This window comes from Macaca mulatta, chromosome 9 (genome assembly GCF_049350105.2).
Source record: "Macaca mulatta isolate MMU2019108-1 chromosome 9, T2T-MMU8v2.0, whole genome shotgun sequence".
Taxonomy (NCBI): domain Eukaryota; kingdom Metazoa; phylum Chordata; class Mammalia; order Primates; family Cercopithecidae; genus Macaca; species Macaca mulatta.
The window spans coordinates 142,813,081-142,885,169 of NC_133414.1; the positions used below are offsets into that span (position 1 = coordinate 142,813,081).

Here is a 72,089-nt window from a genome sequence, read left to right on the forward strand (position 1 = left end):
TGTCTTAGTTTTGATAGATGCATTCCTACATGGGAGATGTCATGGTGGTTAATTTTAGGGGTCATCCAGGCTGGATAGCGAAGTGCCCCACATTTGGTCAGACATGACTCTAGGTGTGTCTGTGAGGGTCCCGGGTGAGACGAATGTCTGAATTCGTGAACGGAGTGAAGTCAAGACTGTCCCCAGTGTGAGTGGCCTCATCCAATCAGCTGACGGCCTGAGGAGAATGAAAGGCAAGCCCCATGTAAGTAAACGGGAGCTCCTCCTGCCTGACCACCTGGGGACTTTCCTGCCTTCAGTGAAACATGAGCTCTTCCTGGCTCTCAAGCCCGACTGTTAAAATGCAACTACACCACCCGCTCTCCTGGGTCTCAGGCTGCTCAGTCACCCTGTGGGTTTTGGAGCTTGTTAGCTTCAGTGACCACATGAGCCAGTTTCTTATCATCTCACTCTCTCTCTCTTTCTCTCTCTCCCTCTCTCTCTGTCTCTGTCTCTATCTATATCTATATAGATACATTTATAGATCTAGGTATTTATCTATATCTATATACAGATATATCGAGAGAGAGAGAGAAGGAGAGAGAGAGATATCCAGAATTATCTCTCTGGTTCTCTGGAACCACATTGATTCCAGAGAAACAGAACCAATAGGGTGTGTATGTCTCTGCGTGTGTGTGTGTGTTTAGACATATAAATACATAGAAACACACAGAAACTGTACATATATAAATACACAGAAACTCTCTCTCTCTCCCTCTCTCTCTAGAGAGAGATATATCCAGAATTCTCTCTCTCTTTCTCTCTCTCTCTTTCTCTCTCTCTCTTTCTCTCTTTCTCTCTCTCTCTCTATATATATATGTGTGTGTGTATTATATTATATTATGTATTATATATATGTGTGTGTGTGTATTATATTATATTATGTATTATATATTATATATATTATGTATTATATTGTATATTATATATTTATGTTTTATGTAATATATACATTTATATAAAATATAAATTTATATAAAACATAACTATATAATATATAATATATTATATTATATATGTCATGAGTGGTTCAACTCATGATTTTTCAACTTTGTGATTATATATTATAAATATATAAATGTATATAAAATATAAATATATAATATATAATATATTATATATATCATGAGTGGTTCAACTCATGATTTTTCAACTTTGTGACGGGTTGATTGGGATATTTACTGCATTTTTAACTTAAAATATTTTCAACTTACAATTGGTTTATCGGGACATAACCCCATAGTAAGGCGAGGAACATCTGTATATATTGTATGTAATATGTATATATCATATACATAGACACACATACATATATCACCAGATAAATATATACTTAAGATATATGTGTGTGTGTGTATATATAAATGCACACACATTATCTACTAATATATAGAACAATCCCTAAAAGTCCTATACAAAGAGATACAATCAAAAACATTATAAAAAATTAAACTGGAATTTGAAACATGTTTTAAAACTGACAGAATAAAGACAACAGAGAAATTTTAAAAATAGAACAGAAAACACAAAATAAGAGAAGATTCATGCAGTAAAATATCAATAGTTATATTAAATCTAAATGGTTTAAATATACTAATTAAAAGACAAAGAGTATCACAGTGATTTTTTTAAGAAAGAAAACATGATCCAAATATAAACTATCCACAAGAAGCTCACTTGTTATAAAATGGTATATACAAGTTGGAAGTAAAAGGATGGAAAAAAATATACCATGAAAGCATTAAACAAAAGGAAGCAGTGATGATTATACCAGATAAAGTAGACTTTACAGTAAAGAAAATTACTAGAGACAGAGAAGAACATTATATAATAAGAGGGTTAATCCAGCAAGAAAACATTGCTAAATGTGTACATACCAAAGAATAGAAATTCAAAATACCTGAAGCAAAACTGATAGAACTGAAAGAGAAATAGATACATCCACACTTGCGGTTGGAGACTGCCACACTGTGCTCCCCACCAGTGATAGAAAATCAGTAAGGATACAGAACTCAACAATATCATCAACCAACAGGATTTAATCAATGTTTAGAGACCATTCCACCTAACAACAGCAAGTAAACAATCTTTACAAGTATCCAGGGAACCGAGACCAAGATAGGCCATATGCTGGCCCACAACTGTCCTGAGAAAATTCGAAAGAATTGAAGTCATGCACATTTTCTTTTTCTACCACAGTGGAATCAACTACATGCCAATAACAGAATAAAAGCAAGGATCTCTTCAAACACTTAGAAACTAAACCACAAACTTCTAAATAATCCACAGGTTAAAGGGAAAGTTTTAGGGAAAATTTTTAAAAGTCTATCAAACTAAATAAGAATTAAAATACAGCATATCAAAATGAGTAGGTAGCAGGTAAAGTAACACTGGGAGGGAAATGCATAGCACAAAATACTCACATTAGAAAGAAGGTAATCTTCCAAATCAATCATCTAAGCTCCCCTCTCAAAAAAGGAAAAAGGAACAAAATGAATTCAAAGCAAGCAGAAGGAAAAAATAATAATAATGAAGAGCAGAAGTCAATGAAATTGAAAACAAACACACACCATACAGAACACCAGTCAACAAAATCTTGATTCTCTATAAAGATCAATACAACGGACAGACCTCCAACAAGACTGAGGCGATAAAAAGAGAGAAGACACAAATCACCAATACCAGGAAACAAATAGGAAATGCACTGTGATCCTGCAGATACAAAAGGGAAATAATAGAATATCACAAGCCACCCTCTCTACAGACTTAAATCTGGCACCTTCTATCAAATAAAGGAATTATTTGAAAAGTACAAACTACCCAACTCACCCAATATGAAATGGATATTTTGAATAGTCCTATAGCTATTCTGGAAATTGAATTCATAACTTAGACCTAGATGCTTTCACGGCAGAATTCTAGTAGATGGTTGTAACGCAATTAACCCAAAGTCTATGCAATATCCTCCAGAAACTAGGAGAGGAAAACCTTCTCAACTGATTTATGAAGCCAGTATCGGCCTGATGCTAAAACCACATTATGTCACAGAATTCTGCAGTGAAACCATCTAGGCCTCATGACTTTTTGTGTGAAATTTTAAAATTATGAATTCAATTTCCAGAATAATTATAGGACTATTCAATACAAAACAGTGAAACTGTAGACCACAATCTCATGAATATAAATGGAAAAATTCTTAACAAAATATCAGCAAATAAAAATCAGTAATAAATTAAAAATAATTATACACTATGAGCAAGTGGGGTTTATTCCAGGTATGCAGTGCTGTCTCAATATTAGAAATCAATCAACACAATATACCATATCAACAGACTGAAGAAGAAAAATCACATGATTATACGAACTCTTGTAGAGAAAGCGTTTGACAAAATGCACACCCATTGATAACAAAAACTTTCAGAAAGATAGGAATAATGGAGAACTTTCTCAACTTGATAAAGAACATCTATTAAAAATCCACAGCTGAAATTGTACTTAATGATAAAAGACTGACTGCACCCGTCCCCTTTGACAACTCCTATTCAATCTAAGGTGGGGTGTTTCAGCCACATCAATGGCCAGGAAAAAAAAAAATAAAGGCCTGCAGATTGGAAAGCAAGAAATAAAATTGTTCCCATTTGCAGATGGCATAATTATCTATGTAGAAATCACAAGGACTCTACAAAAAAGCATGAAAATGTCTCAAATGCCTGGCGTTGTTATCATCCTGCCTCCATTTCACCTGGGTGAAAGGTTCATGGTATTATTTTTGCAACAAATGGAAATGGGTGGAAGTTGCATTTTAACATCACACAAGCCCCATTCACCTCAAACAAGGCAAGTGAGGTCCAGGCACCTGCACACGTCCTGGCCCCTGGTTCTCTGCCTGCAACTTCCCTGCTGCCTCTCTGTTCAGTGCAAAGTCGGCTGTGGCCACAGGTCTTCCGTGGCCGGTGGCCTTGCACAGAGCTGTCCCACAGGTCACTGTACAGCATTCAGGGACAGCTGTGTTTGTACTGTGCCAGCTGTGTTTGTGCTGTGCCAGGGCAGCCACCAGGAACAGTGTTGGCCCGGACTTCCTGTAGGAAAAGAAAGAGGAAGGAAGGAAGAGAGAGAGGGAGAGAGGGAGGCAGGGAGGGAGGGGGGCAGGGAGGGAGGGAGGGAGGGAGGGGAGGAAGGAAGGAAGGAAAGAAGGAAGGAAGGAAGGAAGGAAGGAAGGAAGGAAGGAAGGAGGGAAGGCAGGAAGGAAGGAAGGAAGAAAGGAAGGAAGAAAGGAAGGAAGGAAGGAAGGGAGAAGAAAGAACAGAAAAAAGAATAAAAAGCAAGTGAACAGTCAGTGATGCTGCCAATAGATGTCTTAAAGTCTGGAAAAAAAGATATTACTCTGCCTAGAAATAAGGCCTTTGGACAGATTTATGGACATAAAAAGCAGCTATAATTTATACAAAGCAGCTGTAATTTAGAAAGGGGCCAGCTGTCTTAACAAAGTTATACACCCTTTCAAGCTTGAAAAAGGCTGGATTAAGATCTAGACTTATGCCACAGATGCAGGAAGATGAGCTGTTAACACAGAGGCCCTGCCTGATGGGAGAGGTGAAGACAGCAAGGGCACGCCAGCTCCTACCCCGCTGTCACCCATCCCCATGCCACAGGCTTGGTGGCCTCAGATCACACAGATTTGTCAGTCAGCTCTCAGGTCTGGAGCTCAGAGTCCAAACTGGGCCTCACTGGGCTCCCATGGAGGTGTGAGCAGGGTTCCCTCTGGATGCTCTGGAGAAGCCGTTTCCTCATCTCTTCCAGCCCCTGGAGCTGCCTGCCCTCCTTGGCCCATGCCCTCCTCCATCATCAGAGCTGGCAAAGGCGGGCAGAGTCCTCCTAATGCCACATCTCTGGTTTTCCTTTTCTGCCTCCCTCTTCCCACTTTCAGGTCCCCTGTGATTACATGGAGCCCCACTGGATCATCCTGATAATCTTCTCAGCTCAGGGTCTGAGCAATCTTACTCCATCTGCAACTTGAATTCCCTTTGCCAGGTAAGGTAATGTCTTTACGGGTTCTTTGAATCAGGACGTGGATATCCTTGAGGGGTGTCACTCTGACCGCACTGGCCCTGTCAAGAAACACTGCTGGAGGCACGTCCTCAGGGCCCAGCGTCTCAGGCTCTCCCTCCCTTGTGGGTAGCTGCACCTCTGGGCTCACTGCAGGCAGACAGGTTTTATGTTGCATGACACACACGTAGCGTGCGCCCTGTGTGCCTGTGTGGCCTCAAGCACCAAGTCTCAGTAGCAACATACTAGGGGATACGGTGCATATTCCCATTTTACAGATGAGGAAAGTAAGGCTCAGAGAGGACACTTAACCTGTTCACACCACTCAGGCGGGACTCACCTCAGGCCTCTTCTGTAAACTGACTGGAAACGGCACACGGAAATATGGAATGTGTGTTTCCAAGGTGATGAGCAGCACAGAGCCGGGCCTCAGCCCAGATGGCTCTAACAGCAGACGTCCTGATCAGTCCAGCCAGTGAGGCCCAGCCAAGAGGAGCAGGATTTCCCACTACCCCAATGTCCTGGCTATCCCTGCAGGGCTTTCGAGGATGGCTAAGCAGGAAGTGCAAACATACCTCCCTTGCTATCCCAGGCCACCCAGACCCGGGTCCCATCTCTATGTCACAGGGACCTAGGAGAACAGGGAACAGGAAACAAACAGCATGTCTTACAACAAGAAGCCACCACCTTCCCCATCCATTCTGCAGAAGGCTGTGCACAGAGGCACATCTGCCTGAGCTATGGTACCAGCTTGGCCTTGGCAGGCACATCTGGTCCACTCCCTGCAACCCAGAGGGCAGGTGGCAGGATCACCAGAGCAGGGAGCCCTCCATAGGACTGGAGAGAGCAGTGTGTACCTGATCTGGGAGGCGTAGGAGGGAAAACATGCTGGACTCTGTCAGAGGTGGCTGGTGAGGCTGAGGAGCAGTGAGTTGGGACGCAGGGTCTAGGGTACCGGACAGTGTAGCACTCCTGCTGGGCCAGCAGCTGGGAGCAAGCCTCAGCCAGGAGACAGGAGCATGGCTTCTGGAATGATGCTGCGGCTTCCTTAGTCATCCAGGTGGGTGACGGGGAGGGGGGTTTGCTTCAGGGTTCAGGATTCAGGGTGCATAGTTGATAGGGGATGGGAATTCGGGATACACAGTTGATAGGGGATGGGAATTCAGGATACACAGTTGATAGGGGATGGGAATTTGGGATGCACAGTTGTTAGGGGTTTGATATTCAGGATGCACAGTTGATAGGGGATGGGAATTCGGGATACTCAGTTGATAGGAATTGGGGATTCTGGATGCACAGTTGTTAGGGGTTTGGATTCGGGATGTACAGTTGTTAGGGGTTCGGGATTCAGGATACACAGTTGATGGGGTTCGGGGTTCAGGATGCACAGCTGTGAAAATTTTTGGCTTTGGTCGCTGAGAACAAAGGTATGAAAATGGAGGTGCCTCCTCTGCAGGGCTGAGGATGATCCTGGGAGGGTGGGGCCACCTGGGGATGATGGGAAAGGGACCCATCTGGGGGTTGTGACCAGGAGCAGGGAGAAAGAGCTCAGACATGGGTTCAGGGCCAGGAGAGGTGTGTGCAGGTGGAAGGCATCCAGGGCCCTTGGGCTGGGAGTGCAAAGGCCCCTCTAGACAGTGACAAGGAGCCCCTGATGCAGGGTCTTGGCCCCTGACAACTGTCCCTGCAGCCCGGCACCCCTGCGGAGTGACCTCTGCTTGCTCAGTGCAGCTGTGCCCCAGCGCTGTGTCTGCCATTCACCTACACACTCAGTGGATTGGGAGGGGCTATGCTAGGCCAAGGTCAGCAGGGCTCATGCTAGGGCCCCTGAGTCCTGTGGGAGCCTGAGGACCCCAGGCCAGAGAAGGAGTCCTCTTTTTCTCACTGGCCTGGCCTCCTCTGGCCCTGATAGGGTGAAGCTGGCTCCTGCCTCCCAAGGCTGCTGGGCTGCCCCTGTCTGGGGTGCTTAGGAGAAATAGTACTCGTATAAATATGCGTTCATCAGAACGCTGGAGGGTGACACCTGCAGATTCCTCCAGGGTAGGTGTTGAGAAAGGCAGCATCCTGGGAGGTGGCAGAAGTGAGAATAAGTCATTCTTGTGCCTGTGGGCAAGGGGAGCTTTCAGGTCAGCCTCGTCCTGCAGAATGCAGCAGGGTTCTCTTGTGTCTGGAGCCCACCCTTTTCTGCCCCCATGGTGAGCTCATCCTCGTGGGCCTTGCTGGATCGCGGCCCGCCTCAGTCCCTTCTCTTTCTGGGAGCCCTGCTGGCCTAGTTGGTTTTTGAGGAGAAACTGGATGCCTGAAGCTGATGCATCCTCTAGGGGCTCATGGGTCCCATCTGATTGATGGCAGATGGGCAAGTTCCTTCCCACTGACCCAGAGACGTCTGGAGAAGCTCACAGCCCAGCTAGGGTTTCCCTGTAGGGGTGCAGAGGACACAGCTGCCGGGGACGCACGCGGGACGGGCGTGCTCCCTCCTCGAAGACACCAAGACCCAGCAGATTGATTTATAGCTACGTCACCCAGGGATGAGGGCCAGCTCTGTCTCCAGTGCCATTAACACCTTCTTTATGGCGGCTTGACCTTGACCTTGGTGTCATATATCAGGGTCTGGAAGCTACTGTCCTCTGCTCCTGACAAGCAGGGTAGACAAATGAGGACTTGCAGCCGCTGAGCTTTACTCCCTGCTGCCTCTCGCTCCGGCCCCCAGTTCAGGCCTGACTGTGGATGCCACCTACTGGGGACTGTCCCGGAGACACAGGATCCAGGGTGAGTGTATGATCTGTTTTCAAGTGGAGGGAGGAGCCCTTACTGAGTACACTTGAAAACACGCAAGCCTGAAGCAGCAGGTCTAATTAAACTCTGGGGACATGAATCAGAGTCCTCTACGGCTACCACTGGGAGGGGTTCTCCTGTCCCCTCCTTCTGCCTCTGCCCTGCACCCGCAGGACCCGGAGACCTGAAATGGGCTGAATGGTTCAAGGTCACGTGCATGTTAGGCCAGGGCCCTGAGCAACCTGGAGATGGTTCAAATGAGAGAGTGAGTCTTCATAAGAGGCTGGCTGCAACTGGGGTCCAGTGGGGTGACCACAGGCACCATGGAGTTACTGGAGCCCAGGAAACTTAGACATTGGGTCTGTCCCAGAGGGAAAACATGAACCAGCGGGGAACGCCCTGAGTTCATGTGAGGATGGCTGGGCCCTGCTTCCCTGGGGCTCCTGTGGCATGAATATTTACATTTCAACACACATCCCATCTCATCGCAGCACCCAGTTCTGGGTACGGCCTACAAGGGTGTTAATTAAAAATCTAAATGGGGCCGGGTATGGTGGCTCACACCTGTAATTCCAGAACTTTGGGAGGCTGAGGCGGGTAGATCCCGAGGTCAGGAGATCGAGACAATCCTGGCTAACACGGTGAAACCCTATCTCTACTAAAAACGCAAAAAATTATCTGGGTGTGGTGACAGGTGCCTATAGTCCCAGTCATTTGGGAGGCTGAGGCAGGAGAATGGTGTGAACCTGGGAGGCGGAGCTTGCAGTGAGCCGAGATGGCACCACTGCCCTCAAGCCTTGGCGACAGAGTGAGACTCAGTCTCAGAAAAAAAAAACAAAAAACCCTAAATGGTGCAAGTTCTCCATTTCCTGGGATGTAACTCTCAAGAAACTATGCTGTAGACCTTGTGAGAAACGGTAGCGGAAAACCAAAATTCCACAAAATAGTGCAGGGTGCTAAGCGTGTGTGTGCATGTATGAACATGTGTGCCCACATGAACATATGCATACATGTACACATGCATAAACACACGTGTGCACCTGTGCGCACCTGTGTACGCGTTGCGTCCTCACATTCCTACATAGTATTGGAAACGGAAGCAGCCTGGCACCTGCCTTATCCTGCTCTCCCTGCCAGCTGTGTTTTGCCCCATTGTCTTGGGAGGTGATGAAAGGAACCAGTCACTGCCTCTGTGGTTTTCCATCAGGCTCAGAATAAATTCTACTCACAAAAGTCAGACGCACTGTGTGTCATTCATGACCCCAGATCTGAGCTTGCCAGGAACCCCTGAAGTTGGTCTTGATGGTTGCGTTCTAATAGAAAGTCCTAGGCACACTCCTGGGTCTTTCTTTTGGGGGAAAGCCTGTGCCTCTCTATGCCCAAGCCTCCCCTACTGGAAGATCTGCTCACCCCAGGCCCAGCCCTGTGTCCAGTTCCCAGGAGAATGCTCCTGCCAGCAGGAGGAGGATGCCAGAGGCCATCATCATCTCCGTGTGGCCATCCCTGGTGGGCCTCATTAAATACTTATTCCAGACTTCATAAATGAGATGCATAAAATGATAAGAGGAAATGGACTTACCTCATTAAATCATAATGCTTTCCCTCTAAAACCCTTACATCGGGGGGAGGAATAAAAAATCAGGGAGAAGAGCCTGGGGTTCTTGACCCTTCTAAATTAATGGCACAATCAAAGCAAGTCCAAGTGTAACTGTATTAATCAATTTTTGAAGACAATGTGTAACTTTAGGTAAAGTAAAACCATTCTTGTGTTTGGGAAGTCTTGTCAATTCTCGGTCAAACGTACCCTGGGTAGGTTCACGTGCAGTGCATGGATGAGTGCGGTGGTTTATGCAGGCTGGGCTGCTTAATCTCCCAGGTGTGGCTGACAGTGAATGATGGCTGGGTCCAGGGGATCTCCGCATGGGGGCTGCTCTTTCATGACCCTTGCCTGGCGGATCCACGGCCTGGTTAGATGATGGTGGCTCTGTGGCAGTGTACAGTGTGTTATAAAGTGGACTCACTTTCCCCTACGTGAAATTCATACATCAGTCCGTTCCTTCTTTCATTCATTCATTCAGTACAGGTTTCAGTACCAGGCGCTGGGCTCCACCTCAGGTGTGGACGGTTGTGTTATTATTGACATGATGCTGTGTTCTTAGTGACCTGAGGCTGAAATTTGGAGCCCTCCAAAGACCCTGCAAAGGTCCCGGCAACATATCCACATGGTGAAATACTTGTGCAGATTTTGCAGAATCAGACACTGTATTTTATGACTGAAAGTGACAAGTGCTGCCTTTTACTCTCCAGCCCACCCTCTGGTCAGGGACCAGGCAGTGGGCCTGCTGGGGATTCTGCAAGCTGGGGACACCTTTGTGTGGGTTCCGTGGGCTGAACTCTGTGTCTCAGTTGCTTTCGTGTGTAGTTCCACTACCACAGGTTCCTGGGACAGCAGGGCCCAACCCTGGCAGGAGTCAGATGCCAATGCTCGGAGCACCACAGCGTCGCCTGCCACGTGTTACAGACCCCTTCACAGGCTTTGATCCCTCAACCTAGAGCCACGTTTAGCCCCCCACGGCCACTTGTTGGCAGCCCATGTCCATCCCCATCTTCCATCTGACCCCGTGTGTGAGCTGCCTGCCAGTCCACTGCACTGTCTGTCTGAGTTTTCAGTGGCTGCTGTAACCGATGACCACAGACTGATTGGTTTAAATCAACACATATTGACATTCTTACCGTTCTGGAGGACGAAAGTCCAAGATCAGTATCAATGGGCTTAAATTAAGGTGTGTAAGGCCATGCTCATTCTAAAGGCTCCAGGTGAAAATCTGTCTCCTGCCTCTTCCAGCTCTTGGTGGCTGCTGGCATTCCTTGGCTTGTAGCTACATCATTCCAATCTCTGCCTCTGTGGTCGCATGGGCCACCCTCTTCTCTCTGTGTCAAATGTTTCTCTGTCTTCCTCTTATAAGAATACGTATATATGATTTAGGACCCTCTTGGATAATCCAGGATAATCTCTCCATCTCAATATCCTTATTTTAATCATATCTTCTGCCATATAAGTTAACATGGTTTCTTGAGATTAGAATCTAGTGTCTTCAGGGGTCATTGCTTAGCCTGCTACACTGTCCTGCCTGGATTCTCTGCCTGGAAGGACCCTCCATTCTTCTTCCTTGACCCTCGTCCTGGAATGGCCTTGCCAATCATATCTGCAATTGGTCTTATTATTTCTTCCTAATTTGAAAGGAAATATGGAGCCCAACAAAGTTAAGATAAAGCTCATGAGGCCACTACAACAAAGACCTTGATACTGGCCACAGACTGGCTAGCATGATCCATTCAGTCAAGAAGGATTTTATATTCACAATGAGAAAAAGCAAGCTTAAAATTCCCCTCAAATCTCAGGAAACAAAAGATCCCAGAGCTTTTTTCCAAACCTGACAGCAACTTTAAGAATTTCCGTGGCATTGCACCTGAAAGAAAAGAAAGACCCTTTTCTAAATAACAACATTAAAAATAATTATAAAAAATAATAGAGGAAAATTTGAATTGTCTTTCTATATATCCTATTTATGGGGGAAAGAAAGATAACACAAAACTTCCATTTGTCTTAGGCAGCCCAGGCTGCCACAGCAAAATACCACGGACTGGGGGCTTACAGAGCAGATCCTTTTCTCACTGTTCTGGGGCTGAGACTCAAGTTGTGGCTGGGCTAGTTTCTGGTGGGGGGCCTCTCCTTGGCGTGCAGACTCAGACGGTGCCACTCACTGTGTCCCCATGTGGCCTTTCCTGGGTGAGAGGATCTGCAGCTTGAGTCACAGGTGACTGGGCGGTCATCAGCAGTGTTGACTCAACAGAGTGAGGACAGGCTTGGGCTTCCAGGGAGGTGTCCCAGCCGTCTGGGGGCTGGCAGGGCAGACCTGTAGGAAGGGGTCCCTGAGGGGTCCCAAGGCACAGCCCGAGGACATCACAGGTGGCGAGGAGTGGGTGTTGGTGCGATGGGGCCTGTGAAGAGTGATCAGTGAGGCTGTGCCAGCCCTGCTGACACTTTCAGGACGGCGGAGGGGAGGGGCTGCTGAGGCTGAGGCTAGGAGACTCTGGGGGCAAGTAGGGCCCTCCAGGCATGAGACAGGCACTGGGCAGAGACAGATGATGAGGCAGGCAGTGGGCGGAGTTGGGAAGCTGCAGAGCTGGGGGTGACAGGAGCTCTGCCCCTGATTTAGAGGGGCTTGAGGTTTGAAGTCAAGGCTTCTGTCCTTGCCTGGGAGGATGGTGCTGTGGTTTGAATGTCTGTTTGCTCTCCAAAGTGCTTGCTAAAACTGAATCCCCAGTGCAACAGTATTAAGAGGGGGTCTTTGGGAGGTGATTAGGCCGTGGGGACTGCACCCTCAGGGACGGGAATGGTGCTTACAAAAGGGCTGGAGGGAACTGGCTGGTCCTCTTGCTCCTCTGCCCTTCCTGAGGACACAGTTTGTCCCCTCTGGAGGACACATCCTGGAAGCAGAGAGCAGCCCTCACCAGGTACTGCAACTGCCAGCCTCCAGCACTGGGAGAAATAAATCTCTATTATGGATACATCCCCCCAGTCTAAGGTATTTTGTTACAGCAGCAAGAACAGACTGAGACAGATGATGCCAAGCAACTTACCCAAATCCCACAGGACGGCAGCACCAGAGTTTGGAGCCAGGAGTTTTGGTTCCAGAGCCTGAGCTCCCAGCGCAACCTCCCTGGTTTCTGAGAGCAGTGTGACCTGATCCCTCACTGCCTCCCCACCAGGCAAGACTTGCCTGGACCCCACTTCCCAACCCAACTCTGCAGGTCCCAGGGAAACAGATCACCCAGCCTGGGGAGAAGCCCTCTCTTGAACTAGCCGAGAGTGGAGACACCGGGCCCTGCAAAGATGCGGGTCAGAAGCTGCCCTGGCCCGGACAGCCTGAACACAGACACCGCCCTGGAAATGAGGAGACAGGTGGGCACGCAGGGCACAGAGAGGGACTGCCCATTCCTCCAAGCAAGGACAAGGCTCCTGCCATGCTCAGAAGGAGCCCAACTGGCCTCCATGCTGAGGACTTGGAGGTCACCTGGTGCTGGATCACCAGAGTGAGGGAAGCTCCCCTTCAGTCCCCTCTGTCCCACTCTCCCTCTCCTCAGCCTTGAACCTCCCCCTGAGGGAGCCATCTCGGGCCCTCCCTCCTCTGCACTGTCACCAGCAGAGCAGCACCTTGGGACCCCGCCTGCTCACGGGTTCTTATCACCTGTGGTCCTGCAGTGCTTTCCACACCTTTTGAGAAGCAGATGCCATGTTGTGGGTCTCGCTTTGCTTTCCAGGTGGCAGGCCCCTCTCTGAGCACCAGTGACCCCAGCCCCAGGCTCTGCAGAGGTTTCCATGCAGAGGCAAATGCGTCTCTGCTGCGCCGGGTTCTGCCTGCTGAGGCCATGAGGGTGGGGGGACTCCTCAGGCATCCTGGAGGGCACAGTCAGACACTGCTGTGTCTACACCTTGCCTGGGAGCTGGGCCAGCCCCAGATTCTGCATTAAAACAAAGGTGCATGGGCTGCTGATGAGGGTCGGGGCACACTGAGTATCAGGGTTCCAGAGTCCTGGGACGGGGGAGCTGCGCTCCATGATTACATGGACTTTTTCCTGGGCACTTTGGAGGATGTGCTGAGGCCACCTTGGCTGGGAGGAGCTGGTTTTGGGGGCATGAGGAGGGCATGAGGGCATCAACTCTGCCTTTCCCAGCCATGCCCATGTCCACCTCAGAGGCCTGCTCAAGCCAGATGTGCCCATGCTGGGCACTTGCTCTCTGGCCCCAGACAGGAGGGGCTGCTCACAGCCTCTACTCAGCTGTGTCTTATTTCCAGCCCCGCCTCCCTCTTGGAAGGTCACAGGCTTGGGCCCATTTCCTAGAACTTGATGTGGTTGGTGTCTTAGAGCCTTGCACAGAGCAGTGAAACCTGCAGAGGGCCCTGCCCAAGGAGGTGCCAGCCTGCTTTGCTGAGATTTCTCCCTGTCTGCATGCACAGGATGCATGCAAAGTTGCCGGAGGCCCTGGGTAGCCCCACGTTCCACGCTGCCCTTAGTCCCAGGCCCTTGGGAAATTATACTGAAGCTGTCTCCTGACCTGTGGGGCTGTTTGCGTGGCCTGGGTTGCCCACCATGCCTGGCACATGTGCCCCATGGTCAGTGGTGGCCCCTGGGCTGCCCATTGCCTGCTTCACAGTGGTTCTGGAGGCCAGGGGTGGACCAAGGGCTGCCAGGGTCCCAGTGTCCAGGGCTCCGAACCCCAGCTGAGCTTTGAAGGCCATGACCCACGTGGACTGGGGTCCTAGGCGCTGCCTGGGCAAGGTCGGGAGGACAGATTTGGACCTGCTAAGCCTTGGGGATGGTGGAAACGGTTCCCCCCCGCCCCAGTGCTTTCCAGAGTGCCCCCTTGGCAGGACAGAGCTGGGTCCCCTTCATAGTGGAGGGGATCGGGTGCACAGAAGGAATGCCGACCAGAGGAACGTGATAGTTTCCAGGTTACTCTACTTGCGTGTGGGCTCTCTAGACAGGCTGGGAGGGGAATCCACCCACTTCAACTAAATTCTTGGAATGGCTGAAAGCAGCTTTCAAAAATTGGGATTATCCAACCCAAAGTAAAATGAAAATGGAATGATTTTAAAACTTAAGCCCATCATGTGCCAGTCTGCAGACACACCCCATGAATTGCTGCAGACACACCCCAGGAATTGCTGCAGGCACACCCCAGGAATTGCCGCAGACACACCCCGTGGATTGCTGCAGGCACACCCCATGAATTTCTGCAGGCACACCCCAGGAATTGCTGCAGACACACCCCAGGAATTGCTGCAGGCACACCCCAGGAATTGCGAAGTGCGCCCCCCTCTGCCTCATAGGAGCTCTCGTCATGGGATGAGGGCAGGGCCCCAGGGTTGGGGAGGAAGTTCAGGTGCCTCTTCCAGCCATCTGCACCCTGCCCAGCCACCCCTGGCTGCTTCCCTCAGCACGTCAGTGTAGCCTCCCTCAGTCTCTCAGTTGTGATTTTCTAGCACTGAAGTCCTTTGGGTGAGCAGACGCTGCTGGCCCTGATGGCATCCTGAGTTGAAAGGGGGACAGTGTGTCCGTCCCCTCTGCTGGCAGTGGGCAGAGGGCTGAGCCCCCAATGACTGCCCTGTGAGTGTAGTTGGGAGGGTCTGTGAGAGGGGGAGGGCTGTGGGCCTGAGAACTTGGGGTTTGCTGTGGGGACTGAGGGCCCCAAAGCTGAGACACCTACTTGTGCTGAGCCACCAAGCAGAGGCCAAACTTGTTCAGGAGTGAGGCTGCCCTTGGAGGTGCAGGGCACGTGTCCCAGCTGGGGAATCCCACTCTGGGAGAGGCAGAGCCAGGGCGGGTCTGCTGAGGGGAGTGTGAGCAGTGGAGATTCCCTGCCTCTTGCTCCTGATAATTGAGAAGGACAAATAAGAGGACATGAAGGGTGAGAGGGGTGAGGTGAGGACAAGGGACATGAAGGGGACAGAGGAGGCAGGAAGCAGACAGGACCTAATGGAGGCTGGAGGATGTGCCAGGACATCCACCCTATAAGGAGCCACCCACAGGCTCCTGCACCATCCCCCAGCTGACGTCCCCAGAGGCCTTCAACACTCCACTGTCTCCTGTGATGAGCGCCCCGCACCTTCTTGGGGACATTTGAGTTCTTAGGAGCAGGTGGCCCTGCCACCCTGGCTGGCCTCATTTCCCAACGCCCCACACCCACACTGGGCTGCAGCTCTGGGGCCGCTCCTGCTGGCAGGGCCCCTCTCCTGGCCCTCTCTCACAGCATGCCTCTCTCCTGTCCCCCTGCTCCCTGCCCTCTTCTGACTCCCTCTTGGCTTCATCTCTTCAGACTGGTGGGTTCTCTCTCCTGTGTCCTAAGGTCTGTCGCCTGCCCTGGGCTTTTCTCACAGGGGGACTGTCTGCAGGACACAGCAAAGGAGTCCAAGGCCCCCGCACACAGGACACCCCTGCTCCCGGCTCCTTCAGGCACAGAGGATCCCAGCCATGGGAGAGGACTCTGGGAAGGGGCTGTACCACGTGGGGAGCTTGCCAAGACTTCCTTGGGAGCACAGGCCTGCAGGCACCTCTTGCCAACCACAATACCCCTCTCCAGCTGTGGCACAGACCTCCCCCTGCAGATGCCCGTGAATTTGCACAGAACTTGCAGCTGTTGGAGAAGGTGTGACTGAGCAACGTTCTTCCATACTAAATCTTCCTTAATGCTCTTAAATTTAAATCTGTATAGTTGGAGAAGGGGTCTGAATGAAGCATGATATCAGTTCTTTATCTGGTCAACTGGATGGATACTGAGTAATGAAAATTCAGATTTATTTTAATAATTTATTGGTAATAGTTTCATATTTCTTAATTATAATTTCTATTTTGTGTTCCAATGTTAATAGATATTTGACTATCTTGAAAAAATAGTGTTGCAATGCATTAAATAATTATACTTTTTGAAATTTTATATTTATTTTAATTTCTGATAAATTTTCAAGTTTTTTTGAATGCCAGTGAATTTTATTTTTAATTCTGTATAATATTACTGTCAAATATACAAGTTCTAAAGAAAAATGCAAGCTCTAAAGTGCTCCTTAATTACCTAATAATTAGACATTTTGCTGAAATGAAAGCAAACAAAATGGTTTGATAGCTTCTGTTTTATGGAATTTGTGTCTTCATTTTATTACTCAGATTTCACCAGGCAATCAGCACAGAATTCAGACACATGCAATGATGATTAATTTTATCATCTTTGATATTTTGCCAACTGTCAGTGCTATCCAGATAATAGATTCACACGTGGTTTTCAATGCTGTCCTGTGAAGTATATTTGCTAGGGTCAGAAGATGAACGTATTATATTAGCAATTTTTTAGCCTGACTTTTACCTTCTAAGCACTTGGAATATGGTTTACGGCCTCTGCTTGCCCTGCTGACCTGCACCCAGCAGCCTTGCATAGCAACGACCAGCCTATCTCTTTGTCTCACTGGATAAGCTGGGAGCCCTCTAGGACAGTCTGTGCACTCAGACCTGCAACCTCATGGGCCGACACAGCATCCCGACTGCAGCCATGCTCCGGATGCATGTGGAGTAAGCTGTGCCCTTTAGGCCCCTTGCACACCTTGCCTCCTCTTCCCCAGGGCACGTCAGCTGCAGTCACAGTGGGCTGACTCGCCGTGGATGCCACATGGTCCCTTGTGGTGAGTCCTGTGGGATTTACTGGGTTTCAGAGCTGATGGAGAGTGTTAAGTCTAATTACAGATCTGCTCCCTGAGCCACACTAATCCCTGGCAACTGCTTTCTTCCTCAGGTGATTGACATTGAGAAGCCCCATGCACAGCAATTATTAACTATGCAACACGAAGCCGTGCTGAGTTGAGACAGAATGACCAGTTACATGGCAGGGGCTGCTGAGATGAAGAAAGGGAATTTCCCTGGATTTCAAAACAGGACTTCAGAACTCCAAACCCGTTTTCAAAGATGCATTGTCCTTGGTCGGAAACAGAAGAGAAAAGCCCTCTGAGTTTATCCTAAACAACCGTGGAGTGGGAAGACAGGATCAAGGCAGGTAGGGAGGTGTCACAGATACTCGGAGAACATGTACTTTCCAAACATGCTTTGTCATCTCTCTGGCTTCCTCTCCTCCATACCCACTTCCTTTCCATATGTGGCCAGATGCTGGCAGAGTCCCACTGCCATTCAGCCTTCCTTGGGGGGCCACAGCAAAGCAGTTTTAGCAAAGCGCTGGCACCAAAGGCTTCCTGGTTTGTCAGGGGTATAGGGGAACCTTCATTCTTTCAAAGGCATCAACAATCTCTAGTGAGATGTGAGGCTGGGATTCTTCCTGGGACCTCTGGATAAAAAGGAAAGTTCAGAGAAGCCCTGTAGGACCATCCAGGGCCTTGGTAGAGAATGTAGCACCAGTCCCTGTGCTCAGCCCACACAGCAGATGCTGACAGTGAAGCCCAGGGTGCTCCAGGTACCTGCAGAGCCACAGGAGCCTGGTTAAGATACTCTTGTGGGTCCTTAGAGGATGGCCTAGGCTGAAAAGATGAACAGGCTCGTGGAAGACATGCTGCTCCGTTTGCCCAACTGAATCTCCTGCTCCTTGTCCTTCTTAGTTCTGTGCCAGGGACCAAGCTCCTCTGCCCTCTTGCCCCAGGCTGGCTCTTCCCAGTGGAGACCACAGCAGGAGATCAGAGGTGGCAGAATGAGAGGTCAGGCAGGTGCCTTGGTAAATGCCGCTTGTGGTCATTTCAGTCCTGCTGCAGAGCAGCGGAGGGAAGGTGGGAAAGTCCCAGTGTGAGGCCTGGGGGGTAGGCAGAAGGGTACAGCCTGCTCCCACCCACCCCCCTGGAGGCAGCCCCTGCGCTAGCAGGTGCCCTGACGTCAGGGTGGCACCTCCTGCAGCTCCTCATTCTCGTCTTTGTTTTCTTCACTCCTGTTTGTGTTTGTGCCATTTCTTGTGTAACCAAGCTTACTCATGAATGTGATGATGGAATTTGTGTTGGTGCATGGTAAATATTATAACTTTAGAACCAGATGCATAAAATACGAGAAATGTATTTATAATGGGGCTTGTGTATTACCATAAGAGTTTCATCAAGGGAAATAGGTTTAAGCATTATCATCAGAAAAAAATGGATTTCCTTTCTCCTTATTTACAGTGCACAGTTCATTGTTTTTGTCTTTCTTTTTTTAAGGCAAGAAATAAAAAGAATCCATGCTGAAAATGTGAAATGAATTCAGATCTGTTCACCTCTAGAGACATTTCTTGGACAAAAGAAAATAAAAAAAGACTTAATTGTCAGAAGATGTCAGCAAAAAAGCACATCGTTATTTAGATCAGGGCTAAGTAAATAAGGAGCTGAATGTGTCCGTGTTTGCTTACAACACGTAGGATCAATTCATATATATTAAGAATTGCGCGTATGGATTGAGCTGATTTGATTAATCGAGTGAGCGCAGTGAAAACTGTCTTACCATAGAGGCTGGTGCTCCGACCTCTGCTGGGCAGATCTGCTCGGGGTCCCCGGGCCATGACCCCGGGCAGCTGTCTCTGGTCAGTCGTTGTCACTGGGTCTAATCTTACCCAAGGAAAAGAAGCTTTTGACAAAATTAGCAAATGCTGAAAGATGAAAAAGTCAAGTCAACTAGGACCCAGCTTGCTAAAATCCGTTCCTGGCTGACCAGCCCTATCCCTTATTACCACTTCCCATGTGGATTCCCAAGGGTTATTTTCATTTAAAGCACACACTTAGTGAGCTAATTTGGGCTCATTGTTTTTTGTCTGTTTGGTCTTGTTTTTTGTTTTTGAGATGGAATCTCACTCTGCCGCCCAGGCTAGAGTGCAGTGGCGTGATCTCGGCTCACTGCAACCTCTGCCTCCTGGGTTCAGGAAGTTCTTTGGGCTCATTGTTTTAACCCGTTTCCCCCAAAACCAACAGAAAGATGGCCCTGGAAAGCTTACTGATTCCAGGTTTACAGAGAAAAGAACAAATGTAGGCAACACAGAGTTTCCTAACAATTCTGCCGATGCAGCCGCTGCTCCCTGGTGTGCATCAGCTGCTCCTGAGGACACTGAGCATCCTCCTCAGAGTTCAGGCACGGGTGAAGGGAGGCCCACTGTCCCTTGAAAAATGTCAGGTTGTAGTTGAGTCCATACTCAGCTTGTTTTTCTACTCCTTTCTAGCCGTCCTCATGTCATCGCTGAGCAGGAAATGTTAGCTAGAACGTTCCAGCCATAACACCGCATTTTATGTCCCTTTGCATAATTCCTTTGGCAAGAAGAAACACTGCCTTTCATTTTATTATACCTAAATGCCTTTTCTTAACAGCTTATTTTCTTGAGCATCTTCATAATTCTTCCAATAGTGGTAACAAATTCCTTGATGGTAGTAGAAATTGCAGCAAGGGGACATAAGCCACGCCATCCTTCTTTTTTCCTATTTTGGCTAATATCAGAAAGGCTGCCATTCTAAAGGGGAGAGAGCAAACACTTTCTAGCTCTGAATCCATCAAAGTATTTCTAAAAGCATCAGAGAATAATTGGGCACTGAGTCTTTGTGATCCCACGTGGGAGACGGGCCCCTGGTCAGGTGTACATGTGAGCCTCTTTGCAACTTGCTTTCTGTACAAGGATCAGCATGGTTAGGTATGGATAAAAAGTTAGCCGAATTTAAGAGCAAAATGCCAGGGCAAAACTTCTTGCAGCCAAAACAACATGGTCCTTGGATGATTAATCCAGTGGCCTGTTGGGAAGAACAGGTACCACAAACACCCAGTTTTTGGTGAGGGGGAGGGTCTGGGCTGCCTTGTGCTTGGACACGGGCACATCTTTGAAGATCAACACCCTGCCTAGGACTTAGCCTGACACCTGTCACTTTTCTCACCAGCATGAGTTCAACAAGCCTCTATGCTTCCTGATGGCCCTCCATCCTGGTGGACACCAGGTCTATGCCCAGCCCAACTGCAGCCAGCACCCACAGGCCAGAGAGCAGCAGCCCTGCCCAGGTACAGAACAACGCTTCGCGCCGAGGGCATGAGAACCGGCACCCCAGGACACAGAGAGAACTCAGGGCACTGTGACTCTTACCTTCCAGGGGTGCCATCTGCCCCCAGGCCCTCCAGACCCATTCCTGCCCTGGGCAGCCACAGATGCACCTGCACGCCCACCTTCCTGTAGGACTGGGCTTGAGACTCCTGTGTCCAGTACAAAGGAAGCACCAAATCAGAGCTTCGATCTTTACGTTTTTGAAATTTCTTTGTTTTGCTTTTTTAAAAAGTTGCATTGGGGATGGTGGCTAAAAGTCTTATCTGACCCTGCATTTATCACAAGTGTGAATTTGCACATTTTGGGGTTTGCTGGGCTTCCTACGAGAAACCCCTGGCATTATGTACTAGGCCCTTGGTGTGGCCACCTGAGGCCACCTTCATGGGAACATACTTTCTAGGTGTCCCTCAGAGAGTGAGGCTTGGCACTGAGTCTGGGGACATGAGGCCAGGAGACCTGCTCCCTGGCATTGATCTTAGAATGTCAAAGCTGGCAGAGGTCTCCTGCCCAGGCAGGGGTCTGGCTCTACTGAGAACCCAGGTGCCCCATCCACCAGATGCCCCAATCCCTTCATCCTGTGGCCCTGAGTGGACACACAGGATCCAACCAAGGTCCTGGTTTATCATGGAATTTTCCTTCCAGGGAAGTAGTGTTGCCACTGCATCTCCCCAAATATTTCTTTGCAAGTAAGAAAGCTACTTGCACTCCAACTCTCAGACAGGTCCTCTTCACCCTGGAGTCATCCAACACTTCATGGTTTTTCCTTCTTCAGCTGCGAACATCACGAGTCCCCAAATAACAAACATTTGCTTCATGGTGATCAGAAGTGATTCTAGCCTTTTCCACTTGCCAACATTGGGAAGATAGCAAACTATTTATAAATCTTTAAAAAATCAACACAATCAGATATGTTTCCACATGACACATGTTAAAATATAGAAGAATGTGGTGAAGGGAAAAGACATTATCCTAAACAGGATCCTGCTCTGTGCAGGCCAATGACCACACTGGTCCTTGGAGGGTGACCTCTTCCACCAGCCCTCAGAGTAGGACAAACCTCTTTGGCTGGGTGTGTCAGCTTCCTGGGCTGCCAGGACCAATGACCGAGCACCAGGTGCCTTAGAACAATGAAAGTTTCTCCTGTCATTCTTTTGGAGTCTGGAAGTCCAAACTTACAATGTCTACAGGACTGCGCTCCCCACGAGGGCTCTAGGGGAGGATGACTCCTCGCCTCTCCCAGCTCCTCATTGTTGCTGGGGTCCTTGGCTTACAGGCTTGTCCCTTCACTTTCTGCCTTTGCTGTCACATGGCGTTTTCCCTGTGTCCTCCTCTCGTCTTCTTATGAATACACACATGATTGGACTTACAGCCTCTTCTAGTTCAGTGTGAGTTCATCTTAATTAATGGCTTCGGAAAAGACCTTCTCAGTTAAAGTTCATATTCTGAGGCGCTAGATGTAAATGGATTTTGGGGGACGCTCTTCCCCCCAGCACATGGGTGATGGATGCAAACAAGCCACAGAAGGTTTACAGGTAACTGGCTTTGACCACTGCACTTCAACGACAACCTGCACAAGGTTTTATGCCAATGTTACCATATTTATGGGTGTCATCAGGTTATCATCAGCTGCTGAGCGAATATGGTGCATGACTAACAGCAGATGTGGGCTATTCTGCTTCAAGAATCAATGCAGCTCTCACAGATTTCTAATTACACGCGAACCACATCAAATACGGTGTGTTCTGCAGCATAGCTTGCTAGAAATTGCCTGGTGATCACTGGGCAGGAATCGTGAATTCCAGCACATTTCCATTCAGCTAAAAAATTCCATCCCTTTACAGAGATGCCCCGCAGGCTCCCTCCAGCACGTGTCTCTTGCACACCTCTCCTGCTCCCATCACATTAAAGTTACATTTCAGAATGAGTAGGGGATGATCAGGAAACAGAATCTGAACCTAGAATTTAAGGAGAGAATAAGGAAGGTGGCAGTTGATCACAGGACTTATGTTCACTGAATTGTATCTTCTCCTTCTAAACATTTTTCCTAAGTGATTCCATCTAATCCCTGGGTCAGTAAACACATAGCAAATGATACCTGGATTGAAAACATGTAGAGGGGATTGGTCACCTGCAGCCATGTTTGACTTTATGTACAGTCTGTGTGGCTGCTTTTGCCACAGGATTGGAGGAAGGCCTCTCGAAGGCAAGACATCAACACTCAGGGCAGACTGGAGGGGCCTGGGCTTCCCCAAGCCATGTGCGGCAACAAAAGGGTATAGAGCCAGCATTTACCTAGTGCCACCTGTGTCAGGCTCTGCACCAGTCAGCTCAGGGCCAGGCCTGTGTGGCCCAAAGGCCATCTTCCCTGGGTGCACTCTAAACTTTCTGTCTACACAGAACCAAAGGGAAGCTGGGCCCAGACTTAGGGCCAGCCATGGTAGGCTCCCATCTCATCCCAAGGGAGATTGGAGGGGTCACCCAGGGCCGGTGAACTAATTGGTTGGGAGGGAAGCAAGGGATCTGGCAGGCCTGGGGCAGGTGCAGCCCTGGAACTCTTTTTCTGTAGCTCTTATGGGGCTTGTTCCAGAAACCCAGATTCTCTGCTGGGAAACATGCTCCTGGGCAGGCCCGGAAATCTTTTCAGAAGGCAGGCCTCGTGTAGAACCCAGGACAATTTGGCCTCACCTGCCCAAATGAGCAAAACCTTCCTAGCAAAAGCAGGTACCCACACATCCCAGAGCTCTGGCTCCCTCCAGGAGGCAGGGACACAGTGGACGGCTCCCAGCAATACCCAGGTGGGAAACCTGCACTTTTACTCTATCAGATCAGCTGAGGTGAGGTGACCCTGGCCCCTCCCTGTTGGGTGGCAGGATCTGCAGGGGGTGCAGCAGGGGTTGGGGGAATCTTCACCTGGAGCGGCTCTCAGTTGGACCATCCAAGAGGAAGGTCAGGGATGCCCTAGCATCCTGGGCTGCAGGGCAGAGGTCTGCAGAGGCTAGCAGGCAAATGTGATGGCCAAGGCTGGGCTCTCTGCAGCCTTCACTCCTGGGGCTGGTGCACACAGCATCATGTGATTACAGCTTTCCATGATGAATTGTGATCTCCAAAGATGATGGCTACGGAATCACTCAATGGTAAAATGCAGATTCCTGGGCCTGCCTGCCCACTGGATTAAAATCTCTCAGAGGGGCAGCATGAAGGGTGTAGCATGGAGCAGCCCTGTGGAGAGCCTGTGCAGGACAATGCTGAGAGTCAGAGTCGGGCTGGCAGTGCTGGCACTGCAGTGCGGCCTCATTCTGCAGGCTTCAGGAGCATCCAAGAGTGTCAGCCTCAGAGAGGACTGTGGGGAGGCCAGGTGGGTGCAGGAACGGCATCCAAAACCGAGGAGCCATGTGTCATTTACACCTGGGAGGTCAGGAGTTGTATCTGGTCTCTCAAATGTGCTTGGAAAGGGGTGGGGACTTAGAATGCTGAAAAGTTTTCTGTCATCACCCTCACATCTTTTAAATTGTAAACTTCTGGTACTTAGAGACTTGGACATTTTTTTCATGCATGCTAAGACCCAGGAGACTGCTCAGTAGGGCAAGTGTGCAAGAGAGAAGCTGCGTGTAGAGCTCAGCTCTTCTCTCCCTGACTGAGAAGCTGAAAGCCCAGCTGTGTGGCTGGATGAAGGTGGGTTTGAATCCAGGAGCTGATGGTGCCTAGCATGTCACCGGATCTCTGCTGTCTTCTGTTTCTTCACGTATGTGATGTGAGCCAGCACAGATGTGTCTGCAGTCACCAGTCTCTTGGTCCTATTAATCCCAGTAATGGTCACATCAGCATCCACGGGCATCAATCCCTGGCCTGCTCCCCTTTCCCCTAACCCACTCCTCCTACCACCAATGCTGGGATGCCCAAGGAAGGTCTTAGTTCATTTCCCGGGGGTCAGGGGGTCCTGGTGGTCTTGCCACATAGCCATGGCTCCTGGACATGGTCTGAAGCCTCCCTTGCCACCCCCAAGAGGGGCCCTCAAGCTGAGATTCCTCTATACGTAGGGCTGGATTTGGTGGCCAGCATCATTGCTGTCTCCACTCCTGTGAGCCAAGCAGGGCTCTGGAGTCGCCACACTTCCCTCCGCCAGGCGGCCGGCACATCTGAGCACTGGAGCTCCTGATTGCCAGTGTGGAAGGTGTAGCCAGTGTGGCTGTGGGGCTCTGCACCTGCAGCGTGGTTCAGTGAGCTAATGGGTACTCTCCTACATGCATGGACACACGCGTGTGCAGATACATGCACACTTCCATACACACACACGAGTGACCTGGGCCGCTGGTTGGAAAGAGTCTAAACACCAGCCATGGGCCCCGTGGTCCTCGGGCTGAGGGTGCCCTGAGAACCCTGCAGTCCCTGAAGCCTAGTTTCCAACTGGCTCCCACCTTCAGGTGGGCTTACAGGGGTCTCCACGGCCACTGGGACAGATTCTGCTTCCTTCCGCTCCCCTTCCAGCTTCTTCAGGTCAATCTGTTGCAGCAGACACAGTCTCAGGGACCTGGAGCCACTTAAATCCCCACAATGAACATCTTCAAGTCCAGTGAAAATGCCCACCCGGGAAATGATTTGTGTCTGTCTTGAACAGTGGGTGTGAAGATCAGAGACTGCGCTACAGGCCTGGAAAACCAGGAGAGCACAAAGTCCCCAGGAGCCTCAGTTTTCTCATCAATAAAATGGGAACAATGCACACCCAAAAGTGTATATTATTCCCTACATGGCCCAAAGCATAGAGGCCAGAATTGGGCTTGCCTCTGGGGCTGCGGTGTCGGTGGTCACCTCGGTGGTCACCCCTGTGGTCACACTGCTTGCTGTCATGGGTGACTCTGCTCCACAGGCACCTGTGGGTTGTGCATTGGGACACAGAGGTGATGGGGCTGTCGTCCTACCATGACAGTCCACTTCCCCTTCCTTCCCCAAGGCATCCACTGGTGGGAGAGCCTTGGGGCTCTCCAGGATCACACTGCTATGGCCAGGCCCCTAGGAGGACAGAGGGCCAGACCACAGCCCCCGGAGGACAGAGCAGCTAATTCTATTATCTTCAAGGCACAAGGCAATCTGCTTCCCCTTATCTCTAGGGGAAAAAAAAGATAAACTTGGCCAAATTATGTTTAATTTTTTTTTAGGATTGCAGACACATTGTCTATGGCTCAATGGCACCAAGAGGTGCTATGTTGGTCACTCCTGCCCTAAACTTGCCTCGGTCTCTCACGCTGCCTTATCCCCCTCGGACGAATTCTTTCCTTCAAGGAGGCGAGAATGGAGACTGCCGCCCTGTACAGATTCGCCGCTGCTCACTTACTTTGAGTGCTGACCATTCGGTCTTCTATTTTCTACAAAGGAGGGTTGTTCTGTTCCCACGACGCAGCAGATTAATAGGAATTTTTTTTAAGTTTTACATTTGAGTGTAAGGGTGATTTTGGGCTTGAAAACAGCATGCTCTTCCCGTTCGTAAGATCCACACGCGTCCCTTAGGTTGAGACGGTCGAAAGTCCTGCCGCGCATGCTGACGGCAGGGAGTACTTTTAGTTTTTACTTATGGGGAATATGACCCCAGCGCTGGATTGAAGCTATTCAATTTCTATGATAAGAAAACATTTGACATAATGAAGGTTAAAGCATGGAAGATAAGGCCGATCACTGCAATTTTTCATCCTGGAATGTAGGCTATGATAGGAAGCTTTGTTCACTCCTTCCAGAAATATCTGGTGGAGAATCAACTGAGGAAGCAAGACGGGCAGCTGCTGATGCGGCCGTTTCCCAGCTCATCACGACAGAGTCAAACGCAGACGCTCTCAAGGGCTGGGGAGTGACCCAGAGTGACCCACGGCGCGTGTCTCATCCAGGCTCTGGCCAGCTTCACTTAAAGTGGTTTTATGCAACCGCCTCCTCCTGGCAGATGCTGCAAGAGTTGCCTAAACCAAGCAGATCGCAGGAACTACCACACAAGAACCATGGCATTGCCTGTGTTATTATTAGAACTAGTGTGTGCATATATGTGCATGTATGTATGTCTATGTGTGTGCATAAATAAGTGATATGTGCATACCTGTGCGATGTGTTCACATGTGCTGATGTGTGTGCATGTGTAGCTGTGTGCACGAGTGTGTGTGCATGTGTGTTTCTGTGTACACAGGTGCATATGTATGTGCATGTGTAGCTGTGTGCATGAGTGTGTGTGTGTGTGCGTGTGTGTTTCTGTGTGACGAGTGCATGTGTGTTTCTGCCTGTGTACATCCCTCCTCCCTATTTCCAGAGGCCCCTGCTTCTGCTCTGGTCTCAGCCAGGGTGATCTCACAAGAATGAAAATCTCTGACTGTCCCTAAGGAACTAAGGTCCGTTAGTGATTTCCCTTGCCTTGGAGATAAAGCAGAATTATTTAGTATAACCCTCCCTGACAATTCACCCCAGGTTGACCCACATCCCTCCATATCCATTTGCCCCACATCTTTGGCCCTTTCTCCTGTCTCCTTAGTACCACCTTTCCTTCTGTCTGGGACCCCGCTCCCCCACCCTTTCTGCCTGGTGCACTCCTACAGTTTCACAGTCCTCAGCTCAGATGCCACTTCCTCCTAGAAGCCTTCCCTGATCTTCCTGATCATGGAACACCGCATCATAAGTGTGCATCCTACCTCAACCCTGTCCTCTGTGGAGCCGGCCACAGCTCTGTCGCCTGCTTCCTGGACGATGCCACCCTGAACTGTGAGTATCTAGAGGGCGGAGAGCGAGGCCGGTGTCGCTCACTGTGATCCAGCACCCAGAACATTGCCAGGCATGTGCATAGGATTCAATGATGACTTGCTGAATGAATGAATGGGTCTGTGAGCCTGTGTTGCACGTTTTCTTTTTTGCCTAGAGTCTATTGTGCTTTAAAATATGCAAGAAATGATGGGTAGCCTCAAATAACTTTCACATAAGGCGACCTACTGCCTAGACTCGTGTCGTAGACAGCTTCTCTCCAATCCTTCCCCTTGGCAAACCCTTTCACAGCCTGCGGGACCTCTTCAAATGCCCCTACAATTGCTCTCCAGCCATGCAGTGCTGTGGAAATTGAAACCCCCTCCCTTCTCTAAGAAGTCTCCATAACTTGACTTTTTTTTAGACATGACTCAGCTGATAATAAAGAAATGATTTTGGTGGGGTGTGTAGCTATCTACAACACAGCAGAAAAACAAACCCCAATAGGGTTGACACAAAGACTAGCATGTTATGTGGCTTAACAGTTAGCAGATACTTACTTAGCAAGACAATTTCTTCAAAGACCCACACAAAATCACGGTATCACTGGCACGTAAGTGGAAAGATCAATAGCGGTGACTATGAGGGGCTTGGTGTGCCAGGGCCCTGCAGGAAGCCATGATTCACTTGCAATGGCAGCTCAGGGAGTGTCAGTGAGGAGACGATGTATGAGAGAGGCTGTAAGGGACAGGGTGGGATCTGGGTGCTAGTATCAGTGTGGTTGTGGTTCCCTGAAGCCGGAGATGGGGCTGGGAGACGGAGATGGAGCTCTTGCTTGAAGCTGGCAGAGAGACCAGCAGGGGGAGGGCTACAGTGAGACGAGATGGGCATTTGGCTCAGGGACACGCTAGCTTGAGACACCCTGCAGGGAACGAGCCAGTGAATCCGATGCCCTGACCTTCCTCTTCTCCCCACTAGGATTCTCCCTGCTGCCCCCCGCCCCTGTGCCTTTGGTTACATCCAGTGGGATCAGAAGGCCTCTGACTGCATTGGCCCATCCACAGGCACAGGGCAGGGCAGATACAGCAGAGAGCGGCTCTAGCTGGGTAAGTGGAAAATGAGTGGCAGACACAGATACTTAGTTCCACATATTGTGTTTGATTCCACTCTTTTAGAAGACTCCAGGCTTTACTCACATTCTTGGAGCATGCATGAAATGAATGCAGATGATCTTTCTCAAGCAGGTTATAAAGCATCTCTGGTTCCCGTTCACACCTGCTCTCTGTGAAACTGGGCACCTCCATCCCAGGGGCATGGATTCCTTTCAAAGCCTCGAGAATCGGGACTCACTCAGGAACCTCGTAACACCCACAGGTGGCCTACGGGGATTTCTTTATCCCCAAAAATAAGTTACACAATAAGCCTCTGTGATGAGATGTCTTCAAGTGCAACCCAACTCACTTTGAGCACAGCGGTATTTCAGCCTCAGCGCCAACTCCATTTTCCATCACAGCGCCATGCAATTCTAAGCTGATTGCAGAGAGCTCACACCATCAATGCCAAATTCCAGCTATCAGTGGAAAGAGACTTGCCTGTCAGCTTTCTCTATGCCTGCAGATAGACAGAGAGCAAGACAGGGAGCTGGGGAAGGGACATCCAGCTCCGTCCCCAGGCTGTGGGTGATGCAGCTCCCGACTCCTCACCAATTAAAAACCAGCTGTCTCTGCCCAGTGACTCTAGGTTTCAGCATTCAGAATGCTGAATTTCCAGCAGGAATATAAGACGTAAATATTCTGATGTGCTTATGCTCCATGGGAGACTTGGAGCTTAGTTTTACTTTGGAATTGGGACATGTCAGGAACCCACCCCTTTTAGCATGAAAAATCCCACCTTGCAGAAGCGGCTGAAGGAGGGCCTGCTGGGGGGCCCACCAGGGTATCTGTGAGGGGGTGCTGGTGAGGGCAAACATCCAAACTTCACATCCAAATGCACAGCAGACTCAGGACTTCTGAGGTCCTTGTGAGCTCGAAGAACCCTTGCACCCTAATACGTAGGCAGATTGATGCCATTTGTGAATTCACATAAGAGTCTCTGCACATAGAAATAAGGCACTTCCAACCAAACAAGCTCTTTTATCTCCTCCATGATCCACAGAGGGAAGATGGGCATCCCCTCGCCAGCGCTGGAGTCTGGACGGTCCTTTTCCCCATGCCTGTTTCCCCATCTGCAGCAAAGCCCGGGTGTCAGTTTATTTGGGCCGCTACAACCAGTACCACAAACTGAGTAGCTAAAAGCAACGAAAACATTCTCTCACAGTTCTGGAGGCCAGACGTTCAAAATTAAGGTGTGGGCAGGGTTGGTTCCTCCCGAAACTCACAGAAGAATCTGTTCCATGCCTCTCCCCTAGTTTCTGGTGGTAGCCGGAGATCCATGAAGTTCCGTGGCTTGTAGACATCGCTGCAGCCATCACATGGCACTGTCCCTGTGTGTCTCTGTGTTCAAATCTCTTCTTATTAGGACAGGCTGCTGGAGTAGGATTCAGGCTGCTGCGTCTCCTGGGAAGCCTCGAGTTCCAAAGGCGGCAGCTTTCCACTTGCTCCTGGGCAATTTCTCCACAAGAGGAAGGCAGGGGGCAGGATGAGAAACAGGCCACAGCCTCTGGGTTCATGTTCAGCAGTGAGGGAGCTCCCAGCAGCAGGAGCCAGGGAAGGCTGCCCTGTCCCGCTCAGCAGGCATGAAGCCTGAGCCCACTGAGCTTCCAGCACCAGGCGGGCCCTGGGGAGGGGACTCTGCCTGCAAGGAGGTGGGCCCTGGGGAGGGGACTCTGCCTGCAAGGAAGAGACCACAGCTCTGGGCCTGTGTGCACCTTGCATGCTGGTGGGCGACTGCACATGAGGGTGCGTTCATGGCTGTTCTTCACATGGACGGATGAGATGAAGAATCAGCCCTCAAATAACCCAAGGATGCCAGCTCGGGCAAGGCACACAGAGAGGAGTGGCAGGCACACAGGCGCCCGTCCACAGGCTGCCTTCTGAAGACACTCTGCTTCCTTCTAAGCCTCACCTTCTTCCCTCCCAGCCTTTGCAGCCCGCCTGACCAGCCCAGCCTCTCTGGCCTGGACACCTGCCTCCTCCACCTGCTACCGGCACCCCCAGTGCCTCTGGTTTACCTGATCCCTGCACTGCAAGTAAATTCTCCCTGAAACTTGTGGATCTCACCACTGCCAGTTGTGACCCTTCACGGACTCCCAACACTCTGAAGATATAGGACCGGGATCAGCACGGCCCCTCTGTGTCTACAGCGACCCCTTCTCTCCTGCCCTCTCCCCATTCATCATGAGACGGCCCCTCCGATGCCAGCCATGTCCTGTTCCTGAGCCACAATCCCTTCTAGCTCTGGCCTTCCTGCAGGCTGTTCCACTGCCTGGAACACACTTCCGCCCTCCTTTCTCCCTAAGCAATTCCCAGTCGTCCTTTGGAGCTGAGTTCAAACTCCCAGCCCCAGACATGGCTTCTGTGCCCGTTACCTAGGCGAGGTCCAGGCAGTGTCTCTCCTCCAGGGACTTAGGTTTCTCCCCTCACCTCCTACCGATCTGGCAATTCAGTGGCTGTTCAGTCACCCGCTGGCTCCCAGATGATTCTTCTCCTGCCCCCCAGCAGCCCCTGAAGCCCCCTGCGCCTAAGGCAGGACAACCATGGGCCAACCCTCCCTGCCGCACAAGCCAGAAATGGTGGGGACAGACTCATCTGCTGAACTCTGATCCAGGCAGAGAGCTGTCACTAGCGATGAAAGACCACTCGTCAGGGCGGAAGAATGTGGAGGCCCCGACAAAACAGTTCCAATTACACATTCATTCATTGATGTTGCCAAATAAACAGGTTGTTGAGAAATGTCACACACACATCAGTGAGCACAAAATATATCTAGAATCTCTTCCGAGGCTGTGGACGCACAGGACAACCTGTTGAGACCTCTGTCAGCACAGTTCTCCCGCGGGCTTGCCAGGACAGCTTCGAAGTTGGAGATCGCCCACTTGTTCCCCACCTGTGCTGCCCTGTGGGGTGCTGTGGGAGCCTGGATCTGACAGCACTGCTCTGGCCAGTGTCCCGGCCGCCAGCGCCTGGGCAGGGAACCCGAAGGAGCCCGAGGCCCCTCCTCTCCTTTCCCCTCCTCCCCGATCCCGGCACGTGGCCTCGGCAGGCAGCTCGGGGAGGCAGTGGTTGCTCTCTGCTGGGCAGCTCTCTGGCTGACTCGCCTGGGTTCTGGTCAGTGCACCCACCTGGGCCACTGCAGGCCGAGGGCTGGGAAGGCTCTGTGGCATTGCCGGCCTGGGGCTTCCCACCCCGTCTGAACTGCCTGGACCCTGCTGTGGCTCTCCCTACAGACTCCGCATGTGAGGCTCCCCAGTTCCCCTTGGAGGGCCGAGTTTGTTCCCAGCCAGGACCCTGAGGCACAGAACTACTGAAGATCTGTGCGGCCTCCCAGTCTGGGACGGGATCTGCCCTCCCAGGCTTGCAGGTTTCAGCAGGGCCCAAGAAGAGTCCTCTCTGCCTGGAGAATGTGATCCTGTCCCAGCACCCCAGAGCCTGTCTTCAGGAGGGAGGGGGGCAGGGAGGGGAGAGAGAAAGGGAACATGCAGCCGTTCATGAACGTCTGTCCCCTAGACAACCTTGTCAGGGCCACCTCCAGAGCCAGCCTCCCTCAGTGAAAGGGATCCCTTGAAAGGGACCTCAGGGAAAGGGTGCCCTCCAGGGAGCCTCAGGAAAAGGCTTCCTCGAACCTCGACTTGCTTCTATCTCCAAGAAATGCATGGACGGGAGTTTCGTTCTCTAAAAGCCAATTTTTAAATATTATAAAAGTTTCCCACCAAATTTCAAAGCTGTCTTTTGTTAGCCTCCAAAAAAAAGAATTATTTGTTATTATCAGGGGGCTGAAGGAAGGGAAGGACAAAGAGTAAGCCTGTAGTTATTTAAAAAGGAAAGAGCTTTCTGCTGAATTGGAAATGGAGATATTCTTTCTGCCCAGCCTTAATTCCAGTTTTGCAGAATGAGAAATAACGAAATTGATTTTTATCTAGATCACTTGGGACACCACGTGCCTGGCAGTTGCTCAATTCATTCCCAGAGCAGAGCGAGCAGGGCTTTTTTGATTTGTTCTTGCTCTCCTGGATATGGCTTTTACTCAGCGAGATAATGCCATGATCTTCTTAAGGCTTCAACAAACCACTTAATTTCTCAATGAATGCATGCCTGGTCCTGCCCCCCGACCACCACGCTCTGGACATTATGATTACATGCAGAAATATAATCACTGAGCCGATGTCTAAATTCACCTCTGATTTCTCAAGTATCCAACTGATTTTATTCTAAGGCTGCGGATGAGCAGAGCTTTGCTGAAGTCAAGAGCTTCAGCCATTCTCTTTGCCCTCACTTTGCTCCTCTCACAAGCCCAGCTCCTGTACATGGCAGGGAGCACAGGTCCGCAAAAGCAAGCCTGTGCTTACTCAGACAAGGCTGCAGTTACTGCATTCTTCCAGGCACACGAGCAGGAGCTGTAATTCTGCTGGCAGTGCCCCTCTTTAGGCCCCTAAACACAATGCTGGGGTCAGAGAGAGTTAGGGGTCAGGAACTTGCAGCCTCCTCCAGAGACAATAGAGATGCACCACCTGCTGGTGCTTTTCCAGGTTGGAGGGTCCCTCTGCTTGCACCTGTTTCTGTTTTCTCTCTTAGGGAGTCCCTGGTCGTGCTCCCTCTGAGCCCAGGGTGCCCTCTTCACTGAGCCGCTCTCCACATCTGTGCTGTTACTGAGGCAAAAGGAAAAGTGAATACGCAATGATGTTTTCAGATCTTTCGAGCACTGCAAGCCTTGAAGTGCTCAGTCTGCACGTGGGGAGAAGTCTGGGTCTGCACGTGGGGAGAAGTCTCGGTCTGTACGTGGGGGGGAGTCTCGGTCTGCACGTGGGGAGAAGTCTCGGTCCGCACGTGGGGGGAAGTCTCGGTCCGCACGTGGGGGGAAGTCTCGGTCCGCACGTGGGGAGAAGACTCGGTCCGTACGTGGGGAGAAGTCTCGGTCCGTACGTGGGGGGGGAGTCTCGGTCCGCACGTGGGGAGAAGTCTCGGTCCGCACGTGGGGGGGAGTCTCGGTCCGCACGTGGGGGGAAGTCTCGGTCCGTACGTGGGGGGGGAGTCTCGGTCCGCACGTGGGGGGGAGTCTCGGTCCGCACGTGGGGGGGAGTCTCGGTCCGCACGTGGGGGGGAGTCTCGGTCCGCACGTGGGGGGGAGTCTCGGTCCGCACGTGGGGGGGAGTCTCGGTCCGCACGTGGGGGGGAGTCTCGGTCCGCACGTGGGGGGGAGTCTCGGTCCGTACGTTGGGGGGAGTCTCGGTCCGTACGTGGGGGGGAGTCTCGGTCCGTACGTGGGGGGGAGTCTCGGTCTGTATGTGGGGAGAAGTCTCAGGCCCCCTGAGCTGACAGCGGTGGGCCCTTCTGACTGGCAAGACTCTGACTCTGAGTCCAAATTCCTCCATGCTGGGTTCCGCTGGGCGATGTGTCCAAGTCCCACCCCCGGTACCTGTGGGTACAACCTGGTTGAGAAGAGAGGTCTTTGCAAAGGGAGTGAAGTTAAGATGTGGCCACACTGGATTAGGGGTTGGTGTCCTTAGGAGGAGAGAGACACACTGGAGAGAACCCAGGAGAGGGGGAGGCAGAGGCTGGGGTGATGCAGCTGCACGCTAAGGAACGCTGAAGATTGCCGGGAGCCAGGGCAGCAGGGCAGCAGGGCAGCAGGGCAGCAGGGCAGCAGGGAAGCGTTCTCTGGTGGAGCCTTCAGAGGACGCAGGGCCCCACTGATGCCCTGATTTCAGCCTTCTGGCCTCCTGCATGGGAGCCGATCCCTTTCTGCTGTCCTGGGCCCCCCGTTTGTAGTGCGCTCCCACAGCAGCCCCAGGACACTGATAGCCAAGCTGTTTCCGCCCTCGGAGAAGGGTTCAGAGCAGCCGAGTTCCTCCGATGAGCCACCTCCAGACCCTACCCCGACTTTTCCGAACCTCAGGTTCCTGGACAGGAGGGATGAGGAGGACGCTGCCCATCCCAGCAAGGGTCCGGTGTGGGAACTGTCCACACTGCACGGACATCCACACCGCCCGCTGGAAGGGGCTGGCAGTGTGTTTGCGGCGTCACATGTTTTGGGATGTTTGCAAAATATCTCTAAGCCGCAATCTGCTGAGTTGTTTCTTTCCACTTTGACCTTCCGTGGGTCCCACTTCCCCTCGGGGTGGAAGCTGTGGCGTGGCTGGGGTCTGGCTATGGGGAGGCTGGGCTGGGCCTCCCTGGGTTTCCATTTAGTGGGCTGCGTTTATTTCTTTCAATGTCACTTCCTGTTGTGGCTGCCATTGCTTGAAATTTTGCCGAGCCAGTCAGAGTCGGAGCCTGATTCAACCCAAGGCTCCCCTCGGTCCGGTTTAGGTCCCCCTGCTGCGGCGGGCGGCCCTTCTCATGCTGAGCAAAGTGCACGTGTCAGGAAGGTGCAGGCGCAGGGCACTCAGCTCAGGGCCTGTGTGACAGGCTGTGTTCAGTAAACGCCAGTGTGCAATTACAGAAGGCACACTCACATACACAGACACCCCACCACACTCAATCCACACACACACTCTCACACACTCACACACAGACACCCCACCACACTCAATCCACACACACACTCTCACACACTCACACACAGACACTCCCACCACACTCAATCCACACACGCTCACACACTCACTCACACAGACACCCCACCACACTCAATCCACACACACACTCTCACACACTCACACACAGACACTCCCACCACACTCAATCCACACACACTCACACACACAGACACTCCCACCACACTCAATCCACACACACTCTCACACACTCACACACAGACACCCCACCACACTCAATCCACACACACACTCTCACACACACACAGACACTCCCACCACATTCAATCCACACACACTCACACACTCACACACAGACACTCCCACCACACTCAATCCACACACACTCACACACTCACTCACACACACAGACACCCCACCACACTCAATCCACACACACACTCTCACACACTCACACACAGACACTCCCACCACACTCAATCCACACACACTCACACACTCACTCACATACACAGACACCGCACCACACTCAATCCACACACACACTCTCACACACTCACACACAGACACTCCCACCACACTCAATCCACACACACTCACACACTCACTCACACACACAGACACCCCACCACACTCAATCCACACACACTCACACACACTCACACACAGACACTCCCACCACACTCAATCCACACACACTCACACACTCACTCACACACACAGACACTCCCACCACACTCAATCCACACACACTCACACACACTCACACACAGACACTCCCACCACACTCAATCCACACACACTCACACACTCACTCACACACACAGACACCCCACCACACTCAATCCACACACACTCTCACACACACACACACAGACACTCCCACCACACTCAATCCACACACACTCACACACTCACTCACACACACAGACACCCCACCACACTCAATCCACACACACTCACACACACTCACACACAGACACTCCCACCACACTCAATCCACACACACTCACACACTCACTCACACACACAGACACTCCCACCACACTCAATCCACACACACTCACACACACTCACACACAGACACTCCCACCACACTCAATCCACACACACTCACACACACTTACACACAGACACTCCCACCACACTCAATCCACACACACTCACACACTCACTCACATACACAGACACCCCACCACACTCAATCCACACACACACTCTCACACACACACAGACACCCCACCACACTCAATCCACACACACTCTCACACACTCACACACAGACACTCCCACCACACTCAATCCACATACACTCACACACAGACACTCCCACCACACTCAATCCACACACACTCACACACTCACACACAGACACTCCCACCACACTCAATCCACACACACACTCTCACACACTCACACACAGACACTCCCACCACACTCAATCCACACACACTCACACACAGACACTCCCACCACACTCAATCCACACACACTCACACACTCACACAGACACTCCCACCACACTCAATCCACACACACTCACACACTCACTCACAGACACCCCCACCACACTCAATCCACACACACACACTCACACACTCATACACAGACACTCCCACCACACTCAATCCACACACACACTCTCACACACTCACACACAAGACACTCCCACCACACTCAATCCACACACACACTCACACACAGACACTCCCACCACACTCAATCCACACACACTCACACACTCACACACAGACACTCCCACCACACTCAATCCACACACACACTCTCACAAACTCACACACAGACAATCCCACCACACTCAATCCACACACACACTCTCACACACTCACTCACACACAGACACTCCCACCACACTCAATCCACACACACACACTCACACACAGACACTCCCACCACACTCAATCCACACACACTCACACATTCACATACACAGACACCCCACCACACTCAATCCACACACACACTCTCACACACTCACACACAGACACTCCCACCACACTCAATCCACACACACACAGACACTCCCATCACACTCAATCCACACACACTCACACACTCACTCACACACACAGACACCCCACCACACTCAATCCACACACACACTCTCACACACTCACACACAGACACTCCCACCACACTCAATCCACACACACACACAGACACTCCCACCACACTCAATCCACACACACTCACACACTCACACACAGACACTCCCACCACACTCAATCCACACACACTCACACACTCACTCACACACAGACACCCCACCACACTCAATCAACACACACACTCTCACACACTCACTCACACACAGACACTCCCACCACACTCAATCCACACATACTCACACACTCACACACAGACACTCCCACCACACTCAATCCACACACACACACTCACACACACAGACACCCCACCACACTCAATCCACACACACTCACACACTCACACACAGACACTCCCACCACCCTCAATCCACACACACACACTCACACACAGACACTCCCACCACACTCAATCCACACACACACACACTCACACACAGACACTCCCACCACACTCAATCCACACACACACTCTCACACACTCACACACAGACACTCCCACCACAATCAATCCACACACACACACAGACACTCCCACCACACTCAATCCACACACACACACTCACTCACACACAGACACTCCCACCACACTCAATCCACACACACTCACACACTCACACACAGACACTCCCACCACACTCAATCCACACACACACTCTCACACACTCACACACAGACACTCCCACCACACTCAATCCACACATACACATTCACACACAGACACTCCCACCACACTCAATCCACACACACTCACACACACACAGACACTCCAACCACACTCAATCCACACACACTCACACAGTCACTCACACACAGACACTCCCACCACACTCAATCCACACACACTCACACACTCACTCACACACAGACACTCCCACCACACTCAATCCACACACACTCACACACTCACTCACACGCAGACACACCACCACACTCAATCCACGCACACACACTCACACACACACAGACACTCCCACCACACTCAATCCACACAGACTCACACACTCACACACAGACAATCCCACCACACTCAATCCACACACACTCACACACTCACTCACATACACAGACACCCCACCACACTCAATCCACAGACACTCACACACTCACAGACACTCCCACCACACTCAATCCACACACACACACAGACACTCCCACCACACTCAATCCACACACACTCACACACTCACTCACACACACAGACACCCCACCACACTCAATCCACACACACACTCTCACACACTCACACACAGACACTCCCACCACACTCAATCCACACACACACACTCACTCACACAGACACTCCCACCACACTCAATCCACACACACTCACACACTCACTCACACAGACACTCCCACCACACTCAATCCACAAACACACTCTCACACACTCACTCACACACAGACACTCCCACCACACTCAATCCACACACACACACTCACTCACACAGACACTCCCACCACACTCAATCCACACACACTCACACACTCATTCACACACAGACACTCCCACCACACTCAATCCACACACACACTCTCACACACTCACTCACACACAGACACTCCCACCACACTCAATCCACACACACTCACACAGTCACTCACACACAGACACTCCCACCACACTCAATCCACACACACACTCTCACACACTCACACACAGACACTCCCACCACACTCAATGCACACACACACACTCACACACACACAGACACTCCCACCACACTCAATCCACACACACTCACACACTCACACACAGACACTCCCACCACACTCAATCCACACACACTCACACACTCACTCACACACAGACACCCCACCACACTCAATCCACACACACTCACACACTTACACACAGACACTCCCACCACACTCAATCCACACACACACACTCACACACAGACACTCCCACCACACTCAATCCACACACACACACACTCACACACAGACACTCCCACCACACTCAATCCACACACACACACACACAGACACCCCCACCACACTCAATCCACACACACACACACAGACACTCCCACAACACTCAAACCACACACTCACACACAGACACCCCCACCACACTCAATCCACACACACACACACTCACACAGAGACACCCCCACCACACTCAATCCACACACACACACACAGACACTCCCACCACACTCAATCCACACACACACACTCACACACAGACACTCCCACCACACTCAATCCACACACACACACTCACACCCACAGACACCCCATCACACTCCACACACACACACTCACACACAGACACTCCCACCACACTCAATCCACACACACACACACTCACACACAGACACTCCCACCACACTCAATCCACACACACACACTCACACACAGACACTCCCACCACACTCAATCCACACACACACACACTCACACACAGACACTCCCACCACACTCAATCCACACACACACACTCACACACAGAAACCCCCACCACACTCAATCCACACACACACACACTCACACAGAGACACCCCCACCACACTCAATCCACACACACACACACTCACACACAGACACTCCCACCACACTCAATCCACACACACACACTCACACACAGAAACCCCCACCACACTCAATCCACACACACACTCTCACTCACAGACACTCCCACCACACTCAATCCACACACACTCACACACACACAGACACTCCCACCACACTCAATTCACACACACAAACACACCAAATAACACAAACATACCCACCACACTCGCCCCCACTCTCACACACACACAGACACTCCCACCACACTCTACCCACACCACACACACACACACCACAACACAACACAAACATACGAACCCACCACAAACTCCACACACACAGCCACACTCACAGACACTCCCACCACACTACCACACACCACATACACACACAACACAAACATACACACCCACCACACAAATCCCCACCTTCACACACACAGACACTCCCACCACACTCAATCCACACACACTCACACACTCACATACACAGACACTCCACCACACTCAATCCACACACACACTCTCACACACTCACAGACACTCCCACCACACTCAATCCACACACACACACAGACACTCCCACCACACTCAATCCACACACACTCACACACTCACACACACAGACACCCCACCACACTCAATCCACACACACACTCTCACACACTCACACACAGACACTCCCACCACACTCAATCCACACACACACACTCACTCAGACACAGACACTCCCACCACACTCAATCCACACACACTCACACAGTCACTCACACACAGACACTCCCACCACACTCAATCCACACACACTCACACACTCACTCACACACAGACACCCCACCACACTCAATCCATGCACACAAACTCACACACACACAGACACTCCCACCACACTCAATCCACACACACTCACACACAGACACTCCCACCACACTCAATCCACACACACACACTCACACACACACAGACACTCCCACCACACTCAATCCACACACACTCACACACACACACAGACATTCCCACCACACTCAATCCACACACACTCACACACTCACTCACACACAGACACCCCACCACACTCAATCCACACACACTCACACACTCACACACAGACACTTCCACCACACTCAAACCACACACACTCATTCACACACAGACAGTCCCACCACACTCAATCCACACACACACACACTCACTCACACACAGACACTCCCACCACACTCAATCCACACACACACACACACACACTCACGCACAGACACCCCCACCACACTCAATCCACACATACAAACACACCACATAACACAAACATACACCCCCACCACACTCAATCCACACACACACACTCACACACAGACACCCCACCACACTCAATCCACACACACACACTCACACACAGACACTCCCACCACACTCAATCCCCACACACACTCTCACACACAGACACTCCCACCACACTCAATCCACACACACTCACACAGTCACACACAGACACTCCCACCACACTCAGTCCACACACACACTCTCACACACTTACACACAGACACTCCCACCACACTCAATCCACACACACTCACACAGTCACTCACACATAGACACTCCCACCACACTCAATCCACACACACTCACACCCTCACTCACACACAGACACCCCACCACACTCAATCCATGCACACAAACTCACACACACACAGACACTCCCACCACACTCAATCCACACACACTCACACACAGACACTCCCACCACACTCAATCCACACACACTCACACACTCACTCACACACAGACACCCCACCACACTCAATCCACACACACACTCTCACACACTCACACACAGACACTCCCACCACACTCAATCCACACACACTCACACATTCACTCACACACAGACACCCCACCACACTCAATCCACACACACACACTCACACACAGACACTTCCACCACACTCAAACCACACACACTCACTCACACACAGACACTCCCACCACACTCAATCCACACACTCACACACTCACAGACACCCCCACCACACTCAATCCACACACAAACACACACACACAGACATTCCAACCACACTCAATCCACACATAGAAACACACCACATAACACAAACATACACCCCCACCACACTCAATCCACACACACACACACTCACACACAGACACTCCCACCACACTCAATCCACACACACACACACTCACACACAGAAACTCCCACCACACTCAGTCCACTCATACACACTCACACACAGACACTCCCACCACACTCAATCCACACACACACACACACACACACAGACACCCCCACCACACTCAATGCACACACACACACACACTCACACACAGACACTCCCACCACACTGAATCCACACACACACACACAGAAACTCCCACCACACTCAATCCACACACACACACACACACACACAGACACCCCCACCACACTCAATCCACACACACACACACACACACACACAGACACCCCCACCACACTCAATGCACACACACACACACTCACACACAGACACTCCCACCACAATCCACACACACTCACACACACACAGACACTCCCACCACACTCAATCCACACACACACACACACAGACACCCCCACCACACTCAATCCACACACACACACACACAGACACCCCCACCACACTCAATCCACACACACACTCTCACACACAGACACTCCCACCATACTCAATTCACACACACACACACACACAGACACTCCCACCACACTCAATCCACACACACACACTCACTCACACACACAGACACCCATCACACTCCACACACACACACACTCACACACAGACACTCCCACCACACTCAATCCACACACACACACACACACACAGACACTCCCACCACACTCAATCCACACACACACACACACACTCACACATAGACACTACCACCACACTCAATCCACACACACACACTCACACACAGACACCCCCACCAAACTCAATCCACACACACACACACTCACACACAGACACTCCCACCACACTCAATACACACACACACACACACACACTCTCACACACAGACACTCCCACCACACTCAATCCACACACACACACACTCACACACAGACACTCCCACCACACTCAATCCACTCACACACTCTCAGACACTCACACACAGACACTCCCACCACACTCAATCCACACACACACACACTCACTCACACACAGACACTCCCACCACACTCAATCCACACACACTCACACACTCACTCACAGACACCCCCACCACACTCAATCCACACACACACACTCACACACAGACACCCCCACCACACTCAATCCACATATAGAAACACACCACATAACACAAACATACACCCCCACCACACTCAATCCACACACACACACACTCACACACAGACACTCCCACCACACTCAATCCACACACACACACACTCACAGACACTCCCACCACACTCAATCCACACACACACTCACACACAGACACTCCCACCACACTCAATCCACACACACACACACTCACACACAGACACTCCCACCACACTCAATCCACACACACACGCACTCACACACAGACACCCCCACCACACTCAATCCACACACACACACACACTCACACACAGACACTCCCACCACACTCAATCCACACACACACACACTCATACACAGACACCCCCACCACACTCAATCCACACACACACAGACACCCCCACCACACTCAATCCACACACACACACTCACACACAGACACTCCCACCACACTCAATCCACACACACACACACACACACTCACGCACAGACACCCCCACCACACTCAATCCACACATACAAACACACCACATAACACAAACATACACACCCACCACACTCAATCCACACACACACACTGACACACAGACACCCCACCACACTCAATCCACACACACACACTCACACACAGACACCCCACCACACTCAATCCCCACACACACTCTCACACACAGACACTCCCACCACACTCAATCCACACACACTCACACACTCACACGCAGACACTCCCACCACACTCAATCCACACACACACACACACACAAACACTCCCACCACACTCAACTCACACATACACACTCACACTCACACACAGACACCCCACCACACTCAATCCACACACACACTCTCACTCACAGACACTCCCACCACACTCAATCCACACACACTCACACACACACAGACACTCCCACCACACTCAATCCACACACACAAACACACCACATAACACAAACATACCCACCACACTCGCCCGCACTCTCACACACACACAGACACTCCCACCACACTCTACCCACACCACACACACACACAACACAACACAACACAAACATACGAACCCACCACACACTCCACACACACAGCCACACTCACAGACACTCCCACCACACTACCACACACCACATACACACACACCACACAACACAAACATACACACCCACCACACTCATCCCCCGTTCACACACACAGACACTCCCACCACACTACCCACACCACACACACACACAACAGAACACAAACATACGAACCCACCACACACTCCACACACACAGTCACACTCACAGACACTCCCACCACACTCTACTCACATCACACACACACACACCACAAAACACATACATACACACCCATTACATACTCCACACACATAGCCACACTCACAGACACTCCCACCACACTCTACCCACACACCACATACACACACAAACACACCACACAACACATACACATCCACCACACACTCCCCCCCACAGCCACACTCACACACTCCCATCACACTCTACCCACACAATTACATACCACATACCACACACACAACACAAACATACATATCCACCACACTCACCCCACCCTCATACACACACAGACACTCCCACCACACTCTACCCACATTGCACACACACACACACCACAAAACACATACATACACACCCACCACATACTCCACACACATAGCCACACTCACAGACACTCCCACCACACTTTACCCACACACCACATACACACACAAACACACCACATAACACAAACATATACATCCACCAAACACTGCCCCCCACAGCCACACTCACACACACCCACCACACTCTACGCACACAATCACACACCACATACCACACACACAACACAAACACACAAACCCACCACATACTCCACACACATAGCCACACTCACACACTCCCACCACACTCTACCCACACACCACATACACACACAAACACACCACACAACACATACACACCCACCACACACTCCCCACACACACTCACACACACACAGAAACTCCCAACACACTCTACCCACACATATACACATACACCACATACACACCACACACACAACACAAATATACACACCCAATACACACCCCACACTCTACCCACACATACACACACTCCCAACACACTAGCCACACATACATACACACTTACACACAGACTCTCCCCCCACCACAAAACCCACATATACACACACACACACTACACTCACACCACAAACCACCCCACTCACACCACACATCCCCGTCACACCACATGTATACACCTCCGCCACACATACCACACATACACATTCACACACTCATACCACACACACAAACCACACACAAACATACACACCCACCACACGTTCACCCATATTCACCAGACACTCCCCTCACATAGCACACACACCAACCTACAAACCCACCACACACTCCCCACACACACCAAAAACATACACACCCACCACACACCACACATACACATCCACCACACACTCCCCCAACACACAACACACACTCCCACTTCACACAACACACACAGAAACACACATACCTATCACACACACCCCTCCACACCACACATGCACATACACCCCCACCACACACACCCCACACATATACAGATACCCACCACACAAACATACACATTCACGCACTCACACACACTACACACAGACCCCACCACACACTCCCCAGTCACACTCACACACACCCCCACATACATCTCCACATGCCTCATGTATGTCATGTGTACACACCTGCATATACACATATGCATAAATACTCCCTGTGTCCTGTACCCATATGGCACACACATTACAAACACACACACAGACACTCGTATGTACACGCTGCCCCCACACACGTCTGCACTTCTGTCCTGTGTATCCCACATGCCTGTCAGCCCCTCCTGCCCTCCACCATCCTCTGCTCCCCTGGCTGCCTTCCTCGCTGCGCTCCCGGGGCCCTGAGCCTCCTCGCCGTGCCCCCCACCACACCCAGTTCAGGGACCAGAAGGCCAGTGGCTGCTTCAGTCCCTGCCTAGGTGGCTGGAGGAGGCGGATGCTGGAAGGACCCCAGGAACCTAGGGCTCCAATGTGGCTTGGCCCAGCCCTTCCCAGAGCCCCCGTGTGTCCAAGGACATTCTCAAGTCCTCCCTTCCCCTGGGCTGGCCTCAGTCCGCACTTCCCATCACCCTCAGCAGCAGCCTACCTCCCTTCCTCCTTCCCTCCCTGCCTGCCCTGCACTCCTCATCCGGGTGGCCAGCGTCTCCACATGGATCTGTACCCAAGGCAGAGTGTCACCCCGCACCTTGTCCCACTGCAGTCCCGCATCCTCTGTTCAGTGACCCTCCTTCCTTGCTCCTCTTGGTCCAGGTTTCCAGGGAGACGCTTGCTGGTTGGCACCACTGCTATTCCTAGCAGGGCTCCTTAAAAGTGCTGAGTCTGACCATGCCGCCCTGCAGATTTGAGGCCAGATGCTGTAGTTCACGGAGAATTAGCGAAAAGGCCCCAAGAGAGGTGCGGTTGTACGCAGCCCTGCTCACTTCGCGGCATGGATTCGCATTCACCTGCAGGTCAGCTGGTCTGGCGAGCTTGGGTTTGCTGCTTTGCTCTGCGGGAGCCACAAAGGGAAGTCTTCAGGGCCTGAGTGAAGGGTGCGGAATGGCCCGTGAGGAGTCCCGTGGGGAGTCCACAAGGGGTGCTCCGGCCTGGCTCCCGTAGGAGGGAGGGTCCGGGCTGAGCAGGTTTCAGGAGAGGGAGGGGAGTGTGAACAGCAGGTCCCACTTAGAGCTTTCTTGTCTCCAGGAACCCGGAGTCAGAGTGCCTGGCAGCAACCCCCGGGGAGCATGCCTCTGGGTCATAGAGTACAGTCAAGCTCAGGACCTTCCGTGGGCCTCTGCAGCCCCGAACCTGATGATTGATACTTTACATTTAGAGTTCACCCCCTCTCATTTCACTAATGCATCTCCTCATCTATCAAGGGTAGCATTTGTCACTTCACATCTGTCTGTGCTATCCTGGCCGGCAAGCATCCTGCTCCTGGGCTGATGTAGGTCACCGCATTCTTCTACCAACTCTGAGCCATACATGGTGTCAAATGACACAAGGAAGCCGACTGGGGGAGACGGGATGGAGTCTCCTATTCCAGGTCCAGCTGGGAGCCCCCATTCCATCTCCCCTGCACAGTCTGCAGTGCAGGCTCTGTGTGTCACTCTGCTGGCGAGAGGGCAAGTGGCCATGGCCTACGATGGCTGCTGCAGCTCCCATGGGTGCACCTGAGGCCTCCAGTGCTATTCAGAGTTCTCCTGGGAATCCACAGTGAACCTCATCCCATGGGATCCTTGCTGATTCCAGAGGAACTAAACCTGGAGGATATGTTTTCTTCCCACGCACCCATCCCGGGCAGACCCGCGTGTCAGCACCTGCACCACTGGGCATGCCCCACGTGCTGCGCTCCAGCTGTTGTGAGTGACGTAAAACAGCCAGAAGAACATAAAGCCATTCACAGGCCAGCGGAAGATCGGAAAGTGTGTCACGACTCTCCCACTTCCCAAGCGCAGACATGACTTTCCTCAATTCTTTAATAGTCTAAACATTCTTATCGCATACAAACCTCTAACTCATTTTTCAACCATTCTTTTATTTAAATTGTAGTAAAATACACAAACATATATTTTCTTTTTAACATTTTAACTGCACAATTCAGTGGCCTTCAGTACACTCACGGCACTGTGGAAACGTCCCCACTCTCCAGTCCCACCTTAAGTACACTCACGGCACGGTGAAAACATCCCCACTCTCCAGTTCCACCTTAAGTACACTCACGGCACTGTGAAACCATCCCCACTCTCCAGTTCCACCTTAAGTACACTCACGGCACTGTGAAACCATCCCCACTCTCCAGTTCCACCTTAGGTACACTCACGGCACTGTGGAACCATCCCCACTGTCCAGTTCCACCTTAAGTACACTCACGGTACTGTGGAACCATCCCCACTCTCCAGTTCCACCTTAGGTACACTCACGGCACTGTGGAACCATCCCCACTGTCCAGTTCCACCTTAAGTACACTCACGGCACTGTGAAAATGTCCCCACTCTCCAGTTCCACCTTAAGTACACTCACGGCACTGTGGAACCATCCCCACTCTCCAGTTCTACCTTAAGTACACTCACGGCACTGTGGAACCGTTCCCACGCTCCAGTCCCACCTTAAGTACACTCACGGCACGGTGAAAACATCCCCACTCTCCAGTTCCACCTTAAGTACACTCACGGCACTGTGAAACCATCCCCACTCTCCAGTTCCACCTTAAGTACACTCACGGCACTGTGAAACCATCCCCACTCTCCAGTTCCACCTTAGGTACACTCACGGCACTGTGGAACCATCCCCACTGTCCAGTTCCACCTTAAGTACACTCACGGTACTGTGGAACCATCCCCACTCTCCAGTTCCACCTTAGGTACACTCACGGCACTGTGGAACCATCCCCACTCTCCAGTCCCACCTTAAGTACACTCACGGCACTGTGAAAATGTCCCCACTCTCCAGTTCCACCTTAAGTACACTCACGGCACTGTGGAACCATCCCCACTGTCCAGTTCCACCTTAAGTACACTCACGGTACTGTGGAACCATCCGCACTCTCCAGTCCCACCTTAAGTACACTCACGGCACTGTGAAAACGTCCCCACTCTCCAGTTCCACCTTAAGTACATTCACGGCACTGTGAAACCATCCCCACTCTCCAGTTCCACCTTAAGTACACTCACGGCACTGTGAAACCATCCCCACTCTCCAGTTCCACCTTAGGTACACTCACGGTACTGTGGAACCATCCCCACTCTCCAGTCCCACCTTAAGTACACTCACGGCACTGTGAAACCATCCCCACTCTCCAGTTCCACCTTAAGTACACTCACGGTACTGTGGAACCATCCCCACTGTCCAGTTCCCAAACCCAGCCATTCTTTTAAATCTTACATCAAAATAGCATCTTTGGAAGCTCAGAAATGTTGATTGCATCGCCCTCCCTCCCCCGCCTCTTCTCTGCCCCTCTCACCTGCCATCTGCCCCACTGAGCCCAGGATGCTGCTGCTGACACCTGCTCCAATTCCTCCTGGGCTTGAAGCTCCTGCTCTCCAAGGTCTCCTCCCAAAACATCTTCACCTTGGTGAGCCTGCCTATATGGTATTTAAAACCCACATTGAGTTTTGTCTTACTCGATTCGTTTACTAATTCACTCAGTGATTCAAAACTCTATGCCAATGTTGTTGTGCTGTACACAGAAAGCGTGGTGGCTTAGTCTAGGTTCTCCAGGGAAACCAATAGGAAATATGTGTCTGTGTGTGTGTGAATGTGTGTGGCAAGGGAATCGAGAGACAGACTCACCATAAGGAGTTGGCTCATGTTTTTATGGAGGCCAACAAGTCCCAAGATCTGCTGTTAGTGAGCTGGAGACCCAAGAGAGGTGATGGTGTAAGTTTTAGTCCAAGTCTGAGTTCAAAGGCAGGAGAAGACCCAGGTCCCAGTCCAAAAAGAGGCAAAGAGAAGGCATTCTTTCTCACTCAGCCTTTGACTCTGTTTAGGCTATCAGCTGACTGGTGAGGCCCGCCCACATGACAGAGGACCCTCTGCTTGACTGGGTCTGCAGACTCACATTCTAATCTCACCCAGAAACAATGTCACAGACACACCCAGAAAATTTTCTGAAAAAATATCTGGGCCAGGTGCAGTGGTTCACACTTGTAATCCCAGCACTTTGGGAGGCCGAGGCAGGCAGATCACGAGGTCAGGAGTTCGAGAGCATCCTGGCTAACATGGTGAAACCCCGTCTCTACTAAAAATACAAAAAATTAGCCGGGCGTGGTGGTGGGTGCCTGTAGTCCCAGCTACTCGGGAGGCTGAGGCAGGAGAATGGTGTGAACCTGAGAGGCGGAGCTTGCAGTGAGCGGAGATCACGCCACTGCACTCCACCCTGGGCGGCAGAGAGTGACTCCATCTCAAAAAAAAAAAAAAAAATTCTGGCACTCCATGGGCCAAGTTGACACCAAAGTTAACTGTGGCACACCACCTTCACTAGTTTCAGGGTCTCTCCACCTGGTGGGAGATGTGGATGCCTCGGGGCAGAGGCTAAGGTAACGGTGTGCTCGTCGTCTTGTGGTTGCACAGGATGGTGCAGGATATTTGACCTGCACGCCAACTCTGAAACGACACTGCACCTGTTTTACGGGGTGGTGAGGTAGCTTGCAGAGGTCGCGTGGTTTCTGGAAAGATGGCGCTCACAGCAGCTTCATGGGATCCCCCGATCCATGCTCTTCCCGGGAGCCCACACTAATTCATTTGTAGAAATATAGACATTTCCAAAGTTAGGTATTTTCTACATTTCCTATAATAAATAAATCTTACTTTTATAAAAGAAAATAGCTGAAGCTTTAAGGACAAAACAAAACCATAATCAAAGACACTAAACAACACCCCTTGAAATATCCGTTGCAGCTCTGCGTGGTAAGTAGAAAAATACACTAGGTTCATCAGCAGCCTGGAGGTGAGTGCATATCTTTCTTGCAGAAAGGGGCCTCGGGGAGGGCATTGCCAGGGGGCTGATGAGCACAGGATGGGAGGCAGGAACACACCACGAATCTGTCTGGACACTCACCATTTGCATGCACTATTTAAGAATAATATGATGGTTTCCAGCTACATCCATGTCCCTACTTTAAAAAAAAAGAAGAAGAAGAAGAAGAAGAAGAATATGAACTCATCAATTCTTAAAGCTTCTATAAACTGCGTGTGGGGAAAGACAAGCTAGACTCCCTGAATTGCTTTGTCCACTTTCCCCTTAATTCTTGGGCTGCCCTCACCATCCTCCCAGGTCACTCCCTGGATGCACGCAGTGATTCAGTAAAAAGACCTCCCTCCTCAGTAGCCTGGATATATAAATCGTTCAGTCAGTCAATTTTCCAGACACGGACTCCGGGCGCCTGGCATTCCCTGGTAGCCCTGTATCTCCTGCACTGCTCCATGTCTACAGCAGCACCTGCCCATGGGGACAGCTGGGTGCCATCACACCCCACTCACACCCACCGCCGGGTGACAAGCCTGTGACGAGGGGCTGGCAGGATGGAGGTTTGTGGAACTCGATGGAAGTGAGGTCGGGCAGGAGAAACACAAGTCTGGGTTCACTTCACAAGTCACTGGGGCCGGGAAAATAGAAGTGCTGTAAGCACACATGGATGGATTTATTGAAGAGGAACCTGTTGGAGCTCTGCTGCTGCTTCTTGCAACTCATCTGCAAACATTTCAAAAGGAAACATATGACTCAGGACTGCCAAGGGAGATGGAGCATGATTGTGCTGAGAGCACCAGACTGCAGGGGACATCACAGAGACTTGGGACTCTTGGATGCTGCGTCAGCAGCGGCCGCTGGAGGAGGACGGCAGGTTGCCTAATTGTATGCCAGGGAGAGCAAGGGTGGGGTGTGCCCAGCGGTTTGCCTGAGCCTGCTTGCCCAGCCTCCCAAGCACCAACGAGCACCTCTTCCCCTGCAGAGACTTCATGTCGGTAGCATGGAGTAGTGGGGTGGATCCGCACCAAGGAATTGGCAAATGCTGGAAGTCAGCCTTCCCCATCTGCACCCCAGCTGGTTGTGAGATGTTAACCAGTAAAACACTGGTCCTGCCCAGTGCTTTCTGGACATGGCTGAGCAGGCTCTTCCCATCAGAAAACCCAGGTGCCAGCACCCCGGGCACAGCCTGTGTCTACCTGTTTTTATGCTCTGTAATGGAAGCTCAGGCTTCTAACCTAAGGCCTCTCCTCCCACAGTAGGGGTGCAGGAAAGCCTTGAGGATCTCTCACCCCAACTCTGCTCCTCAGTTCTCCTGTCCTCCTCAGAGCGGCCGACCCTTCCAATCACGGCACTCTGCAACCTCTCAAGGGGGTGCCCAAACAGGACCGCCCTGGCCCCTGGCTCCAGCATGGGTCCCATGTGTTCAAAGAAAGAAGCAGGAGGCACCGCTCGCTGCGCATTGGGTAAGGTGCTAACCGTGGGTTGGAATATGGTGCCACGGGTCCCTTCCACCCTGTCTGGGTTTTTTTCATCTGCAGATCCTGTCTGATTGCTGGTGCAGGGTGGGCCATCTTCAGCCTGGATTCCTGGGGAGCTGGGTACAGTCCCGCAGCCCCAGCGTTCTGAGCATCATTCAGGAGGTTGTGCCCTTAGGTCTTCCTCTTCCTCTGGGAGTAGTCAAGGTTTAAACTCTGTTTGAATTTGCACCTCTGCTGCCCTTCGCTGGGATATCTGCTTGCTGTCTTCGTTTAAGACATTCGTAGACCAGAAACAATGATGTTGTAAGATTCCGTCTCCATGTCGGCTCTGTCAGCTGTGAATGGGCCACCAGTGTTGTTGGAGGTGAAAGCGGCCGAGGGCTGTCGGGTGGCATTTGGTTGGGGGCTTGGGCAGCTCAGATGCTCCTGGCATCCTGGGCTTGCTCATCACTGGGGGGTTCTTGAGGGAGTTCCACAACCTGGGGCGGTGATCACAGAAGAAGGAGCCTCCAATTTGTTGTGGGTCTGGGGCGAAATAGTGACGCTGAACTCTTTGAGGAGGTTGGGTTGGGACATGTGACTCCGTACTGCCCCCCCACCCCCACACACACACAATTTGAGCTGAGGTTTGTGCTTCAGGGCACTGGGGAGAAATCTGGGGATGGGACGGGGCAACAGTGTGGGACAGCAAAGAAAGGCAGCTGGGTTTGAGGTCTCAGCTCCAGGGCTTGGTCCAAGGAGGTAACAAAAGGACGGCTGCACGTGGGACATTTGGACACACAGTGGCTTCCACCCGAAACATGAACAGAGGCATCTCCTGGACTCTGAGGACTTAGAAAAACAGCTCCCTTTCTCTTGCAAGAATCAGGAGCGAGGTGGAAAGGAGGCCGGGGCCCTGCAACGTTTGGAGCCTTGGAGAAGAGCATCATGAGATTGGGAAACACTGTTGATGCAGCCCTCCTCTCAGGAAGCCCCTGAGGCTATTTTCGGAGGGCTTTGCGAAGATGAGAACTGACCATGTTGCCCACAGCATGCCTGTCACATGGATGTCTGTGCACATGAGCTCCAGCCTTCATCACGTGGTACTTACGTGTGCTTGGCCAGTTTAAACCCTGGTAGTTCTAAATCCTCAGCAAGCTCACCTCCTGTGCCTTGGTTTCTTCCTCTGTGCGAATAATAACACCTACTCTGCAGGACTCTGCTGTGAGTTTAGGTGAGTTGGTGCCTGTCATAATAGCACGTCAACAACCCGTGAGTGCCAGCCTTCGTGCTCTCCTGAAGCCTGGAGACTCCAGGCACTCCTGACACGCCGCAGTCCTGATGAGCAAGAGTGAGGGGCCTTCCCTGCAATGGGGATGCTGGTGCAGAGCCTGGGCATTCAGCCCAGAGCGCCTTTGCTCCCAGGGAGGCTGGGCAGGACAGGGATACCCTCCAACCTACGTAGTCCCGATTTCATTCACTTTATGCAATTGGTGCAAGTCATTCACAAGAGCAACCGAAACTTCCACTTGCCCCTTGCTTTTTGAAAGGGAAGGTGCTTTTGGGGAGGAGTCATACCCCAGACTTCTCTTCTCCCTCCTTCTCCACTTTCTTTAGTATTTAACCAAAAGGGTGTTTGCCTCAGAGGACTTGCAGGGGGCTCAGAGAGATCCCAATCAATGGCTTCTCAGAAGGGAGGAGTAGACACAAGGTCATGGAATACCAGCCACCACCACAATATTCTCTACAGCCAAGGAGCTCCTAGATTAAAATTAACTTAATATTTTCCTATAAATCAGTTATCTCTTAATGTAAACATAGTATATAAATAGTGAAATGTACATCAATACCTTATATAGAAAGCCATTATCGCCGGGCGTGGTGGCTCACACCTGTAATCCCAGCACTTTGGGAGGCTGAGGTGGGTGGATCACAAGGTCAGGAGATCGAGACCATCTGGCGAACATGGTGAAACCCTGTCTCTACTAAAAATACAAAAAATTAGCCGGGTGTGGTGGTGGGCACCTGTAGTCCCAGCTACTTGGGAGGCTGAGGCAGGAGAATGGTGTGAACCTGGGAGGTGGAGCTTGCAGTGAGCCAAGATCGCGCCACTGCACTCCAGCCTGGGCAACAGAGCTCAAAAAAAAAAAAAAAAAAAGAAAGAAAGAAAGCCATTGTCACTTGGCAAAAAGAAACAATAGCTATAGTAAAATATGCACGTATATATTATGGAATGAGTGAGTGAATTGTCCCTATATAAATATTACATATCAATTATCATTTTATAAAATGTAATAATCGCTCTTAATCTCATATAAGACGACATGTAGCCTATGTCTAGTGCCGGCTGCATGCTGGCCCGCTGGTCCGGAGTGAGGAGACGGTGTTGGATGGAGGTCATAGCACTCCCATGTACCTGCGTAGGGAGGTGGGTGACAAACAGGTGAGAACATTCACCAGGATAGAAAAAGGCAACCTGAGAAGCAACAGGAGTGACAGGGACAGGGTCTGGTAGGACACAGAAATTTGGCGGGACCTAGATGGGAAGCCAGTGGATGCTGGCTCCGAAGGTGCGGATCAGATACCCTTGACAAGGATGGGCAGTGGTCAGGACACCTGCAGAGCTCCCAGACTCTTGGCCTTCATTTTGCCTTGAAAATGGGTCATGGCCAGTGCAGTGGCTCACGCCTGTAATCCCAGCACTTCGGGAGGTTGAGGTGAATGGATTGCTTGAGCCGAGGAGTAAAAGACCAGCCTGAGCAACACACTGAGACCCTGTATCTTCCAAAAACACAAACGTTAGCCTGGTGTGGTGCTGTGTGCCTGCGGTCCCAGCTACTCAGGACACTGAGGTACAGGATTGCTTGAGCCCAGGATGTCGAGGTTGCAGTAAGCTGTGATGGCACCACTGCGATCCAGAGTGAGAGACCCTGTCTCCAAACAAACAAACAAACAAAACAAAAATAGAAAATGGGTCTTGAGGTTTTGTGTTCTGTTTGCCAACAGATCGCTTATTTCACGCAATCGAAGTGCCAAGACCCACACCACAGGGGGAAATGGGCAATGCTGCTGTTTGGAGAATCGAGGGCTTCGTGGCAGGTGAGAAACCACAGCCCTGAGATCTGATCTCCCAAGTTTCCAGTCTGAAATACGGCAACTGCTGAGCTGTGGAGAAAAGGTCCATTTCCTAGAGACTGTGGGAAAGGCCATAAGAACAGAGTCCTTCTGTTTACACAAGCATTCATTGAATTCTCAGCTGATTGACAATTCACAAAAATAAACCCTCCATAGATGTGCTGTGAGTAAGATTCCATAGCAGTCTGGCTTTCAAACGGCAGCCTGCCACTGAGGACAAATCCATAGATGCTTGGAGAAGACCTGAGACGCCAGCTTAGAGTGAGTCCTCTGGGGAGAACGGGAGTGCCTGCGAAGTTGGGCTGCTGGGCCCTCGGGGCTGATGGCTCCAAATGGGCCTGGAGAGGCTCTCCCAGGTGCGTGACCTGCAAATAGATGATGGCTTCCCCTCCTTCGTTTCACATGAGGATTACCAGCTGTTACATCCATTAGCCCCCTCAGACCGATTTGCAGAGAAGCTGCTCCCAGATGACACTTGTCCCTGCCATGTGAGAGGATGAAAGGGTCTGGTGGGATGAGAAGGTCTGGGCACCCGGCATGGCTCAGGAGGTGAACACAATCCAGATGGGCCCTGCCGCACAGGAAGCGCATGCGGCTTGGGCGTTGGCCTGTGAACCTCTGCAGGTGGGCAAAATGAAAACCTGATTATCTCAGGATGCATGCGGAGTGGACAGGACCAGACATATTTGTTGGTAAGGTTGTAGGAAAGACTGGAAGCTTAATGTTTGGGAGGACTCAGGGACCAATTTTGGTGGGAAGGCCTGTACACACCAGCAAGCTATTTCCACATTGCTCTTCTCCTACACAGAGTTATTGAATTGGTATAGAAGTCTCTTTCTCTCTTCTAATATATATATCAGAATATATATATATTACACATATATATCAGTATATATATATTACACATATATATCAGAATATATATATTACACATATATATCAGTATATATATATTACACATATATATCAGTATATATATTACACATATATATCAGAATATATATATTACACATATATATCAGTATATATATTACACATATATATCAGAATATATATATTACACATATATATCAGTATATATATATTACACATATATATCAGTATATATATTACACATATATATCAGAATATATATATTACACATATATATCAGTATATATATATTACACATATATATCAGAATATATATATTACACATATATATCAGAATATATATATTACACATATATATCAGAATATATATATTACATATATATCTCTCTCTCTTCTAATATATATATATATATATATATATATATTTAGTGACTTGATTTTGGCTCAACGCAACCTCCACCTCCCAGGTTCAAGTGATTCTCCTGCCTCAGCCTCCTGAGTAGCTGGGATTACAGGTGTGTGCCACCACACTGGGCTGTTATATTTTTAGTAGAGATGGGGTTTCACCATGTTGGCCAAGCTGGTCTCAAACTCCTGACCTCAGGTGATCCACCTGCCTTGGCCTCCCAAAGTGCTGGGATTACAGGTGTGAGTCTCTGTGCCCAGCTCCTTTTAAACTATTTTTAAATATGTATGGTTAAAAATGGGTTCTGATATTTAAGACATATACACGTGGTCAAGCAAAAGTTTTGGGTCTAAATAAGGGTGTCGGCACCGTGAAGGCCTTAAGCTGCAAACTTCTCTGTCCAGATGTGAGCAACCATTTCTCTGCCAGCATCAAAAATCCTGTTAATAGTAAAAGTGTTCCTGGTCTATCAAGACATGAGAATTAATTAATTAATCAGTTAACAAATGAGCAAAACAGTAACTGAGCCCAGCGTTGTGCTGGGCCTGTATCCAAGCCCCAAGACAGCTCATTTGGTAGCAGAAGTAGCACCCGTGTGTGCAGTTTTCTGTGCTGGTGGCCATGGGAGGCTGAGGGGGCTGGCGTGCAGCCTGTCACTACCCAGACACCTTGGAGAGTGGTGACTCGGAGCCAGATGGAGGAAGGGCAGACAGGGTCTTGCCACATGGTTGAATCCTAATATGTAACTAGAGTCAATGGCCCTGCTGCTTGGAGCAGAACGAATCCTCCTAAAATCCTATTTCCAACCAGGAGAGTAGGGGAGTAAACTGATCCATGACCAATATCTTCCATGCGATATCGTGAAACACAAAAGCATTTTATTAAGAAAAAAAAAATGATACCCAGCACATGCATCCAAACAAAAAGAAAGGTAAAAATTAAGGATCAAGTGAACCAGAGAGCAAATACAGCTTTCTCTTCCAAATGACCACTGCGTTGGATGCTGCAGACGTGTCCAGAGTGAGAAAAGGAACCTCAGCGAATGAGTGACGGACCCTTCACCACGGGTCCCTGCACAGACTGTGCTGGGCTGAGCTGGCATCAGGGTATCTGGAGGGTGTTGAGCGGAGCTGGGTGCCTGGGACCACGGTCCCTGGACAGCCTGTGGGCTCCACCCCACAGTGAGGTCTCCAGAGGCAGGGTTTTCCCTGCGGGATTTCCTTACCCCGCTCAGTCTCCCTGGCTCCCAGGGTCCCCGTTGGGAAGGGCAGCCAGGGCTTCTGCTCAGCACAGGGGAAGGCAGAGTCCTCTATAAAGGCATGAGGACTGCAGAGTCTTAAATACGAAAATTAATAACACTTTCTCTCTTGAAAAAGCAGAATCTAATTACCTTCATGTCAGTTCAAGTAGCAGTTGAGGAAAAGAAAATAGAGGGAGAAGCAGATGAAACACCAGCCATGGGTGCATTTGTTGAAAGCTCAATTTTCTGGTTCTTCCTGGTGGTCATATTTCTTTCTTCTCCAGAGCATTTTCACTTACTTCATTTATAATAAATAACCCCTAAGTAGATCCTGTATTTGCTCACAAGACAGACTCAGAAATCATAAGAAAATACCACAATGAAAAATTTTCTCTCAGCAAGGGAAGTGCGTTTCTTTCTCCAGAGCCTCCTCTCCGTGCTCCCTCTTATTACTGGGCCTGGCATCTGCTGTACCTCCTGCAGGTGTTTGCCTTCAGAGCGCGGTTGCACCTGCCGCCCCTGCACACACACATCACCCGGGAAGAGCTGTGTCTCACAAAATTCTCTTTATCTTGAAAGAGTATTTTAACAGAGGGCTCTCAGGATGTTTCCTAACAAGAACATCCTTGCTGCTTCACCGATGTTAAGATCCGTAGACATGGCGGGTGTCGGAACTGTCGACTTTGCTCCCTTGGATGTTGACTTTGCCATCGGATGGCTTCCATCGGGAGAGCAGGAATCCGGAACCAGGTCCCTGTGCCCTAGTAGGCTTGGTGTTTTAATGTCCTCCCTGGGAGTCCTTTCAAATATTCATGGGTTCAGAAATATAATATGGGTAAGGGGAAAGAAGCTACGGACAGGGAGAACCAGTCAATTTCAACCCCTAGGTTAACTTCAACAAATCAGTTGGTAGTGAGGCCTGAGTCCTGGATCAAGAAGGATCCCAAAAGCACGAGAAGGCTGGGCGGTGGGGCGGGTGGCTCAGTCCGTGGCGTGCACTGCGGGTGGGCTGGGCGGTGGGGCGGGTGGCTCAGTCTGTGGCGTGCACTGCGGGTGGGCTGGGCCGTGGGGCGGGTGGCTCAGTCCGTGGCGTGCACTGCGGGTGGGCTGGGCGGTGGGCGGGTGGCTCAGTCTGTGGCGTGCACTGCGGGTGGGCTGGGCCGTGGGGCGGGTGGCTCAGTCCGTGGCGTGCACTGCGGGTGGGCTGGGCCGTGGGGCGGGTGGCTCAGTCTGTGGCGTGCACTGCGGGTGGGCTGGGCCGTGGGGCGGGTGGCTCAGTCCGTGGCGTGCACTGCGGGTGGGCTGGGCGGTGGGCGGGTGGCTCAGTCTGTGGCGTGCACTGCGGGTGGGCTGGGCCGTGGGGCGGGTGGCTCAGTCCGTGGCGTGCACTGCGGGTGGGCTGGGCCGTGGGGCGGGTGGCTCAGTCCGTGGCGTGCACTGCGGGTGGGCTGGGCGGTGGGCGGGTGGCTCAGTCCGTGGCGTGCACTGCGGGTGGGCTGGGCGGTGGGCGGGTGGCTCAGTCTGTGGCGTGCACTGCGGGTGGGCTGGGCGGTGGGCGGGTGGCTCAGTCTGTGGCGTGCACTGCGGGTGGGCTGGGCGGTGGGCGGGTGGCTCAGTCTGTGGCGTGCACTGCGGGTGGGCTGGGCGGTGGGCGGGTGGCCACATTTTTCCCACTTGATGCGCCATGCCAGGTGAAAAGCAGGAGAGACGATTGTGCCTTTAAAAGACTTGAAGACTGGCCAAACGTGGTGGCTCACGCCTGTAATTCCAGTACTTTGGGAGGCCAAGGCAGGTGAATCACCTGAGGTCAGGAGTTCAAGACCAGCCTGGCCAACATGGTGAAACCTCATCTCTACTAAAAACACAAAAATTAGTCGGGCATGGTGGCATGCACCTGTAATCCCAGCTACTTGGGAGGCTGAGACAGAATTGCTTCAACCTGGGAGGCAGAGGTTGCAGTGAGCAGAGATCATACCACTGCACTACAGCCTGGGCGACAGAGCAAGACTCCATCTCAAAAAAAAAAAAAGAAAAAAGAAAACTTGAAGGCTGAAGGATATTTCCCTTTCCTTTTAGAATAAGGGGGCTTTCCATATGGCATCAATGCCTGCCCTTGTCTTCAATGGGTCATATCCCTGTCATGGGCATACTGGCTGCTACCTTACCTCATGGGAGAGCCCATATTCTGTTATGAGTCAAGTTTAGAGGACTTAGCACGGGAGCAAACGGGTTAAACGATAAATCAAGCCAAGGGCCTGCACGTTGGCGAGGGGAGTGGAATGACAGAAATTGCTAACATTTATTAAAACACTGTATGACGATCTCTGGTCTAGGCACTTTTGTATATTTTAATTCATTTATTTTTCTATTTCTATTTATTTATTTTGAGACAGAGTCTCTCTCTGTTGCCCAGGCTGGCGTGCAGTGGCATGATCTCCGCTCACTGCAACCTCCGCCTTCCAGGTTCAAGAGATTGTCTTGCCTCAGCCTCCTAAGTAGCTGGGACTACAAGCGTGCAGCATTTAGTTAATTTTTAGTAGAGATGGGGTTTTGCCATGTTGGCTAGGCTAGTCTCGAATTCCTGACCTCAGGCGATGCGCCCACCTTGGCCTCTCAAAGTGCTGGGATTACAGGCAGAGTCACCAGGCCTGACCCCTATGTTTTAATGCATTTAATTCACACAAAAAGTCCATGAGGGATGGGCCATTATTATGCCCATTTGACAGGTGAGAAACTTGAGGCTCATGGAGATAAATACCTCACGCGAGGCCACTCCAGAGCCTGGACTCTCCTTGTTCTCTCCTGGGTTGCTTTTTGTAGACTTGTAAGAGAAACACCAGGTGCTCTTATTCTCCTTTGGATCCAGAAACTCGCCAGAAGGATCTCCTCCATAGGGTCGTGAAGGACTCAGGACAGGGCACATGCATTTTAGAAACACTCCTGACAGTGAGGCCAGGGAGACAGTGGGGTGCAGGTGGGGGCTGGTGACTGTGCGATCTGAGAGTCTTCTCAGAACAAGGCGTCGCTGTGGAGTCAGAAAGCCAGGACTCACATTAGACAAGCTGGGCTTGCATCTCAGTTCCCCAGGCTATGATGCTCATGACCTCAGGCAAATGAAGACATTTTTCAGTGCCCCTGCCCCAGTTTCTTTGCCGTCTGTAAAATCAGCCTCAGACTCTGCCTTGGTGTTAGAATAGAATGAAGTGGACTTGGAAGTCCCCATCGCGGTGTCTGGAGCATGGACCATGTCATTATGTCAGGAGCCAAGCCCCGTGCCCCGCATCAAAGGCTCTTGGTAAGTCACTATGGAGTGAATGAGTTACCTACCGTCTTCCTCCTCCCCTCTGGGTAGGTGGCCCCTTTTCTTCCTTAGCACTGCTCTCCTGGGTCTCCTTTGTGACTCCTGTCTGCTCCTAACATTTCTGGGTGACGGTGATGCTTTCCTCCTCTCTCATCAGGACTTCTAAACTGAGCTGTCTCCAGGGCCATCAGTTTCCTCCTTCCTCTATGGCTGGAGGGTCCACCCTGGCAATTGTCTGAAGGTCACTTCCCCAGGTCTCTGACTGTGTCACTGTTCCTCCAGCCCCAGTTCCTCCCTTAGAGCTCTGTCAAGCCTGGAAGGATGAGGGGCTGTGCCTCCCAGTGCTCCCCCTCCAAGGACACTGCCTTCCCTGCCTGCGGCTGCTCTCTACCCCTGAATATCAGGTGGCAGAAACGGACAAGCTGGCTGGTACCCACAGGGCTGGGAGCCTTCAGTGCCCACCTAGCTTCCTCTGATAAACATGCTCCATCTTTCTCCTCCCCATGTAGAAGTTTTATGTATTGGAATGTTGATTGGATTTCCCTCAATCAACAGGATTTCTGAAGAGCTTCTCCAGCTTCCATGAAGATAAGAATTTTCTGGGCTATTTCTTCAATACCCTCATCCAGATGTACCAGTCAGCATTTCCAGACCGGAGACCTGGAGATCTGCGTATTTGGCAGGGGCTTCAGGGAATGCTATCTGGACACAGCCGTATGAGCAGTGAGGGTGCACGCCCCTCCCCACGGCTGCTGCCACAGGACTTACTGAAATAGGACTTCTGCTGAGCAGTGAGGGTGCACGCCCCTCCCCACGGCTGCTGCCACAGGACTTACTGAAATAGGACTTCTGCTGTTACAGTGGGGTGAAGAGTGTTCCCCCAAAATTCATGTCTATCTAGAACCTCAGAATGTGACCTTATCAGGAAACAGGGTCTTCACAGATGTAACTAGTTAATATGAGGTCACAGTGAATTAGGACGGGGCCTACTGCAGCCACTGGTGTCCTTAGAAGAGAAGAGACAGACACAGAGAGAGAAGGCTGCATGGAGACAGGGGACACAGACCCAGATGGAAGGGGCACAGGGAGGCGCCAGCAGAGACTGCAGCGATGCTATCAGAAGCCAAGGAGCACCAGGAGGGCGGCGACCCCTGGAAGCTGGGAGGGGCCTGGACCAGGTGCTGCCTCATAGTTCCAGAAGGAGCCAGCTCTGCTGCCATCTTGACTTTAGATTTGTGGCTTCCAGAACTGTGGGGGAATAGTTTTCTGTTGCTTTTAGCCACTCGGTTTGCAGGAATTTGTTATGGCTACCACAGGACACTGATACAGCTTTTTACTAAAATTCTGCATTCAGAAAGCAAGGAGGGAGGCATCCAACAGCCAGAACCAAAAGACTCCTACACCTCGATTCTTCACACACCCGTGCACAGGAGGAAACCCAGGGTCCAGCAGGCTTCCTTCTCTACCCGCCACCTTCCGGATATGGTTTAGGAGTCAAAGGAAGAGAGGCCGTTGTACTCAGGAGAAAACATTCTGCAGGGTATTTGGTGAGGGTGACTCATACATACATTGTGAAAATAGTGTGTCACAGTCATCAAGATAAATATACATTTGGAAAGAGATTCAGATATACATTTTTGACAGCAAGGGTCTTACAGGGGTTTGGATACTAATCCTGAAAGACACAATCCCAATCACCGCAACCCAGATGTTAACACTGAGAAAAATCAAAATCCCTAAAGCCTAAAATCCCTAGGGGATGAAGTCCTGAAAATCCCATCACAGGACAGCTGTCTCATGCTAGGCAGGACTGGGACTCAGGCTGTTCCTGGTGCTTTGGTGAGCAGCCACAAAGCTGGGTGTGCACAGTGGCTGCCACGGTGACATGCGTCGACACTTTTCCCTTCTCAGCCTATTTCTTTATGAGCACAGTCCGTGCGCCCATTTCTGTTACACCCATGCGGCTGTCCTTAATACACCTGCGTCTTTATGCTTGCAAAAGTGTGTCTGTTATTTTTGGCCTTTTGTGTAAAGTGACCTATAAAACGTTCTGTTGTGTTTTTATATGTGTTGGTTAAATCTCCTTTTAAAAGTGTAAATAAATGTCTTGAAACTTTTTAAAATTGTTTTTCCAGAATTATATGTTCAGGACCTTGATCTTTCAAAATGTCAACATTTAGGATTATGATGCTCAGAATTATGTCTTTCAGGATTATGACCCTCCCTCTCGGAGCAATCAAAAAAAAAAAGTATTCCTGAGAGAAAGGATTATGAACATGTTTGAAAGCAGAGGGAGTCCGTATTGACTTGGAGTTTGTGCTTTGTGGACTGTGTGGCATGAAATCCTGTGATGGCGGCCGACGTCTCTGCATCCCAGACCGACCCCCTCTGGGTCCACCTCCACCGGAAAGCAACGCTGCAGGGATGCTGCGTTTCCCAATATTCCCCATCTCCCTCTTCAGAGGAACCCTGAGGCATGCCCCAAGCAGGCTGCTGCCACCTTTTGGGTTACTTTTGAGGTTGGAGAACGGGTCTTAGCAAACCGAAGGGGCCAGTGGGGAGGGCACGTTGGAAGGCACACACCCTTCAGCACAACCCAGGCCAGGAGCACCAGGGGACAGAGCCTCTGCCTGGGATTCTGTCTGTTCACCCAGGGGCTTTTCTTTGCATTCGAATGCCTATTATTCATATCACAAATGCAGCGCAGAAACCTTCCTTTTCCACATCTTGGTATCTAGCACATTTTCAAAACCATTTATGTTAAATATTAATAACAGTCTCACCAGGGTTTGCTTCGTGTATGGCTGTGATTTTGTTGCTATTTAAGCTAATGAATGTATTAGGTTTCAGTTCCTAACCCTGGAACTGTTCTTACATGATCCTCCTGAGCCTGCTATGGATGGTAACGCTTCTCCCACGGGAGTGGAGGATGGGCATGGACGGCAAATCCTTTCTGCATGTGACAGCTCATCTCCTGTGCCCCAAAGCTCACTGTCTCTGGCCTTTTGAGGGGAAGGTCATGGGCTAGGGGTGGACAAAGAGGAGAAGCACCAGGATCCCAAGCTGAGAAGCCAGGCCAAGGGCCTGCAGTGGGAGTCGAGGGGTTTACTCAGCACCCCTGTCCGACACCTGTGCCCACAGCCAGCCCGGGCTACTTCTCCCTGCCCAGACTTGGCTGCCCTGCCTGGCTCACCTGATGTCTGATGTACTGCCTATGAATGTCTTCCCCATAAATCATGGACTCGCTAGGCTCTCTCTGTCTTTCCTAAGTTGCAGTTCTTGATATCACAAACACCTAAAATTCTTAGGAATTTTTATTTCCGATTTCTAGGCTTTCCATGAAATGTGGGAAGGGTGTAACCAGAAGGACTACTATACGGCACCGTTAGGCTTTGACTGTCAGTGCCACTCTGTCAGCATCGGTCTTGGGCTGAGCTCAGCATCAATGAACAGACACGGTGACCAGGCACCTGGCCTTCCACATCCCTTGCTGCCCTCTGGCCCTCAAAGCCTTGAGCCCCTCAAAAGCCACTTTGCAGCAGCTCTGGGCCCAGGTCTGGGTGGGGATCCTGGAATGGGGTTCCTAAGGTGGAGGTAGCCTAGGAACGTGCCGCAGAAGGGCTGTGTGTCACCCCATCTCTGGTCATTTAGCACCTCCTGGGCATGTCTGGGAACAGGGAAGAGTCAGCTCAGACATGCCTCTTGGTCCACACCAAGGTTACTCATGGGGCATTCAGGGAACCTCTAAACGCCTTTCGGCTCACTGAGAAGCACTTGCTGGCCAAAGGGTTTGAACAGAGCATGGATTTATTTGAACTGGGGAAAGAAGAGCAGAGAAAAACAGAGAATGTGTGATGGAGAAAACATCCGGTGCCTTTCTCCAGGTGGAGAGGAAAGGGGGGCCAGGGTCTGTTCTGCTGATGGAGAGGATGACACTCAGAGATGACCTGGAACCCCCAGGTCCCTCACAACTCCAGAGGATGGAGGCCATGTCAGGGGCTCCCGTGCTGGTTCCCCCACTGGACAGAGGGCACCGTGAGGAGAGGTCAGGCCCTCCACAGCCCTCCAGAGCTGAATGATCAGGGTTATGACTGGTCCTTCCTGCAGTAATCAAAGAAAAGCATACCTGAGAAAATGGATTATGCACACGGAACCGAGGGTGCTGTGAGGGATGGGGCTCTGCACCGGGCAGCCCACCCGGATTTCAGAGTTTACTGTAAGACACCCAGGAGTTGAAACACGACTGTCTTTCTCTCTGGCGTGTACCTTGCAAACGTCCAGTTTCCCTCTCCTCATTTCCATAGTGTATTTTAGAAACGCTGGATCATGTCGGCTGAATGCAGGAGCAAGGCGTCTCCTTCCCATGTCCGAAGATTCCACATCAGGGTGGGAAGGACATTCCTGTGTCCCAGGGATGCTGGGGGTAGATCACGGCTGGACCTGCAAGTTCTCTAGCACTTTCTGTGGGTGAGGGCTGGTGCTTGGGCTAAGTGCTCCCAGGGCCCCCAGTCCCATGGGCAGCTTTCCTCTCCCTGTTTCCTTCATCCTCCCAGCCTGCCCAGAGCATGGACCTGCCCGGTGGGATCTCTGGGGCCGGGCGTGCACACTTAGCAGGAGGTCAGCTCACCGGGAGGCCCTGGGCCCACTATGTGATACAGGCTCCCACACAGAGCAGGGAAGCCAGTCCCACCATCCTCGGTCCCATTTCCTTAACAAACGTGTCATTCCATCAACACCCTCATCCCCATAGGTGTGGGAGGGGTCTGGCCCAAGAAACAGAAAACATGGTGTGTGGCACGCGTAGTGCATTATCTTTTATTTTCCTAACGTATTCTGTTTCAAATCATTCAAACAACACAGTAAGCTAAATAAGTGATGGCCTTCAGCTTGTATTTTTCAGAGGAAAACACAACATTTGTGTTTGCTAATGTTCTACAAGGCCAAATAGAAGCTTCTGGGGTCGGAGTGAAGTTATTTTCTTCCCAAGCAGTGACGTGGAATGGATTTCTAATGAGTATTCCAAGCTTCCTGGAGGGAGCCGTGCTGTAGTTATCGAGGCTCATCTTCAGAAAGCTGCATGGAAAATAAGCCTGAGCTGCTCCCCAGGGACAGTCCTCCCTGCACCACTGTGAGCACAGCCCTCGCCTGTCCCTGCACTGGGCAGGCAGCTGTGGGGAGGGGAGGCTGCAGGACTTGGCCAGGTCCAAGCCAAAGGCCTTCGTGGTGTAAGACCTAGAATTAAGACTTCACAGGACAGGCTGCCTTGACCTCTGCTGACGCCGTGGGGGCCTTACCTGGCCTAACCTTGAGTCCCCTCTCAGCTCTGCTCTCACAGTAAAGGCCCCTTAGCAAATCCATTCTCCTGTAGCAGGGACCAGGAGCAGCTCCTGCTCACCCCTGAGTCGGGGTCTTCTGTTCTCTGCCACCCACAGAATGACTCACAAAGCCAACCACACCCCAGCTGCAGGAACCAGGGGCACCCCCTCGTTACTACAAAGCCAGCTTCCCACCAACCCTGGCTGTTCCATCTGGTCCATGTGGCCCTGCATGTAGGCTGGGACCTACCCCGCTGGGCTGAGAATGACGGAAAAACTGCTGTCCATCTCCCCTGCCTGGAGTCAGTGTCCCATCCTAGCCCACCACTCTAGGGCGAGAGTGCAGAGGAGGTGGCCAGGACGCCCTGCTGTGCTGCTGGGGGAAGCCGGACCCCAGTTCCAGGGGCCCATTGGGTAGAAGGCGCTTCAGAGGGAATCCTTCACGGCTCCCCAGTTTAGTTCATCTAAATGAAACCCTTTCCCAATCTTTGTTCCAACTGAGTCCGATTCCTTTAGTTTTCATTAAAAAAAAAAAAATGCTTAGCGCTCAGTTTAACTTGCAGTGGGTCATTTTACAGCAAAAGCGCCTCCCGGCAAGGCACAGGTCCCCTGCCTCCGGCTGCCTCCACGGCATTCTGGGCAGTCACCAGCAGCGCCTGCTCAGCGTGAGTCACGCACAGCGCTCCTGCAAGCACTTGAGTGAGCCCATCCTGCATGAGCGCATCCTGGGGTGGGGGGTCCTTTTGCTCCTTTTCTTGCGTGGCGACTGCTTCATGACTCCGACTATGACAGGGGAGCTGGCTCTGAGTGAACACAGGGCGTCTGCGGTGTGCATGGAGGTGACGCCTGCAGAGATAAGCTCCCCAGCACCCCCACCCCGCCCACCCCCGCCAATGCCCAGCTCTCTTAACATGACCTGTTCATACCCGGCCACTGTGGGGCCCACTGCATTGCCCCTGTGGTTTTCAAGAGCAGGCATGAGCTCTCCGTCCTAAGGCTGCCTCTCCCCTCAGGCTTTGGGAGGTGACCTCCAGGTGGGGGTTGGGTTGAGACACCATTGCCTCATAGGCCCCCGGGGAAGCCACAGGAGGGCGAGAGCACTCACCAAAGAGAGCAGGGGGCTCCTTCACTGAGGATGTGTCCCCCAGACAGCAGGTGGATGGCCCCTTCTTGGCCTCTTACCCAGCTCCCACCTGCCCACCCACTGTGACACCGGGCTTTCGACGTCTGCCTCTGCAACCTCAGCATTCGGCATCTGTGCTTCTTCTCCTGGGGAGAATGACTGAGAATTCCCAATATGGAGGATTTTATTTCCTAAATGTGGCTGCAGCAAGGGCTGCCGTCACGTTCCCTCCTCTGTGGCAGATTCTGCCATGCCCTCATCTAGAAGTGTGGTCTTTTGCCCCACCTCCTCCCCTCCCATGAGGATGGGTGGGCCTGGGGACCTGCTTTGACCAATAGAATCTGGAGGAGGGGACACTGAGCCTCCGTGGACCAAGATTTTAGCTGTCCTGGAAGCTTCCTCCTCCTGGCTCTTGGAAGGCTTCCATTTAGAGCTTGCCACCATGTAACAGATGAAGTTAGCCAGGCGCGGTGGCTCACGCCTATAATCCCGGCACTTTGGGAGGTGAGGCAGGCAGATCATGAGGTCAGGAGTTTGAGACCAGCCTGGCCAACTTAGTGAAACCCTGTCTTTACTAAAAATACAAAAAATTAGCTGGGAGTCGTGGCGGGCGCCTGTAGTCCCAGCTACTCGAGAGACTGAGGCAGGAGAATGGCATGAACCTGGGAGGCAGAGCTTGCAGTGAGCCGAGATCGCGCCACTGCACTCCGGCCTGGGCAACAGTGTGAGACTGCATCTCAAAAAAAAAAAAAGAGAGAGAGAGATGGATCCACCAGAGACGGGCATGCATGGTAAGCCCAGTCCCTGAGGGTCCTCATCCAGTGAGGAAGCTGCACTTGGAGGGAGAGAGAGACTGAGGGTCCTTACTTCCGCTGCCCTGGCTGACACCCCTGAAACAGAGAAAAATACCCAGCAAAGCCCATCCCACATCATTGACTCACAAAACCATTAGGAATACAGCAGTTGTGTTAAATCACTAAGCTTGAAGATGCTTTCTCATGCAGCAGTAGATAATTAAAATACATGTCCTCACAATAAATGCAAAAATGTGAAGTTTGAAGATAATTACTAGCATTTCCCCTGCCTTACCCATTTATTCAGAGGAACATTTTTTCACATTCCAAATAATAACTATTTCAGGAAAGCAGCACTTCAGAGACAAGTTTTCAGTTCATTAGAAAAAAATAAATAATGTGATCAAGGCCACAGGAGGCTGACAGTCAAAACTCTCTTCTTGGAGCTGAGATATGGTGCTGATGGTCGATGGTTATCCAGTCAGATTCCGTGGACCTGCACTGAGCCTCAGAGATGCGTCAGAGGCCACTGTTGGGGAAGGCGGGCCATCCCTTCCTGCCCCCGGCCTGCATGCACCAGCCCCGAGAGCTCCACTTTCTTTCAATTGATCTCCTAGGGTTCCTGAGAGATTTATTTTAATGGCTTTGCTGTGTAAAATATTTGAAAACTACTGATTTTCTTGCCTATATTTTTGGTTAAACCCCGTTTTATTTCAGATGGGAACAAAAGACTCATGGAAGCTTGAAAACTTATCCAATATGAAAACACATGTTGGGGAGAAACCGTGTCCAGACCAGCACTCCTGGCCAGATCCCGGGAGCTTCCTGCATGTGACAGGGCTCGGCTTGCAGCCACCAACAGGTGTATACATGTGTGACAACACAAAACCCACCTCACACAGCCAGGCCCTACCACCTTCTGCATCATGGAACACTGTTGAACACAAGCACATACCCAGACATTAGGAATGGCCTTGATTAATGTCTATAAATGGCATAAGGAGCTCCTCTGAATTCAAATGCTTCCCTCCGAGGGAGTCCTGCTAAGACTGAACTGAACCACTTTTCTTTTTAAGTAGACACTTACTAGCAACAGAGCTATATATCCAGGAAATTGAGAGGTTAAATATTGCATATAGGAAAATGCTGGGTAGACATGTGATTTTTATTGACAAGCTCTTTAAAAATCCCCTTTCTGCTTCAGTAATGCTAAGAGAGGTGCCGCCAAATGGAATCACAAACTTTATCCAAGCCAGTAATTGACAACACATAAAACTGTTATTCTCAATGGCTCTTCCGCTCCCCCCGCACTAAGTCACTTAGCTGTTCCTTCTCCGGGGGCCCAGGAGAGCTCACAGCATGGCTCCTTTCTGATGCCGTAACTCAGACTTTTGTCGTGGAGTTGCAGGTAAGACCTTGCTAACATGCAACCTGTGTCCGTGTTCCGCCTTGCATTCAGTGGGCTAAAGGGAAGGTCCTGGAATTGGAGAAGTGTCTCAGCAATGAAAAGATGGTGTCCTAGAAAAGAAACCTGACCATGAAGACCAACTAAGAAATAAAGAGAAATTCGCACATGATATGAAAATGGGTGAGAATATGCAATCATTTCAATTGACTGCTTGAGATTGAGTTTTGGGTTAAACAGATATGTTATGCCCTATTTGAAAATGCAATACTGGGATCGCTTAGATGGATACATTTACTGATCTATAGATTAAATATAGATGTAGATTTGTGTTTTCTTTCTTCATGTTTTCCCTGGACCACAACTACACTGACTGCTGCACAGAAACTCACTGTTATTTAAATATTTCTGTAAATGTTTTCTGTGCTACACCATTCCATGCTGACATCAAAACACTTTGCTATCAGTAAGAAGTCAACAGGTATTTTTAGAAATTGCTTAAGTTATGAAATTCAGTCAAAATCCATAGGAAAATAAATTGGGTTACATCCAACCAGTTAAAAATGATCAATAGTTAATTTCAAGGGCATATTTAATCAATTTCAGTGGAGCCCTGATTAAATATGCAATATGATTCAATGTTGCCCAACTTTTATATGAACCTAATTTATTTTAATGTTTAAGTCTTCAGTGACCACATTTGTTTTAATTATCTCTGCTTATACTTTAATTAATTCTGTTTTAATATTTATCTTTAATTCGAATTAAAAGAGGAAAGTCTCATCTCAATATTGCTACGAGCAGAAAAATAACTTCCCTTTACTCTTCTTTACATGCCTGTGTTTTCCAAGAAACCAAATGAAATAACTTAAGTCATCAGTCTCAATTTATTTTAAAAAACTTTCAACGGCAAGAAATAAAAAGTCATAGATATTGTTTACACGTTAATTTGCATGTAAATGATACTATCAGTTTATCACTTATTGTTTAGGGAAGAGAAATCTTATAAAAATCAAAGGGAAGTTTAAATCAAAGCCAGCCAAGACAAAGCTACTAATAATGTTTCTTTTTGAGTCTTCTATCATTTATGTTCAAAAATATTCTTCACTCCTCAGTGAAGCTTGATAAGAGTCTTCTGCAAGTTTGTGAGCCAACGTCTGGCTGATATTTCTTGCATCTGAGCAACTCCGTCCTTTATTTGGGGACTATTGTCCCGGGGTCCCTCGGCTGACTTAGTGCTCATGGTGATGGTGCTGTGGCCGCTGAGACCACAGGTTCTGTCCTGGAGTGGGCTTCAGGGCCGGGAAGTTTATTTTGGAGCCCAGGTAGCTCATAGCAGCTGCAGAAGAGGTGTGAGAGGCACTCCCCTGGGTATGGTGTGGTCAGAAGCTTAGCACTCCATGCCTTCTGTGTGCCACAGTCATTCCAGCCAGATACGCTCAAGTCTTCACAAAGCCACGATGTGGACACAACCTATGTGTCAGAAATGGGGTGATGGAATAGGATAGGATACAGCCTTCAAAAAAGAAGACGGGCCAGAGTGGTAGCTCACACCTGTAATCCCAGCACTTTGGGAGGCCAAGGCAGGTGGATCACGAGGTCAGGAGATCGACACCATTATGGCTAACATGGCAAAATCTCACCTACACTAAAAATACAAAAATTAGCCAGGCATGGTGATGCGTGTCTATAATCTCAGCTACTCAGGAAACTAAGGCAGGAGAATCGCTTGAACCTGGCAGGCAGAGGTTGTAGTGAGCTGAGATCGCACCACTGCACTCCAGCCTGGGTGACAGAGTGAGACTCCATCTCAAAGAAAAAAAAAAATGGAGATCCTGCCATTGGTGTCAACATGGATCTGCAGCACGTGATGCTAAGTGAAATAAACCAGGTCCAGAAAGACAAATTCTGCCTGATCTCACTTCTGTGTGGAATTAGAATCAGTCAAACTCCAACCACTGAGTGGAGGGGTAAATAGGGAGGCTGTGGTTACAGGGCACTGACTTTCAATTGTAAGACAAAGGAGATCTAGAGGCCTGATGCAAGGCAGGAGCCTGTGGTTAACAACACTGAATTTCACACTCAGAATTTGCTAGACTCCTCGAAAGTGTTCTCATCATAAAGACAGTAACTCTATGAGGTGATGGATATGTTAATTAGCTTGATTGTGGTGACCATTTCACAAAGTTTATGTACATTAAAACATCGCATTGTGGCCAGGCGCGGTGGCTCACTTCTGTAATCCCAGCACTTTGGGAGGCCGAGGTGGGAGGATCATGAAGTCAGGAGATCGAGATCATCTTGGCTTACACGGTGAAACCCCATCTCTACTAAAAATACAAAAATTAGCTGGGCACGGTGGCGAGTGCCTGTAGTCCCAGCTACTGGGGGGCTGAGACATGAGAATCTATTGAATCTAGGAGGCGGAGGTTGCAGCGAACCGAGATCGTGCCACTGCACTCCAGCCAGGCAAATGAGTGAGACTCCATCTCAAACAAACAACAACAACAACAAAAAACCCAAAAAACATCATATTGTACACCTTAATTTTATATAATTATTTGTCAGTATACCTCAATAAAGCTGGGAAAAAAGCAAAAAAGAAGAAAACATGCTTAGGTCAAATCACTCTATCAATATGCGACACAATTGTCATCACCATTGCTGTAGCTGCCTTCTGTTGAGCACACTCTGTGCTTGGCTCTGTGTAGGGAGTATGTATCCATGACC

At 50.7% G+C, this 72,089-nt stretch overlaps 1 long non-coding RNA gene across 1 annotated transcript; it reads left to right on the plus strand.

The window, feature by feature from the left end:
- Positions 1–14,996: 14,996 nt before the first annotated feature.
- On the plus strand, positions 14,997–18,557 carry LOC144331453 (uncharacterized). Its single transcript, XR_013398516.1, has 3 exons — positions 14,997–16,072; positions 17,037–17,096; positions 17,207–18,557. It is a non-coding gene; the product is annotated as an uncharacterized LOC144331453 (long non-coding RNA).
- Positions 18,558–72,089: the final 53,532 nt, after the last annotated feature.